At 35.8% G+C, this 72,089-nt stretch overlaps 3 protein-coding genes across 8 annotated transcripts in view; all 3 read right to left on the bottom strand.

Moving 5' to 3' along the window:
- LOC136036378 (protein N-terminal glutamine amidohydrolase-like) overlaps nt 1–5,148 on the bottom strand; it is a 199,745-nt gene extending 194,597 nt beyond the window's left edge. For 3 of the 6 annotated variants that reach the window (XM_065718557.1, XM_065718556.1, XM_065718555.1), the window contains exon 1: nt 5,024–5,148. The gene's annotated coding sequence lies outside the window, so the exon portion shown is untranslated. Of the gene's footprint in view, nt 1–4,783; nt 4,808–5,023 lie in introns of those variants that run through there. The other 3 variants (XM_065718558.1, XM_065718560.1, XM_065718561.1) reach the window with 3 other exon arrangements.
- A 25,165-nt stretch (nt 5,149–30,313) lies between these two features.
- Nucleotides 30,314–31,015, bottom strand: LOC136036577 (uncharacterized). Its single transcript, XM_065718879.1, has one exon. It carries the CDS (start codon nt 31,013–31,015, stop codon nt 30,314–30,316), a length of 702 nt encoding a protein of 233 aa, XP_065574951.1.
- Nucleotides 31,016–37,842: 6,827 nt separating this feature from the next.
- LOC136036376 (pancreatic triacylglycerol lipase-like) lies at nt 37,843–58,841 on the bottom strand. The gene is made up of 4 exons (XM_065718551.1): nt 58,628–58,841; nt 50,136–50,289; nt 48,342–48,400; nt 37,843–37,983 (listed from the first exon to the last, which is right to left on the bottom strand). Exons 1-3 carry the CDS (start codon nt 58,686–58,688, stop codon nt 48,343–48,345), a joined length of 273 nt encoding a protein of 90 aa, XP_065574623.1. The 5' UTR covers nt 58,689–58,841; the 3' UTR covers nt 37,843–37,983; nt 48,342.
- Between the last annotated feature and the right edge of the window lie 13,248 nt (nt 58,842–72,089).

Raw genomic sequence — 72,089 nt, 5'->3', positions numbered from 1 at the left:
CTTAAAAATTACATTATTTCATAAAAATTAGGAGATGTATGCTCTTCAGATACAACCAAAGCTCATTTTCAATATACTAACAACTTCTTGTGATATAAAAAATAGTTGTCTTTTTTTTTGTAGGAATAGGAATTTATTAAATTCAACTTTAAAAATACAAAAACAATATTATGCACCGACAGAGAGCAGAGCTCGTAAGGCTGGGACAGTAAAAATCCATAGAAAAAACACAACATCTCGTCATAAGAAAAAAAAACATGGCAAAAAAACCATACAAGGTAGGAGATAATAGAGGAGGCCACCCCAGCGCGAGAACACTCCAAATAAAATACATACTAAAATCTATTATTCATCAATCCTGACATCCAGGCAAAGAACTATTTTGAAATATGTTTTTTCAAGGAAAATCGGCTAGTGAAACTTCGGGACGTTTCTACTAAATTAAGTTTATTTACAATATGAGAAATCTGGTATCTGATTGAGAATCTAGCTCTTTCTGATTTGATTGGTGGAAGACAATACCTCTTGGAGCAGACGTGGTGGGCAGGAGAAGTGGGATTCTCAATTATACCCGAATCATGGAAATAATTTGTTGAGGATTGGATGTCATAACACCAAACTGCTGTATGCACATCCTTCAGCTGTTTGAGATTAGCTATATTGAGTAAAATATGTAAAGTTTGAGTTTCTGACAGATTTTTAAGCCTCACAGGGCGATGAACAAAAATCCCAGAATTCTAATTGCCTTACTTTGAATTATCTGAAGAGGTTGCAATTAGACCATAAATGTGTTGAGATAAACTACAGGGCAATAACTAACATATGATTCAATTAGAGAGTGGTATAAATTTTAAGGATGGAAAAAGGAAACAGATGTTTCAATCTATGAAGACAACCTAAGTGCTGGTCAAGTTTCAATTTCAAATAATAAGAATGCTTACAGAAGGATAAAAGCTCGTTAAGAATGATCCCAAGGTAACGAAATGAATTTACTCTTTTTATCCTACTTTGATTTACAGTTAACCCATCTATGGTAATCTTATTTACCACCCAATGTAATCACCTGAAAATCATTAATTCAGTTTTAGAAAAGCCTTAGGAGAATGAATTTTTCAATAATCTATCAATAGCCAAATTTGGTTCCAAAAAAGTGCATTCAAGCTCCTATTTCCACTCCTCCTCTACTAGCAGCTCTGTATCTGGCTCCAAGTCTGGTATTGACTTAACCCACAGAACAACCTTTCTAAGGCAAATGGTGCAGAATACAAATGGTGCAGAATACAAAATGGGCTAAAGACCAAAATCTTAAAATTTCAAAGTTGAGACATTTACAGTTCCAGTGAAAAAGCACAACAATTGTCTGAGTTGCAAAAATGTTGCTATTGTCCACTTAACCCCATTTTTATAATATTTTTACAGGTTGAAAACTGCAACACTAATAAGAAATTAAAATTTTCAAGCCGAAATAGTTCAACACAGACATTTTGAAAGTGACACAACTAAACTGACCAGACACAAATTTGAGTAAATTCAGTATGAAACTTTATGGTATTCTTTAATTTTAATATGTTGATGATCAGGTTCATAAAATCCCCAGAATTTAATGCTTTTTCTTGAAAGCTTGAGCATGAAATAACCTATTCAAACAACCTTAAACCTGCTCAAATTGGCATTTTCCTCTTTTTGTTAAACAAGAAATAGAAGAGCCCTTTGCAAGGCTAAGATTTTGATAAATCTTTGAAGGTAAAAAGATTTGCTGCTAAATTGAAATTACTCCCTCCCCCCTAATTTTCGCGAACTCACACCACTGCTACTTCTACCTAAAACATGGTAATGTTTTTTAAGAGGCTCTGGCTTACAATCAGGTAAAAAAGGGGAAAAATCCAGAAGAGAAAATTTGAAAGTTTTGGTGGTAGGCAGCATGCAGAAAAGAAAGTACCAGTGAAGTTCATGCCTTTGGGTCTGCATTAGGCATACACTTAGGCTACTAAGAAATTATTATGACTGATCACAATAACCAACTATTGCAAATAGCTACTCTTTCAACATAACAGCACTCTGCTGTGAATGCAGCCACTTTGGACTGCAGCTAACTGCAGCTTGGAATAGCTTCACAGCACTATTGGTAAATAATTTGCCTATGTTTTGGACAAAAAATACTAGGATATAGGCAAGGATTGAAAAGAAACCTTTGAATATCAAACATATTTAGTAATAGGAAACAGTTTAAATACAAAAAGCAACCTAGGTCATTTCATTATAATTCTCTTATCTTTTATGAAGTTACACTGTGAGAATTTTCATTCACAACTTCATAACTAATTTCATTAACCTCCATTATTGTTCATCTAGTCCAGAGCAAACCAGGGAACAAGCAAGGGCGAATTAAATACAAAATACTAACCTTTTATGTTACCTTTAATGTTAGTATGGCATTTTCTTTTAGATTAGTATATATTCTAGCAATAAATATGGGACTAAAATGGGGAGGGGTGCATCATAAGAAAAAGGACTATGATATTTGGAAAGAGCACAAAATAGGGAATCTAATGGTATTACTCATTTTTTTTCTATTAACATTATTATATTACTGTATATTATTATTATTATATTGTTCAATTACAATTTATTTTATTTCCTTCAAAAGAGTCCAAATTCTCCAGTACAACTGCTATATTTACCTTTTCCTTATTTTAGAACTCAAATGACTGGTCTAGAACATAAATGTGTAAATTACAGCAACAAAAATGCTTTACAAATTATACAAAACTTAAAACCTCAGGATTTAGCAAAGGTGGACAGCTCAAAACTCTATCCTTGGGCCTAATGAGGCTGTCATTGGGTTTAACTATCATTAAAAACAGTTGGATTATGAAAATAAAACTTTCCAAATAAATTCAGAGGCTAAACCATCCTGGGAATATTGAACAGTATTTAAAAAATTAAAATGAATACAATATTGACAAAAATATTAAATAATAAATTCAGAGAATATGGTTTTAAAGATCATTAAATCTATTTTTAACATTTACATTTAGGATAAGACACTTGGTATGCCTTAAAATTTTATTGAAATAGGAAGAATTATGCATTAAAAAGCTAAAGCCAATGAAAAAGAGATTTGAAACTGAAAATTGAGGCATTTTTTTTTTTCAGAGAATAAATGTTTCTCTAAATGTTAGGTATAAAATTGAGGCATACATGTTTCAGGTTTGCAATATTCTAAACCATTGGAATCAGGAAATTGTAAACAGATTAGCTTGACGCTATCTTCCCTGGTAATATTTTTGAGCTTGGATTCATTCCTGAAAGTTTCATTTAAGTAGTTCAACTAATTTTAAAGATAGCAAGGAGCCCATAAACTAGGATTTCACTTAACCTATGGTGCATACTTTGAAGTATGAATGGCTTCATTGCATCATATATTTTTAAGTTTGATTGCCTATATATCCTAAGGCTTTCTATAGAGCCACAACTTTGAGCATGAAAAGAGCACAGAGTTAACAACCTAAAAATACCCTCTTTTAAGTAAATTTTCTGATTAAACCACTAATAAGATAGATAAGAAATGGACATATCTTAAGAATCAGAATTTTACCCTGAATCCAAATATTATATTCATTTTAGCAAGAAATGAACTTATATTTGTACAAAATGTATGAATATATATTCTGAACTGTGTATATGCACTAAATTTTCTATATTTTTGACAGACTGTTAAATCAATTTGATGAAAAGAGTGATTTAAAACAAATTCAGCACATGTTTACAATTCAGGGTATATATCTGTATAGTTAAATGCAAGGAGCACAGGAAAGGAAGTGAGAAGTAAACCTCCCTTATACTTAGAATATGATGATGATTTAAGCCTCCTAGATAAAAAAAAAAATTAGAAAAATGAACAAACTTATACATATTTTGTGAGTTCAGCATGCAAGAATTGGGTTTTAAACTAATGTCAAGAAGATTTAGTTGCTAAGACAAGGAATAAGTGAATGTCAAAAGACAATTTTATGTAGTGAAAAAAATGTATCAATTGGGGAGCTTCACTTGCCTAGCTAGTATTATTAGTGAATATGGTCAGTGTACTGAAGATGCTAAAAGTAGAATAGCCAAGGCCCATGGTCTTTCTTTGCAGTTAAAAATTTTTTGGAGAATAGGAAGATAAGTCTGTAAACCAGTGTTAAAATATTAGATGCTGTAGAGATGGCATGGATCAAGTATGGTTCTGAAGTTTGGTCACTCTGAAAAACTAAAGCTGCAAGATGCTTTCTAGGTAAACTGCCTATAGATTGTTCTAGGTATCTAACTTAGCCTACTTACTGCATCTCAAATAGCAAGTTGTATGAAAAATGTGGTTCAATGCTGCCTTTCAGGGCAATATTGAGAGAAGAGATAGATAGGAAAAATCTGTGTATGAAAGATGACAGATTTTTAGAGATTATACTTGCTGGCCAACTATCTATGGCAAAACTAAAAGCATGTTGTCCCCAAATGAGGTGGGAGGATGCCATGAAGAAAGATTTAAGGAACATGGGAGATTCTAAGAAGGCTGTAAAAAGGGAAGCTTTGAATAGGTTAAGATATAGGAGCATGTGTAGCTGTATTGGTCTACAGCAGCTTGGTGCTACAGTGAGTTGTTAAAGTAGCAGAATTTACTTACAGAGAGTAGACAAAAGTACATTTTGGATATAAATGAATAATATATTCTGATTTGCAAAGGTATGCCTATTTCTTAGTAAGCCCATCTCATTAGTTAGCAAAAAATAATCAGAAAATTTACCTATTTTCATTCTTGGCCTAGCATGTCTCCACTGGAGAACCTGGTATTCTAAAACTTTGCCTGAAAAGCTTGTCTTTAGAATCTTCATGTAAAATTAGAAGCATGATTTGTTCATTGAACACTAAGACACAATCTAATTTACTAGAAAAAAAACATTTCTAAATAGATCTAGGCTTGCTGATGATGAGCAATGTTAAGAAAGCCTTGTGACCTAAGGCGGATCTAATAGTTCTAACTTACCTTTATAAGATATAAAATATCGCTACACTTCTTAATCTTACGCCTTCTCTTGCCTAATAACCCCAGAACATTTTCTTCCAAAAAGTGGGGTTTATTTTCACGCGTTCAAATTTCAAAACGCAATATTGTCCTTGCCAAATTGTAGAATAGAACGAACGAAACTGGAAGGAAATGTACAAGCCGAAAATCTCTTTCAAATAGCCTTTCGTTAAATTCTCGAACGACTAGGAATTTCACTTTAATCTTTAAAAGAAGCCATAAATTATAGTTTTTTAACATTTGAGTACTTTATTAGGGTCTTGAAATTGAATATCCGACTGTTGTTCTTTAAAATTGACCTGTCAAAAATTCAATTTAAATTAAATTTCATATTTGCTGACATTTCCCATGTGTTTCCTGGCATTTCATATCGATTTACGCTTCCTCTTAAAAATTGAGATGTTCTGGAAGTTCTTTTCCCTGTCTACGATAATCGGATGACATGTTGACTGATAAAAATAGCCAGATCACAATGAATCCACTGCTGAATTATGTCACCATTTTGATATTCTATGAAGCAAAAATTGACTTTACTATTTAGATTTGGTATTATTATAAGTGATAAGAGATTTTTTGTAAAGATTTGAATATTCAGTGCTGCATTCTGACACATGTGAAAGATGAGAAGGTGCCCAATACCTGCAAACAGCTGAATCAGGTGGCAAAGGATAGTCTGCCTATTCCTACTTTGGTGATACTCTTGCCATTCAAAACCCAAGCAATTGGGGAAGCAGTTCTATTCACTTTTATATCAAAATTGAACGAAAATATTCAAAAAATGGATCCCTTTCTGAATCTTTTTCTACGATGCATTCGGTCCTGCTCTGACCAATGATAAATGATACCAACTTATCACCAACCCCAGCTCCAGCTTTGACTTTTACTGTTGTATTAAAAAAACAGTCCAGCTAATCTGGCCTCACCTAGTGCCACTAAGAACTTTGTCGATCAACTTTACCCCGAGGCCTCAAATGAAAATAACAAACTTAGGGCCTCTGAATGAAAAGATAATGTTAAGTCACAACATAATTGTAATGTTAAGTAGGCGAAGTTACGTTCAGTAGACAATGTTAAGTAGACAAAATTGCAAAGAGTTAAACTTTTGTAGAGTCTACTCGTTTTCAATGTAATATTTTCGCAAAAAGGAAGAAATTGATTGAATTCAAGCTTTATTTTTATCTAGCTAAATCTTGCCATTGAAATATTACTTGTGTGTAAAACAATTTCAATTTTGTGCCCCGATACAATTTATTGGACCAGAACGTCAAGTTATGGTGAATGAGATGACCTTATATTTTTCTGTTTATATGTTATTTAGTTAGCATGTTGATATTGCAGTTAACATTGGTAATACAAATGAGCAAGAGAGTAAGGAAATCATTGATATTAGTGCTGGAAACACCCAATTAAGGTTGACCCAAGCCTATACGATTATCCCTTTTTGATATTTTTATTAAGTTCGTGGGTTGGTGGATACGAACTCACTGTGCCTAGTCTAGATAATTGATAGATTAGATTAGCACGACTATTTTCGGCTCATATTGTGGACTTCTATTTTTCAAAATCTCAAGCCTCATGCTGATGCCCGTAAAATTAAGCGACCTTTTTGCTCATTAGTAGAAACATGTTGAATGGTGACCGATCCTGATTCAAGCTGTGGAGAGCAGGAGCAGAGCCATTAGAAAAATAGAACATCAGAAAATTGGAGATTCAAAGTTGATGCTAGGTGTTTCGTATTGATAAGGATTGACCAGAGTAGTGCGTGGCTGTCTATTATCTTACAGTGCTTACGGGGGAGGTGTTGAGGCCAAGACCCTTTTTTTATCATCTAAATGTCCCTTTTCCCGTATAGATAGATTTACACCTAAATTACAGTTTTATTTTCGCGATGAACTTTTTTAGATGCTAGCTTCTTCTGAATATATAATTTTTGCAAGTGGGAAAATTGGTTTTTACATACGTTTTATGTTTATCTAGCTCAATCTTTCCATTGAAGCATAATTTATAAAGCAAATACAATTTTGTGTTACCATACATTTTATTGGCCCAGGGCAACATATGTTGGTGAAAGAAGTGACCTTGCTTTTTTTTCTGCATATACGTTGTTTAGTTTAGTTTCTGTCTAATGTTTAGAGAGTTGATATTGGAGTTGACATTAGAAATAAAAACGAGTTGTTTTCTGCGACTTTTTTGGATTTTTTACCCAAAACCCTGGTAGGGTTAGCAAGTGAATGTTGAGAGTTCTATTCATTGTAGCACTTACTTTTTCCCAACAGGTAGTAGACTCGTCATAACCAAACGGGTTATAATATCAGTACGGACAGAATTCGTAAAGCCCGTGGACCGCTGGACCATGATATCATACCTTAGTGCCTTGAGTAGTGGCACTAGTCACGCTGCGGCACATACACTGGCACTGTTAAAATAAAAACAAGTGGTATTGTGACCCTAAATACTGATTCTTTTCGTTCTTGTATTGTAGACTATTGTAATTATTTTTCTTGCTGCGTGTGCAGAAGAGTGTGTCATTGTCAACATTTATCTCCTAACTGATTACTGCGATGATAGATCGGAATTTCTGTTTACTTTTCCATGTGAGAAACTAGAGTACTGCTTTTCTAAGATGAATTTAAAAAACTTGTTCTCAAAATAATTTGATCAAAGAAAATACTATATTAAATCGAAAGCGGCAAGAAACAGATTAAGATGATTTTCCAAGTGTAAAACTACCGCAATTCATAATCAATAAATAAATGAATCCCGAAGCGAACAGAAATTGCAATAAGCAATCGATCCAAACTCAAAACGAGCAGAAAATAAGATTCGTAGCGTCAATGCATCAAGTCAATGCATGACTTGTTAAATTTATTGAAAATGACGTAATCTCGCGTGACTTGTTAGAGGTTAGGACCTGCCAGTCAAGTGGTGAGTACCTGGTTATAATTAAGGACGGCACAAACTTGAGTGTTACTTAGTGACGGTGCACATGTGGATGTTATCGGCGGTGGGTTGTTACGTAATACTTTAAAAGATTTTTTCTTCAAGATTTCCTTTTTCCAAGGCGTTTTTTTCGTTGAGATATTTTCTTCAAGATTTTATTTTGGTTTTGAGATATTTTCTTCGATATTTTTTTTTCTTTGAGACTTGTTCCTCGAGATTTATCCCTCAGGGGGGCGCTTTTAATCTGTCATTAAAGATGTTTTCGCTTTAGGAATAAAATCGATGGAATCTATCCGACTTCTTAGACATTATCGGTTTTCATACGCGTAAATTATTTTACACATAAATAATACAGATAATTCCGCATAATAATAAATTATAGGCATAAATTATTTTCATATGTTTTCCTAAAAAAATTTCTTCGTGAGAAGTTACGCCTCTTTGTTTTTTGTTCGTGACGCTTGTTGCATGCTGATTCTTTGTTCGTGAAGTATAATTTATGCTAAGTTTTGTTCGTGAAGCTTATTGTATGTTGATTTTCATCTTGAAATTTGTTGTATGTTGATTTTATCTTCGTGAAACTTGTTCTATTTTTTTTTATCTTCATGAAACTCGTTTTATGTTGGTTTTTCTTCGCGAAACTTGTTGCATGTTGATTATTTTCTTCGCGGTACTTGTTGTATATTAATTTTTGTCTCTTCTTGAAACTGCTTTTATGTTGATTTTATGTTCGTGAAACTTGTTTTATGTTAATTATTCCATCGTGAAATTTGTTGCATACTAATTTTTATTTGCGAAACTTGTTGTAGTTATAGTTTTTCTTCATGAAACTGTTGCATGTTGATTTTATTTTAGTGAAACTTAATTTATCTAAATTATTTTTCTCGTGAAACATTTTCCATTCTGTTATTTTTTTTCTCGTGAAACTTGTTGTATGTTGATTTTTGTTGATTGTTATATGTGAAACTTAATGTATATTGATAATTTCTTTGTGAAAAATGTTGCATGCTGTTTTTTGCTCGTGAAACCCTTTGGATGCTGAGTATTTGCTCGTGAAAGTTAATGTATGTTGATTTTTTATTCTTTTTGAAACGTAATGTATGTTGACTTTTTCCTCGTGATACATGATGAATTTTAGTTTATGAGACTTGCTGTATGTGGCTTGTATCTTCAAGAAACTTAATGTATCTTGATTTATGTCTTCGAGAAACTTTCCATATTTTATTTTTTCTCCGTGAAACTTGGGTCATGTTGATTTTTCTTTTTGATTAACTTGTACGTTGAGTTTTCTCTTCGTGAGACCAGTTTCGTTTTTGAAACTTGTTGCGTGTTGATTTTTTGTTCGAAAAATTTGCTGCATGTTGATTTATGCTCCTCAAGAAGCTTATTGTATTTAAATCGCGAAACCTGTGTATTTTTAATTTTCTTTATAAGATTTGTTATGTGTTTACTTTTCTTCTCGAAACTATTTACATGTTGGTTTTGTATTCGTATAACTTTTTGTATATAAATTTTTTCTCTTCGTGAAACTTGTTGCATGGTGATTTTGAAACTTTATGCATGTTGATAAGTTCGTTCTTCTTTAAAATTATTGTATGTTGATTTTTGCTTCGTGAAACTTGTCTTATATTGATATTTTCTTCGTGAGATTTCTTGTTTGTTGAGTTATTCCTCTTGAAACTTGTTTTGAGTATATTTTTTCTTCGCAAAACATGTTGCTTGTTGATTTTTATAAGTGAAAGTTCTCGTATGTTGGTATTCTGAAACTTTTTGTATGATATTTTTTTTCTTCTCGAAAGTAATTGTATGTTGATTTTTTTGTATTTGTTTCCTGAAACCTTTTTTATTATGATTTATTTCTTCCTGAAACTTGCTGCAAGTTAATTCTTTGTCCGTCTAAAACTATTGTATTTGATGTTTTTTCGTGAAACATATTGTATGTTAGTTATTTCTTTCGTGAAACATAATTTATATTGCTATTTTTCTTCGTGATACTTGTTTCATGTTGGTATTTTCTCCGTAAAGGATGTTATATGCTGATTTTTTGTTTTGAAATATGTTGCATGTGGATTGTTTATTCAAAAAACTCAATGTTTCTTGATTTATGTCTTCGAGAAACTTGTTATATCGAATTTTTTCTCCATGAAACTTGTTGTATGTTGATTTTTCTCTTCGATAAACTTGTACGTTGATTTTTGTCCTTGTGAAATCGGTCTTGTTCTTGAAACTTGTTGCGTGTTGATTTTTTGTTCGTGAAATTTGCTGCATTGTGTTTTGCTCTTCACGAAGCTTGTATTTCAATCGCAAAACTTATTGTATTTTTATTTTTCTTTATAAAACTTGTTATATGTTTATTTTTCCTCCTGAAACTCTATAAATTTGCCATGTTTTGGTTTTTTCTTCATGAAACATATTGCATGTGGATTTTCTCTTTGTGAACCTTGTTGTATTTTGAATTATCTTGGTGAAACTTATATGTTGATTTTTTTTCGCGAACCTTTTGTATTTTTATATTTCTTTACAAAATTTGTTATATGTTAATTTTTTCTTAATGAAACTTGTTACATGTTGGCTTTGTGTTCGTAAAACTTGTTGCATGTTGTTTTTTTTCTTCAAGAAACTTGTTGTATGGTGGTTTTGAAAATTATTGCATATTGATATTTTTTTTGAAACTTGTTGTATGTTGATTTTTTTTTCTTCATGAAACTTCTTGTATTTTGATTTATTCCTCTTGAAACATGTTTTATGTTAATTTTCTTCATGAAACATGTTGCATGTTTATTTTTATAAGTGAAACTTGTCTTGTGTTGTGTTTGCCGTTAAACATAGCGCATATTAATTTATTTTTCTTTGCAAAGTTACTCCATGTTGGTTTTCTTTTTGTTTTTCTCCAGAACATTTTATTATGTTGAATCTTTTTTCTTCCTGAAACTTGTTGCACGTTAAATTTTCGTTTGTCAAAACTTTTATTTTTATTTTTTAAAAAACTTTCATGTTGATTTTTTCTTCGTGAAACTTGTTGGTAGTCAAGTTTTTTCTTCATATAACTTGTTGTATGTTCGTTTTTCTTTTCAAGGAACTTCCTATATGTTGCCTTTTTCTTCGTGAAAATTGTAGGAAGTTGAGTTTTTTCAGTTGACCTAGTTACCCCCCTTTTCCCTCCACATTATATGATTGGAATTTTGAAAGCATCATTTTCTTACATTCGAGTAGGTTAGGTTAACCTAACCAGCCTAGCCTACACAGAAGGTTAGGTTAGGTTAGATTTCTTAAATGCTAGTAGGTTAGGTCAACATAGCCTAGCCTTACCTACACACTGTAGGCTCGGTTAACCTAACCTACTAGCATGTAAGAAATCATCAACTGCTAAACAAGGTATCAGTGAGAGTCGAGCTGTTGGATCGTGACCGATGATCAGTTGATCCCTTATCAAACTCGGCTATCCTCAACCTACAAGAAGATTTTATATAATCTTTTTGTGTTTCATTTGACAGGCTTCTGAAGCATGCTCGGATTTTTCCCCAGAATTCTGAATGACGGATTCTCTTGGGAAGAAAGCCAGAGCTAATTAAAAGAAAAATTATTTTCGATTTCATAATTTGTCTAATGAAACTGATAACTAATAAATGGAAAAAACTTTTAAGCAAAATGAAAATGGAAAATAAATACAATCAAACTATTAGGAAAGAAGATTTAGACATTCGAATCGTGTAGAAATAAACGATTAAAAAAAAATGTGTTACAACAAAATATGAAAAGAAACTCGCTATCCTTAATGATTTTAAAGGTGACTAAAATGTCATGCTAACTTCTCACAAATTTCTCTTTTCTAAATATTTTTTTTTCAACCAGGTCCATCAAAAGAATTGACATCTATTTACTGAGGATTATAAGTGTATAAGTCGTATTTGCCGTACTACCAGCACTAAATGTGTGACATTTATCTCTGCATCAATATGTTGTATGAAATATCTTTTGAAAGTAGAATAAAGTGAATCCGAAATACACAAAACCCCTGATGCTTATTTCCCATACCCTTACTTTCAAAAAATACATTTTGAGTATTTTTTCCCGATTTAGTTTTTTTTTAACACAGATACAAAGAGCAGGTAATTTTCAACCACTGGTTGAAAATCACTGGAAACTTGATTCACAAACCACTGGATTTTCTTTCCCAGCCGACTGATATTCCCGATAATCTTTAATTAATGTAAAGTTTAGAGAACAACGCTACCAAGAATTGTTCAGAGGCTCAAGATATTCTTAATCAAACAATGCTAAGCACGTAAATTGAAAGTTCACACATTTTTTCCGATTAATTTGAATTAAAAGTACTGTTGCTAATTTCATATGTAGAAAAACTTTCCAGGAAGCTTTTCCAAAGAGAGCAACTTCAGCAGGGCTGAAGGGAATTTTGTCCGCCAATTTCTTTTAATTGGACAGTACTTTTTTTCTATTTTCATTTTTAAAGTGAAAAAACAACCAAGGGTGCGTTTTATTGGTACCATGTGTCACTTTATGATTGTATATGAGGTATTGTATATGTATATGAGGTATTTATCACTTTATGATAATATGAGGAACTATATATGAGTTTTGGTTTAAATATTGGAAATTCAAACTAATAAAAAATTCCTTGAGCTAATCTCCCCTACTAGCTTCTAGTACTAAACTAAAACTAATTTAACCCATCAAATATTATTATAAAAAGAGCTTTGAGTGATTCCATGTCTTTCATATTTGCCGATTTAGAGGGTATATTCATATTCATTTTTGAAAGTTTAAAATAAGATTCAAATTTTAGAGAGTTCAAATTAGAAAGTTCAAAGTTAAGACAGTTCAAATTTTATATTGAACTGATAGAGTTTAGGAAGTAAAATACCCTTATCCATCAAAGGAAACAACTTGGCCTGAGCAAACATGGCTAAACAGGAAGTATAGTACATTCTCCCGATTTTGCCAATAATTAGGGTCACGTGTTCACTTACCTTAATTACCTTAATTCGTACTTCAGAGCGATAAGGTCCAATGGATCTGTTTTGCTCTGTGAGTGATGATGACTGACATCTGTAACTGATCTGGATCTTGCCAGCAGTATTTCCAGTTCCTGCATGACCACTCGCTATCCAGTGACTTCTTGACAGTTATAGGTGAGGTTACTGACACTGTAGATTCGGAGAGGGAATTCCAGTCGTTGACAATTCTTTCCGAGAAGAAGTTTTGACGCATTCTAGTGTTCACAGGTTATTTAGGAAGTTTCTTTGAATGGCCTCTTGTATGGGATTGGTAGGACATATTCAGGTTGAGGAGACTAGATGTGTCATTAGAGAGTTTATGAGTAAGCAGCATGTCACCTTTTCTGCGGCGGTACACCAGAGTGGGTATTGTGAGTTTTTTTAGTCTTTCGTCGTAGGGTAGGTCTTTCAGCCCATTTATAACCTTGGTGGCACGCCCCTGCACGCCCTAAAGAAGTCTCGTGTCACCTTCATATTGGGGAGCGGCTATACAGTTTCCAAAGTCAAGGTTCGGTCTTATGATGACCTTAAAAGTTTAAGAAAGACTTTGGGTGATCTGCTTGTAATAGATCTATTGAGTAGACCAAGTCCTGTATTAGATTTAGAAACCACATTCCTTATGTGGGAGTAGAACTTGAGCTTATTATCAACGAATACACCTTAGTCCCTTTCTTCATTGTGGGTTTGAAGATCATTCCTTGTTCACTTCTCAGGATCCCACATTGAGCACACTGCGTTTTCATTCTTTGGTCCAAAGTAGAAGACGCAGCATTTGCAGATGGTGAATGATAGTAGCCACTCTTCAGCCCACTCGTTGATATGGTCAAGTACGGCTTAGAGGCTTGCGCTGTGTGCTGGACCGAAAAGCTTAGAATCATCGGCAAATAGTGTGATATTATTGCTGACCCTGGTGACTAAATCATTGATGTAAATCTGGAAGAGGGTTGGGCCAAGGACTATACCTTGTAGGACACCACTGATGATATCGCAAGGTTTGGAGTATATCTTCTGATCACCTGATCCAAACAGTCTGACCATTTATGTGCGTTTAGTGAGAAAACACACGAGCCAATCAACCGTCATCTGGTTCAGGCTTGCAGAGAGAAGCTTTATGCAAAGCCTTCGGTGGGGGACCTTGTCAAGCACTCTGGCTAGATCAAGGAGAATCAGGTCAACAGGTATAGAAGCGTCGAGGAGCTTGGTGATATTACAAGTTTCAAGTAGATTGGTTTCCACCGACTTATTGCGACAGAATCCATGTTGGTTATTAGAAAGTATCATGTGGGTTGTAAGATGGTCATGGATCGCATCATTCACGATTCTCTCAAAAAGCTTAGCAACGACGGACGTTATGCTGATTGGTCTGTAATTCTCTGCTCTGGATTTGTCCCCTTTCTTGAAAATGGGGGCCACATGTGCCTCTTTCCAATCAGATGGAATAGTGCCGGAGTTAAGCGAAGAGTGGAAGATGTTTGTAAGGGGTGCAGTGATGATGCGTGCAACTTCTTTCAGTAACTTCGGATGGATGTTGTCTGGTCCAGCAAATTTGTTGGCATCAAGGTTTGAAAGTCGCTTTAGTACGGCAGCTTCGTCTATGATTATGTTGTTCATTTGACTAGTGGTGTTGGATAAAGGCACTGGGAGTAGTTGGCCATCTGATTCAGATGTAAAGACGGAGATAAACTGTTGGTTGAGCAGCTCTACGATTTCTCTTAGATCGGTTGCCTCACTATTGTCTTCTCTCATCAGACGTTTGATGTTGCGGCGGTCATGATCTTTGCTTGAGACGTAGTTCCAGAATTTCTTGGGGTTGTTTTTGCAGGCATCTGCGAGTTTGGACTCAAAGTCCAGGTGCAATTGCTTAGTCAGCTCGCGCAGTTTGTTACGTGCAGTAGCAAACTTAGCATAGTCGGCTTTGTCCCCCTTCTTTTTGTACTTCTTCCAGTAGCGGGATTTTCGGTTCCTCTCTTTCCTGATTTCCCTGGTCATGCATGGTAGGGTTTTAGGTTTGGGGACCATCTTAACCGATGTGTGCTGTTTCTCCGCATCGAGAAGAAGCGTTTTGAAGATGTTCCATTTGTCTTCCACAGGTCCTTCGAAGATATTGTCCCAATTAACATTAGATAAATCGGCTCTAATGGATATGTAGTCAACAAATGTTTTCTTAACGAGTCTGTTGGTTATTTTCTTGATCGATGTCTGGATTTCTAGCAGTAGGTGGTCGCTCTTTCCAACTGGTGGCATGTAGTTGATTTTCCAGACTAGTTCTGTGTTGTTCAAGAAAGCTAAGTCAAGGAGTGATGGTCTCTGGTGCAAACGATACCGCGTTGGCTGGTCTACAACTTGGGTGAGGGATAGATCGTGGATCCATTGAATGAATGGGGATAACTCCTCTTGCGGGCAATTCGATGGTGATACTGTATACGGAAATCCATCACTCCAGGCTATATAAGGGAAGTTAAAGTCTCCAGCAATGAGTAAATTTCCTCTGAAGTTGGTGGTTGCTCTTTTGAAGACACAGGTTAGGATTCCAACATTGACGGTGATGAGGGGCTTCTGTGGATGCATCCCGCCCTGAGTAGAACATTGTGCGAGTTCTCAGCTTCACAAAGATCGAACCATACTGTTTCGAGGTTTTTAAATTAAAGTGATAATTGCATAGGTTTGATGAAATACGAAGCTTTAACAAGGGCTATGATATCTTTATGGCAATCAGGACTTGAAAGATTGGATATTATCTGATATCCTGGGATTTCAACATGAATGAATGAATGAATGAACTTTATTACCCGTAAAGTATAAAAAACACAAAGTACGGAGTATTATAAATAAATAAACAAAAACAAATACGATAAACAGCGAAGAAATACAAAATTCAAACTAACAAAAGACAATATGGATTAATCAACCAGTATCAATATGGAAAAAAGGCTGCAGAGGGTCATAAACGTGAATAAAGTTGACAGTCTTTTTACATAAATCATCACTGGAAGACCGAATCCGAGAAGGCACATCTACTAAACCAAATCGAGCAATTATTTTTTTGTTTCGGTGCCATCTAGGAAGCCGGAGGAGGAATTTGCAACATCTGAAATAAGCCGTACGTAGAGTATGTCGATCTTTCTTACGAAACAGATGAGCCATGCCTGATAAAAACAAAAGCACAGGGGCGCAATAAGCGTTATAAATCATGCACAAACCGTTGCGGTTGTAACGGCTTTTGTTTGGGGATATTTTTCCGTAAGCGACGCGTAGGTTTTTCACGGCTTGATTCACTAGGGATGAACAGGTAGCGGAAAGTGTTGGGCCGAAACACAGACCAAGCCAACTAACTAAAGAAGAACATGGTAGAACTGCAGTCCCAGTAACGAATGGAGCGACCGCATGAGGGCTATTAAAACAAATAAACTCACATTTAGACGCGTTAACTGACAGTCCAATCTTAGATAGTTCATTGGTTAATATAGTAAAATTAGAAAGCAATCCACGGCGAGTCCGGGCAACAAGAAGAACGTCATCTGCATATGCAATAGAAGACAAACCAGTATTACCGTAAAAAACAGAACTTCTAAGGGGACGCAGGCACGATGCAAGCACGGATTTAAATATACTAGGAGACAATACGGCACCTTGCCGAACTCCCTTATTAATTTTTACCGGGTCAGATATTTGGCCATTCCAGGTAACTTGAATTTTAGACTTTGAATACCAAGAAGACAATAAACTTAGTACGGAAGGATTAACACCTGAAGACGCAAGGGAAAATAGAGCCTGAGAGTGCACAATATTGTCGAAAGCTCCAGAAATATCAACAGTAAGACAGTATAAAGACATTTTAGCTTTTACGGCATCTTTCATGAGCCGGCTTAAAACATGATGTGCATGGGAGCAACCGAAACTTTTCCGAAAACCAAATTGAAAAGGCGTAAAATCACAATTCGACTCAATTTCTGGTAGTAACAAATGTTCAAGCAACTTACTTAAGAAACACGATACTGTAATGGGACGATAATTCATACATGACGTGGGGTCCTTGCCTCGCTTTTGAATAGACGTTACACGGCCACAAAGGAAACTATCAGGAACAAGCGACTGTGCTAAGCAGGACTGGAAAAATATTTGTAAATGGTTAAGTAGAGCAGGACAATCATAAGCAAAAAATCGGTAAGAAAGGCCGTCACCATCAAGGCTATTTGAACGCTTAATTTTTCTTAAAGCCCGGCGAATTTCAGATATTGCTACAGGCTGGACATGAGCCTGCAGGAGACGGTATGGTAAAAGCGGTTTAAGCAACTTATAATAAAAAGACTGAAGAAAACTATTAAATACACTGAACACACGCTATAATGATCAACAAAATTAGCTAGCTGGAGACAAGATAGGGTAGATGGGGAACATTTCTCACTATTAATAACCTTATTCCAGGAGGCCTTATCGGTGGGGCCTGGCCATGCATTCAAGCGTGCCCTCTTCAAACTGGCCTTATATTCAAGTTTACACTTTTGTTTCACAGAGAAAACAGCTCCGGAAGATGGTCGGTCACATGATATCCACATACGTAGCCAAAATTTGGCTTTTTGCTTAGCACGTTTTACTTCAGGATCAACGTTCCAATTAGGCTTTCTTGTACCAATCCTAACTTTATCCACAGGCACTGCAGCTTTGGAAGCTGATTTAAGGCAATGGACGATTTGACAATAATAGAAATATAGGTCAACTGTACTTGAAGGCGAGGAAACTGACGTTTGCAGCAGGTGATATGGCACTTTTATGGTCGAGAGTAAAGCAGTTAGCGTAGCAAGGTATAGTGGGACATTAGCACGATCCCAATTCAACTTCGTATGCCACTTCGGCTGAGCCGAAAGTATTTTGCCAGATAGCTCACAGGACAAATTACAGCTAAGAATAAGGTGATCGTCGTCAATCTTCTCTTCGTCCACCCTGACAATCGATGATATTAAGCTGGAACTGGAAGAGATCACGTGATCCAGGTTCGATTTTGAACAGCCTCTGTTATGAATATACGTGTATCGGAGGCTCTTAACTGCGACGTGATATATGCTAGGAAGTGATTCTAGCAAGAGGATTGATCTATCGGAGGTACCAAGAATGTCACAGTTAAGGTCACCAGCTAAAACCCAATTTAGGTCTTTCAAACGTAGACTTTCGAGTAGAGACTTTAAACTGGAGCAACATTTAGCGAAAGATGTGAACGATGCTATAGAACATCGATCGCAAGGTAAGTAAACGTTTACAAAGGCGGTACTGTCACATTGAATCGCTAAGATGTTATCATCACAATGAATCACAGAGGGCTTTGATGGGGAACGGAAAAAAATTGCTAGGCCACCGGAAGGGCGGCCTCTAGTTTGCTTGGCCTCTTGCGAAAAGAAATGGTGGACAGAAGATCGCTTCAGGCCAGAAATGTTTGATTTGGTCAAAAGATGTTCTTGCAAGAACACTATGTCATGGACTAATAATTCATTAATTAACAAGTCTTTGTCTTTTGTGCCGTTAATATTAAGAGAAGCAAAACTTAAAATAGTGGCTTGGTTCATTTTGGAGCAGAGTTCAGAGCGCGTTTTATCACTGGGCAATTCATACTATAGGAAACATGAGCTTCGCCGCAGTTGGCACATTTCGGAGCCTCTAAGCAAGGATTGTCTTTAGTATTGGAATGGCATCCAGAACATTTAGAGCACTTCATCTCATTCGGGGCACATGGGCAGTGAGCTAACGAATGATGGATACTTTGGCATCTAAGACACCGTCTGGGCAATTCTTTGTATTCCGATATTTTAAAAGACTCGTAACCCAAGTGCAGACCTGTAGCGATGGCAGATTTTAGTGCAGCGGAATCAAGGAACTCTAAACGGAATGTATGAGAAGAGCCGATCTGGCTGGCCTCAACAAGACCAGGAATAACGGAGATGAGTATACTGCTAGAAACACTGTCGGGAAGTCCCCTAATTACTCCAAGAGGTTTGCGATCAATCACTTTAGCAAGAATATTTGGATAGCTCGCAACAGCAGATGCGGCAAGAGAATTGGCGGAAACTTTATCCCGCGCAACAACAACCCATCTTTTCCTTACCGGATCGGACTTTACCGACACAATGCCGTCATGTCCGGCGAAAGAATCAAGCTTTTCCTTGCGAGAAACGGGGTCTCTTAGTTCTGGAGGCGGATATTTAAGAACAACGGCGTACGAGGGTTTGTGATTGGTACCCTTACTATCTGAGACCAAAGAACTATTAATAGACGTTGTTGGACTATTGAGGTGAGCAAGCGATTTTAACTGATCAAGGCACTGGTTGACTTTGGCGGTAAGGATAGAATAAGCTGACGCCGGAATGCTAGGGACTTCAGAGGGGGATTTGATCACGAACTCTGGAATATCAATATTTTCTGCAGAGCAGCGAGAAAGAGTAGCGATAATGTCTGACAATGAACTATTCTTAGCACTGGGTCCCGAACGACGAGGTATAGGCTCATATGGGAAGCAATTGCTATATAAAAGTTTCTTAGCTCCAAGAACATCTTCATACGGGAAAAAATCACTAGCGTATTTCACAATAGACTGATGGTCCAACCCCTCATCGAGATTGTGCTGAGCAAAATTCAAAACTGGGCAATAATAAAGCGTACTGGTATTCCAATTGTCCATGATAAGCAAATTTCACTCACGGCTCGGCATCAGTCCAAAAACAATTGAGTGAAAAAGGTATATCCACAGAGAAGTTCTCAATAAGCACAATTATGAAATGATCCACACTGGCTAAATGAATGCAATGAGAATAAATAATAACTTATCTTTGAGTGGGGCTAGTAATCCAGTGATTTGCAAGTAATCCGAATATTTCAATGCACGACTCAGATGATAGTAGTGCTGAATACTAACTCACAGCCACAATCCATAAATAATCCTTAAGCCGTAATCGTATACAAGTTTACAAATTTATCGAACAAGTTTCAATTACAAGTTCAAAAGTATTTCACTCGTTATTTATTCCAAACAGGTACAGAGTTAATCCGGCTTAAATTCAATTAGTTGTTGACTGGTCAAATCACACGTCACAAATTATCAGAGCTAGCGAAATGCGACTGCACTGAATGAATGCTAGATGCGAACATGTTGTTCAGTTAATTAGTTCCGGCTATTTTTGGAAACACTTCGGTAAGGAGGATCAAATCAAAAACTTTATTGCTGACCTCAGTTCGTTGGTTTTGTTTGGTAGCTGGTCTATATTAGTGATGGCTACGCTGAGATTAATGGATATTCTTCTTCAACATCCGCTTTTGAGTCACTTTCGCTTTTATCAATAGAAACTAAACTCATCTCTTCTTCTTCTTCTTCTTCCTGGGAAGCGTCTGCAGTTACAAACGAGTCTGACGATTTATCACTAATAATGTCACTAAGGGTTGTTTCATCATTATTATTTTTTTAAAGAATGGTATAACTATTTACACTATATACTGATGGTGGGATGACAATTGAAATCAAACCACCATTGCTTCCGAGTTTTTTAGGACGATTTTGTTGCCTCGAATGACCAGATCTAGTTCGCCATTAGATTCACGATCACGTAGTTCTGCCAGTAGTAGTTTTCTGCTTTCTCTGTCAGCTTTAACCTTGTCGTGTCGGAGCTGTATGGGGTCGTTTTTGTTTCTACTTTCGTATGGTTTATTCACAATTTTTCTGGGCAATAAAGGATCGGTAACTGTGAAGACTATTGGTACGGTGGTGTTGGACGGATCTGGAGCGGACGCTGTAGAAGGTTTTTTATTCAGACACCTTACACTTGTGATAGTAGCAGGCAGGCTGTATTCTTTCTGTAGAAACTCCAAAATGAAAGCTTTGTCGGCTGTGTTTTGCGCTTCAACTGACAGTGTAGGGCTGATTGGGACCCCGAAAGCGATGAGATTATTTTTACGCTTTTGTCTTTCTCTGTCGGCTCGTACGGCCTCAGCTACCTTTTTGTCTATTTCACTGGCTATTGTCTTTGAAGCAGCTTGCAGGCCGTCTTAGAATTGCTTTTTAACTTCAGTCCGCATGTCATCCATTGTGCAGAGTTTAACCAATTCACTTTCAATGTCCCCAACTCGTTTTGTAAGACCTGACAGCATATCTTCCATATTGCTTTTAATATCTTCCTTAAGTTGCTTGGTTGAATTTACAACTATGGTACTGACAATGCTGGCGACGTCCTCCTTGCTTATCCATCTCTTTTGGCGTGGGTCGAGTTTACACAGAGAACAAAGTCAGTGAAACTCATTTCCATCACTTAGGGTGTTGATAAGCTTGTATTTGGTCATTGGCATCTCGATACACTGAATGCACAACCACTTGAACAATGATCACAATTCGAAACGGCGGATTGTGGCGTTAGTGCTACCTTGCGGGAGGCACAGATGTCCTCTCCGCCTTTCCGTGGTGAGATTATCTTACGTTTTGCTACACTGTACTGTTCAGCCATCTTCCAGAGAACTTTTGAATTCAGTGGAGAATTTCTTAAGTTCAAAATCGTGGCTCGGAACTAATTCAAAATTGAAAGCAAACTTGGATTCAGAGACCCAGTCCCAGTGTGCATGCGCAAATAAGAGTGTAACTTTGTGGGTACTTGTAGCTATTATATATCAACAGGTAAATACAGTGTTGTGATTACTCAGATTAAGCAATTTTTTGTTTGTCAATTCAGCCACTTTCAAACACTGATAGGCTAAATGTTCTTGGTCTCTTGTAAATTTGGGAAAATATTATTTCATGCCACTTACTTTGGTAAAATTCTAGTCAATTGACTTCTTGTTATGTCAGAAAGGGTTTAGGTTAGGAAAATGAAACTTTCAGAGATGAATCTACAGGCTAAAGTATGTCCCAGGAAGGTATTTTGAAGCAACTACCTCCACTCCTTCTCCCTCTAGAGGGCCCTGACCTTTGATGATCTTTAAAAATATGTGTGTTATAAAAGTGAAACCTTGCAAAATAGATCTTCTGCTTAATTGAAGTACAACAATTTTTTTTCAGTTTCATAACTTTGCTCAGTTCCATTTTATAAGGTTTTAAAGATGTGCAAATACGTTTCCTAAATTTTGAAAAAAGACCATTGATAAAACTGAAAATTTTACTCAAGATACAGGAATTGCATTTTCAGAACCAAAGGCAGAGAAAAAGCAGCTAGTAACTGAAAATTAAGGTAAAATGTTGTTTTGTCAAAATTTCAATAGGCATAGACCTGTCATGTAGGAAAATTTCAGGGCCCTCTAGAGGGAGAAGGAGTGGAGGTGGGTACTTTAAAATACCTTCCCGGGACATACTATAGCCTGTAGACCCATCCCTGAAAGTTTCATTTTCCTAACCTAAACCCTTTCTGAGATAGCAAGAAGTCAATTAACTAGAATTTTACCCTTACTTTATTCGCTAGTAACAGTATGCATCAAAATCCTCAACAAATGTCTATCAATAATATATCAGGAACACTAAAATCCAGAAGAATATTATTTCATTGTAGGCTAACAGGACATATAGGCTATTAGGATCTTAGGTTGTCACTATGGTTAGCCCATTAAAATGTTACTTAGGGTACCACAGAATTGATTAAAACATAGTTAATAAGGGTAAATGGCTATATCTCACAAATTAGGGGCAAATATCCAGTGGTTTAAAATTAAGGTATGCACGTGGGTTTGTTTACAAACATCACTGATGATTTCATCAGTGTTTCCACTTCGCATGCTTCGAAAATCGGTATGGCATGCCTAAAATTCGGTAGAAAATCAGTAGATGGCGTCACGCTATAGGTAGAAAAATCGGTAGGGAATTTCTAGACATGCCCAAACCCTTTAAGTGCATGTTAAGTTCACAAAAATGCTCAATTTTCTACTGAAGTCCTAGATCAATTCAGAATTAGACCACTCTACAACGGTCTATTGACTTACGATTGATCATACGACGATTTAAAGCAATGTTTTCTTTAAATCTGCAAAAGAGTAATGGGGCGTTGTTTGATATTATTGTAATAACGACGGTTACGAAATGTTGCAGTCGTTGCAAATGCAGCGTTTGCAGTGGTTCTTGCAAATCGCTAGCATACTAATATGGTATACTATTGAGCTAGCGGCGATTCTAAAATGTTGCAAACGCGGCATTTGCAGTAGTTGCTGCAAATCTGCAGTGCCTGTGAATCCGAATTCTCACATAAGGGAAGAACGATTTTCATGTATTAATTAAATTGGCATTTGGTTTTTATGCCTACGTGGGAAAAAGATATGTTTAGACACGAATATATTGCCTGGCATATTCATGAAGAATCCATATTCATCTTCTTCGTCCCGCATTTAGTACGGGAGATGGCAGATAAGGTCAGTGTCGACAATTTATTTGGTTTATCAGTCTTCACCTCTTTTAAAGTGCTGAAAAGACGTTCTGCTACAACATTCGAGAAAGGCAGTAAAAAGAAAAAGTAAATAACGTGCCTTAGATTTACAAACCTTGGTCGACCACTTGGGGTAACAATGGAAAAACAAATCTACAATATTCGACAATATTCGACCTTCAGAACATCAACAAAGCTTTGTTCACGCCATTCCGGGTCAATGGCAGCTCTAAGACATGTAGGAGGGAAATAATGAACTGGAAGTGGTGCAAGACTAGAAAGATTGAGCTTAGCAGCATTTGAAGGCTCTACAAGACAGGACATCTCATACAAATCATCATCAAATACGAACCCGGTTTTGATCTGTACAACTGCTTCCTTGTAAAATTCTCTTGCTGTGAGGTATACTTTCATCTCTTTATTATGGTCCACCTTAGGGTCGCGCTCTACAAGCTCTGAAATAGCGAGCTGGGCATTCAGTCCACGATAATTATTTTGGATAGCTACATAATAATTGTCGTCATTTACATCAACATCTAATGGATTCTTCAAACCATTTACATATTCTACCTCAAGAAAGTTCTTGGAGAGTTGCAACAAGTCCTTATGTTTTAATTTAAATGTATGGAAAAGGGGGGACTGTGATTGGAAAAGAGGGTTGAAATCAGCCAAAATGGCCAAAATATAGTCCAAGAACATCATCATTAATCTCATAAAGGAGTTTTTCAAGCCACCAAGTGCTAAATATTTTCCATGTGTAGGATCATCAAACACAGCCTCAGTAAAATATAATGTGAGAGCATCCCATTGCTCAAGAATCCTATTGACGCAGCTATGTAAAGATAACCATCTAGTTTGTCCAGGGGACAACATCTTCTGATTGTCAATTTCTAAGAAGTTATGGTAAGCTTTCAATAAATTCAATCGTTGTGCACTATGACTGAAGTGGCTGTGAATGGTTCTGGGATTTTGCTAAATGGCGCTATTCGCAGTCACACCTATTATGTACAATTAAAAAGAAAAAAATCGACAAAAATAGCCAAAAGTCGGTAGAAATCGGTATTTCGGTAGGCTTGAAATTTATTCGGTAGAAAGGTCCGAAAATCGGTAGATCTACCGATAAATCGGTAGAAGTGGAAACACTGGATTTCATCACTTCAGTAATGGACATCACTGACATCACTTGATGATAATGTTTTAAAAGCTACTTATTTGAATAAATATTAATGTAGAACATATTATGACATGCAATAGACCCCCATTTTCGTTTCATATATATATATATATATATATATATATATATATATATATATATATATATATATATATATATATATAAAATAAGTTGTCTGTCTGTCTGTCAGGTGACGTCATGTTTCTGTGTTGACTGACTTCATGAAATTAGTTGTCGTCATTTTTGCTATGACGGTGACGTCATTAAAGATATTTAAGTCATATATGTTCACGTAGAAATCTATTAATGTTTAAGTTTAAAATAACTGATGAACTTACAATGGCAAAAGCCGATGAAAATGCTCAAAGAGTCTATGCAAAAAACTTGCTGCTGATAGAGAAAGTCAGAAAAGAAAGCGTGCCGAGGAATCAAAAGAACAGCAAGGAAACAGGCTTGAGGCTAAAGAACGCAAAACCGCGCAGTTAGATGAAGATCCACCTGGACAGCGAGAGTCAAAACATATCAAAACTGAAAATGATAGCGATGATGATTGGGTTCGGGGTTTTGACTTGGATAAGGTCATCAATGCCTACCAGATTTTAGTTAAAAAAAAACAAAGGTTCGGCGATATGTATTTCATAGTGAAGCTGAAAAATAAGGAAGAAAAAGAAAACTGAAAAAAGAAAAAATATAAAAAACTAAAAAATACTAAAAACAAAAAACACTCAAAGAGAAATTACAGACCGGGACACAAATGGCGACCGGGACAGAGGGAATATAAATAACGACCGGGACACTCAAAGATAAATTACAGACTGGGATACCGGGACACAAATGACGACCGGGACACAGGGAATATAAATGACGACCAGGACACAGGTATTTAAGAATATCGTTCAAAGACAAATTTTTAATTGTAAGAAGACCGTTGAAAGAGAAATTTATAATTGTAAAATGACTGAAGAACCTACAATGGCAACGGTACCACCATCGAAGTAGATAACCAGTGGGTTGTTCCATATTCCCCATTATTATCAAAAACATTTAATGCACACATAAACGTTGAATACTGTAACTCCGTAAAGGCAATCAAATACATATGTAAATACGTCAACAAAGGCAGTGACATGGCAGTTTTTGGCTTGCAGCCCGAAATCAAAGATTTCGACGAAATCGTACAATATCAGGCTGGAAGATACATAAGCAGTAATGAAGCTGTTTGGCGAATTCTTTCATTTCCGATACATGAACGTAGTCCAGCTGTTGTTCACTTAGCGGTACATTTACAGAATGGTCAACGTGTTTATTTCTCGGAAACCAACGTGCAACAAAGAGCCCTGAATCCACCGGATACAAAATTAACAGCTTTTTTTCGCTTTGCAAAAATGATTCTTTTGCAAAAAAACTGCTGTATACTGAAGTGCCTTCGTATTACACGTGGAATACTAAAAATAAAGTATTTGAACGTCAAAAACAGGGTAAGTCAGTCGACGGCCAACCTACCATCTTCAAAGATACCACGATAGGAAGACTCTACACCGTTCACCCCAATCAACATGAATGCTTCTTTCTACGCCTGCTTTTGGTGAATGTACCCGGTCCGACATCCTTTGAGTATTTGAGAACTGTAAACGGTACTATACATGACACTTACCGTAGTGCATGCCAAGCTCTGAATTTATTGGAGAATGACCAACACTGGGATAACTGCATCAATGACGCGTGCGAAACGTCAACCCCAAGTCAAATTCTTGCATTGTTTGGCATCATTTTAACAACTTGCTCTCCATCAGCTCCTACAGAGTTATGGGAAAAATATAAGTCAAAAATGTCCGAAGATATACTCCATCGAAAACAGTTAGAGACGTCAGATATGACTTTTGATTTTACATCAGAAATTTATAACTACACTTTAGTTATTATAGAAGATTTGTGCGTACGTATGGCAAACAAACCTCTTCAGGATTTGGGAATGCCTTCACCTAACCGTATCGCTGCTGTTTCGACATGTGTAGAATTGGATCGTGAACAAAGTTACAGTACGAGTGATCTATTGTCGTATGTACAAAATAACCTTTCCAAGTTAACGTCGGAACAAAAAGACATTTATGATACGATAGACTCAATTTCAGGACGTAATACAACTACCCGCTGATTTTTGTAATTTAGTGACGTCCAAAAATGAATTGATTGAAAAAGTATTTCCGGATATTCTAAAAAATTATAAAAATAATAAATGGCTGAGTGAAAGAGCGATTCTCGCACCCAAAAATATAGACGTCCACGAAATACACAATATTGTTTTGACCAAGATTCGAGACCAGGCAGTCCTTTACAAGTCAGTCGACACAGTTTTGGAACCAAATGAAGCGGTTAATTATCCATCTGAATTTTTAAATTCCATAGATCTTTCAGGGTTTCCACCACACGTGCTAAAACTAAAAATAGGCGTACCAATAATACTTTTAAGAAATATCAACCCACCAAAGCTTTGCAATGGCACGCGACTTGCCGTAAAAAAAACAATGGAAAACCTAATAGAGGCCACAATCTTGACAGGGCCTTTTGAGGGTGAGGCTGTTCTTATTCCTCGCATTCCCATGATTCCAACGGATCTGCCTTTTCAATTTAAAAGATTGCAATTCCCAATTCGATTAGCATTTGCAATCACTATTAACAAAGCTCAAGGTCAATCATTAGAAAAATGTGGTATAGATCTTAATACTGATTGTTTTTCCCATGGACAATTGTACGTTGCATGTTCGAGGGTCGGTAAACCTGACAATCTATTTATATGCAGCGACAATTGGACAGCGAAGAATGTTGTATATTCGCAAGTTTTACGTAGTTAATTTGTATTGTATCTATCTATCTATCTATCTATATAAAAACGAGTTGTGTGTATGCATGTTTGTTTGTTTGTAAAAAGAGCGTTTGCATATGACGTCATTATTAGTATATACGGCTTTGTATATGCACAGACAATGGGAAAGCCAAGAATGTTGTATATTCGCAATTTTTACGTAGTTTAACTCCTGCAGACGAAATGAATGCTTGCCTGAAAAATTCTAATTTATGGGCACACGTAAAAATATTAAAATTAACTACAAATATGCGTGTCCGATTGCAAAACGATGACTCTGGTCAAACATTTTCAGATCAATTGCTGGCAATTGGAAACGGAAAGCTCCCAGTAGTGGGAAAGCCAAAAATGTTGTATATTCGCAATTTTTACGTAGTTTGAAACACATATATAAATCTATCTATATTCACAGGTGGGACACAGGGACACAACTACAATGGCGCGTAACTAATATGGCGCGTAACGACTTACGCGCGCGGGGGGGCTTGGGGGGGCGCGAAGCGCCCCACCAACTAGGTGTTGGGGTGGCACGAAGCGCCACCCCAACAGCTAGTTTATAATATATATATATATATATATATATATATATATATATATATATATGAAAAATGAAGATTGATTAATTAAAAGAAATTTATCTGCTCATAGTAAAGAACAAGGTTGAAACTGAAAACAAGCAACACTTTTAAAGTTACTTAGTAATTTTTTCTCCAAATTATTGTTGGGTAAATGCCCCCTTCACCCCAACTGCTCAGAAACGCCACTGCCTTCAATATTTCCCAAGGCCTTTACCTTAATAGTTTTAGCCTTTTTTGACACCCAGGATCCAACATACTACTCTTCCCAAATACCAAAATCAGCAAGTATACACAAACAATGGATAAACTACATAACTTGCAGATCCTGTCATTCAGCCATCTTTCAGCCATATAGCATAACATGTTTATTCTGTAATTTTGATCAGATGTCTATAGGTTTTGGCAGCTAAAAGGGATACCAAAGGAGGCTGGTTGCCCTCCAGTCACCTTTGACTCTCAAAAAGGGGTAGTAGAGCTTCCCATTCCCAACTGAGTAAGCCCCCTCTGAAGTTCTTATGACCTGTGATTTGACACAATCACTCATTAGGAAATAAAAAAAAAAAAATATAATAGAACCCATTGGGATCTTTGCTCAGGTAGCGTTATCACAGGATACTGCTTGATGATTAACCACATGCTAAATATGCTTTTATCGTTAATAAATATATCATTGGATCATCTTTTATCCTAGGAGCCATTGTGACCCCTGCCATCCCTGATTGTAGAGTTGTTGAGCCTTTCATGTATTTTAATATAAGAGCCATTTCAGATTCTTGATCAGATGTTTGTGGAATTTCAAGAGGGGGAAAAAGCAGATGGCTAGATATAATGCAAGAGGGGGCTGGTTGACCTCTTATCTGTTTTAACCTTGAAACAAGCACAAGAAATTTCAAATTACAGTCAAATGACACCTTGCTAAAGCTTCTATGACAACTCCTTTCATACTAAGTGGCATGGAAAAAATAAACAGGAGCCATATTGCTCTTTATTTAGACAGTGCTACCTGTAATTAGAGAAGATTGAACTTTGAAAGAGTTGGTCCAATTCCAGAATTTGTATGAGGGTATACAGACTGCATACAGTCCTTTCACCCCTTTGACTTTAAGATGGCACTAGCAATCCTTCTTTTTCATCCTCTCTTCTCTTCTGTTTGGTTTGTGGGAAGTGCAAGTACTTGAGCTGCCTGTCCCCAGCAGTTTAAGGCCAAGAGGCCGGCTGGTACCAATACGGCTCTTCCTACTCACTCTTGCTCTCTTCTGCACAGTAGATCTTCATTAATAAATTAGCTCATTTTCCATTGTTTTTTTCATAATTTGGATCATCACCCTATAGATCGGCCTTTCAGTATTAGGAGGTAGTTGTAAGCTAATGATGGAGTCAAACATTTCTTCAATCTTTAGTTTTTTACAAATTATCTTAATCTTATTAGTTTCAGGTGCAAGTATATGGCAATCAAAAAATATGTGTTGGGGAGTTTCCTCTGTTGTTAAAGACCACCTGCATAGTGGAGAATGGTATAAATTCCATTGAAATTGGACAGAATTCAGAAAAGATATCCTGATTTCAGTCTTTAGTACCATACTGTATCTTCTCTAGAACGAAATGGGGAATTTCGAAATGGTAGACACTTTATTTGTCCACAGCATCTCATAATATCTCGTAGGTTCCCCAATTTTGTTTCTGGTTTTTTTTTGTTCGATTTTGTGTTCGATTTCGATTTCAATTTTGTTTGAAAAAGGTAACATTAACGACTTCTTGTGTTGTGCTACAGAAGGGAGGACACATACAGGTGGATTGGGCAAGACAGTGTCTAGAGGTTTTTTTTTTATGAATGTGTTTGCAAAAATGTCAGCTTTTAGAAAATAAGAAGTTATTAGTTGACCCTGGTGTTTTATTTCATATTTGCAATCATCAAGTGTCATTCTCTTGCTGTTCATCTTGCTTACGTATTGGTGAATCTTAGATACTGCTGTTTGATGATCTATGTTAGTCATAATTTTTTCCCATACCTCTCTTTTGGCCTGTAAACATGTTTTTTTTTTTTTATTTTTGCTGAGCTACGTTTATATTCAATTGCAGTGCTCATTGATGGATGTCTTTGAAATGCCTTTTTTGCTACGTTCTTAGCTTCCACTGCAGTAGAGCATAGGTTATTCCACCAATTTTTAATTCTCTTATTGCCAGTTGGAGCCCAAGTGTTGGGGCTTGTCTTGGGAATTGCTTTGTGAGCGGCGTCCATCATAATTCTGTTAAGTATTTTTACTTTATCATCAATTTGGGAAAAATCTTCAAGTAAATTATAATTGTCTTATTGCAGGATTTGTCTGAACATTGGCCAATTACCTTTCTTGTTGATAAACTTCCTTTTTCCAGGTTTAGTTTGGTAAGACATATTAGAGATTGTAGTCTTAATAGCGCAGTGGTCACTTTGTAGATCTGTTACTCTACTTATTGAAACCTGGTCAACAGCAGCAGCAGGACCTACTTGAATGTCAATGGTTGAAAATTTCTTATTTTTTATATTATAATATGTTGGCAAATTATATGGTGTTAGAACTGCTATATGATTATTTTCTAACAGTAATCTTTCAACATTTTTCCCAGCTCGGTTTGACTGTTCAATATCTTCCCAATGAGGGCTATGAGCATTTAGGTCACCAAAAATAAAGGAGTTGTGATCCTCTGCTTCTGATGAAAAAATATTATGTATATCAGTATCCCCCTTTGGGTTATACATAGATTTAATTATTAAAGTGTCTCCTGAGCTTAAAGTGATTAATGCTCCTACCACATCTATTTCATGGTCATGTTGCTTTAATGGTAATGGATAGTGAACTATTTTATCAGCTATAAAAATGAGCACTCCACCTCCTTTTCTGCCAGAATCTCTATCTTTTCGATAGCATTTGTATCCTGGTATGGATACTTTTTTCAGATTATTTAAATGTATTTCTTGGAGACAAATTACATCCAATTTTTCTTTATTAATATACGAGCAAAGTTCCATCATTTTTGTATTATTAAGTGAAAAAACGTTCCACTGTAACACTATCAGTTTATCTATATCACTAACATTGTTAATTAGTTGGGGGGGGGGTAGATTTCTAATCATTGGGGAACTTGAATATTTTTAGCTGCAACAATAGCAATTAGTTCCTTAAATTCATCTGTAACTTCTTTCAGCAATGACTCTGGAAAGTGCTTTTCTAGTGTTTTCTCACATAGTTCATTTTTCATTTGTGTGTCATAATTTGATGATCGAATAAGCTCCTGGGTAATAATAAATTTTGTCCAGTTTCTTAGTTGATTACCAACTAAGATTGTGGGTGTTGGAGGCTCGATGTTGCTTCTTTGGGGTCCATTACCCCTAATAGATAAGAATGTAGGTCTTTTGGGTTGAGAGGGGGATACACCTGCAGGAATTCTTCCTACTTTGTGGTCAAGTCTGGGGAAAGAAGGGCTAGCTATACTTATGGGTTGCTCACTAGTTGATAGGGAGAAGGTCTCATTCAACTTGGTAGCAGGAATTTTTTTCCACACCTTCTCAGCTTGTCTTCTCAGCTCTTGGACTGGAGTTGGTCTCCCAGAAGGTGTATTGACATAGTTTATATGAGGCTGACGAGGTTCTTTCCTCATAGTATTAGCAATTATGGGTACTGGTATTCTTTTCTCCTGTGCTATTTTTACAATCTGACTTCTTTGTTTGTATTCTCAGTAGTGTAGGTTGTATCTACAAACATTTCTGTCATCAGAAAGATGTGAACCTCCACAGTTAATACATCTTGTTGGGTTATGGCAGTTGCTTTCAGAGTGACCCCTTGATGTACAGTTTTTATAAACAACAGCAGTGGCAAATGGACAGAATATTTGTGTGTGCCCTAATTTTAAGCAGTGTTTGCATTGTATAGGTTTTTCATCATAGAGTCTAAAGGCAACTCTTCCACCAAACAAGAATAACTTTTCTGGTGAATAGTCTCCTTCAAGTGCACAAAGAACAGAGTTACTTGCTACTAACTCATTGTTTTCATTTCTTTTTTTTTAGTCTTGTTATTGACTTCAGAGGGTAAGATAAAAGGGAACTATCAGTAAGACCCTCTTGGATGTCATTGTCTATATATAAACTGGGTACATTATAAATGACCAGTCTAGTTTCTTTTTGAATTAGTTGTTCTTTTGGCTTACAAGTTACCTCCATATTACCAATATGTGTCAAGTCCAGCAGAGAGGTCAGACAGGCTGCATCATTGGCAAATACTTCAGTTTCTCCATTTCTGTTAATGAATAGGTCAAATTTCTTTCTTAACTTCTTGAAAATGTTCATCCTCAAAAAGTTAATATGTTTTTTTGGTTCAAATTTTAGGGGTTTGAGACTGGTATTTTTCTGGACGGGTGAGATTAAAACAGCAAACATTGGAATGGATAATTCATAACTGTGGGTTGGAGCTGTTGATTCACCTGTTGGTACCAAAAGATTGGGGCCGTCAACCTTTCTCTTTTGTTATTCTTTTTCTTGAGTTTTTGAACTACTTGGAATTCATCCAATGCCAGATGGTTCTCAACATCTGGTAATTGACAGTTTGGTTCACACCACTGAGGTGAACTCACAGAAATCATTGTGCCTTCACTAGACGTAGATGGCTGTCTAGCCGTGGACTTTTCAGTTTTATTGTCGTCATTATTTGCAGGCCTAGTGACTTGAGAAGGAGATATGGCAATATTGCTCTTAGGCTTAGCATGGTTCCCCTCTAGATAGGGATCTGGTGGATCTAGCTTAGACATAAGTCTAGTAACTTCACAATATCTGAAAGGTGCTAAACCTCTTAAATAAAGAAATGACAATAATTGAAGAAAAGATAAAGCTTTAGATACTCTACTGCCAAAGCAATATAATTTTCAAATATAATTCTAATAAATATCCGTTTCATCCGTTTTGAAATCTTGTCAAATACCAATTTATTTTTTCCTGTAGGCCTGTTTTATAGCGCGTTTACACGGACGAGAATTCCCGTCGCGGACAAAGGAATTCTGGTCCACTTGAAAGGATTCCGTTCGTGAATCCGGGTAGAAAAAAAGTCTAGCAACCAGCAAGGATTCCTTTCACCGAGACCGTTTTTGACCAATTCTGCTGGATGTGTAGGCAAGAAGAACGAGAATACTTACAGTTTTGTTGAAATTGAGCAGCAAAATAGTGTCTAAACGATAAACTTACCTACTTTTTCAAGCATATAGACATAAAACTGAGGATGCTTTTTGTACAGAATGGTAATTACGTAAGACACACCAGTAAGCCTGGAGTTCTATTTACGTAGATTGTACATGAATTTAATTTTTATTTTCAGACATTTGAATTTACCGCTCAAAAAATAAACAAAAAAATAGACAAAATTTTCAAATTTTCTGCCAAAAGGACAAGAATCTTTTCCCACTTTTCCCTCTGTGTGTAAACATAAATTCTGTCTCCGAGACAGGATTCCCGTCAAGTTTTCCTCTCCGTGTAAACGCGCTATTAAAATACGGCGGAAATTGTTGGTTTACTATCTCTATGATAAATCAAACAAAAGTTGCCAAAATATGGTGTCATTTTGTTAGCATCAGCTGCAAAAGTTACACGCTAAAACCAAGGGGAAACACAAATCGTTCATAATTCACACAAGCAACACTTGCATGAGAAACATGTAAGAAAATAATTAGGCTACCTAGAGTTTGGCTTCTTAAATCAGCTTATTTGGGGAGCTTGAAAGACGATAGATATTACTCATGACCAAATCAGGTCAGAAAATGCTGGACCTTTGTGGTCTTTCAGAGATGTGGAATGAAGGAAAAGGTGTAATGGATGAAAGTGTGTCAGTATGGAGGAAAGTCCAGCAAACCCCAAATGACTAAGAAATTTAAGAGTTGCAGGGTCAAGAGGATCAATGTATGTCTTTGAGGTTTTACTCCTAAGCTAAAGACTGTTGTGGAGAGGAGTTTTATTTTAAATTTGGGTTGAATAAAGAGGATTTGAAGAAAGGTAGGTAGTTAGGTTTTATTTTTATCCACAATATAAACATAAATAAAAGCATCTCATTATTATCCACCTAGCCTATCTTATATATAATAAACAACAACACATACGTATGAACAAAATGCAACAAAATAATACTATTAAATATTATTTACCAGTTTCAGCCCCTGCACCACCCCAAGAAACTGCAAAAAAAGACATCAAAAACCTCCTGCCCTTCAAAATCTATTAGTTAAATAAAATATTTTCAATTTATTTTTAAACCCATATAAAGTGACAGACTCCCTGATGCCAGCCGGTATACTATTCCAAACAGAAGGCCCCAGATTATGAACCCCATACTATGATCTGACTGTTTTCATGGCACTGGGTATTAACAAAGTGACATATAGCAATCGCCAATTCTGTCGGTCGGTCTGTCTGTCTGTCTGTCGGTCCCGGTTTTGCTACTTTAGGCGCTTCCAGGTAAGCTAGGACGATGAAATTTGGCAGGCGTATCAGGGACGGGACCAGCTTAAATTAGAAATAGTCGTTTTCCCAATTTGACCATCTGGGGGGGGAGTGGGGGGCCGGTTAATTTGGAAAAAACCAAAAAAATGAAGTATTTCTAACTTATGAATGGGTGATGGGATCTTAATGAAATTTTATGTTTGGAATGATATTGTGTCTCAGAGCTCTTATTTTAAATCCCGACCGGATGTGATTACATTGGAGGGAGTTGGAGGGGGGGAACCTAAAATCTTGGAAAACACTTAGAGTGGAGGGATCGGGATACAACTTGATGGGAAAAATAAGCACAAGTCCCAGATACATGATTGACATAATCGGAATGTATCCGCTCTCTTGGGGTAGTTGGGGGAGGGTGGGTAATTCTGAAAAATTAGAAAAAATGAGGTATTTTTAACTTACGAACGAGTGATCGGATCTCAATGAAATTTGATGTTTAGAAGGATATCGTATCTTAGAGCTCTTATTTTTAATCCCGACCGGATCTGGTGACATTGAGGGGGAGGGGGAGTTGGGAGGGGGAAACCTAAAACTTGGAAAACACTTAGAGTGGAGGGATCGGGATGAAACTTGGTGGGAAAAATAACACAAGTGCTAGATACATGATTGACATAAACGGAACGGATCCGCTCTCTTTGGGATAGTTTGGGGGGGGGGGGGTTATTTCCGAAAAATTAGAAAAAATAAGGTATTTTTAACTTACGAACAGGTGATCGGATCTCAATGAAATTTGATATTTAGAAAGATATCGTGGCTCAGAGCTCTTATTTTAAACCCGACCAGATCTGGTGACATTGGGGGGGGGGGTTGTAGGGAGGGGAAACCTAAAACTTGAAATACACTTAGAGTGGAGGGATCGGGATGAAACCTGGTGGAAAAAATAATCACGAGTCCTAGATACATGATTGACATAATCGGAACGGATCCGCTCTCTTTGGGGTAGTTGGGGGAGGGGTTAATTCTGAAAAATTAGAAAAAATGAGATATTTCTAACTTACAAACGGGTTATCGGATCTCAATGAAATTTGATATTTAGAAGGATATCGTGTCTCAAAGATCTTATTTTAAACCCTGACTGGATCTGGTGACGTTGGGGAAAGTTTGGGGTGGGGGAACCTAAAATCATGGAAAACGATTAGATTGGAGGGATTGGGATGAAACTTGTTGGGAAAAATAAGCAGAAGTCTTACATACGTGATTTACATAATTGGGATGGATCTGATCTATTGGGGGGGGGGGTTGATTCTTAAAAATAAGAAAAAATGACGTATTTTTAACTTACGAAGGAGTGATCGGGTCTTCATGAAACTTCATATTTAGAAGGACCTCGTAACTCAGATCTCTTATTTTAAATCTCAACCGGATCAAGCGTAATTAGGGGGGGCAGTTGGGGGGGGGACCAGAAATCTTAGAAAATACTTAAAAGCGGTGAGATCAGGAAGAAACTGGATGGGAAGAATAAAAACCTGTCCAAGATACGTGACTGACATAACCGTACCGGATTTGCTCTCTTTGGTGGAATTGGAGGGGGGGGGGGTAATTTTGAAAATTGAGGTATTTGTAACTTACGAAAGGTTGACCAGATCTTAATGAAATTTGATATTTAGAGGGATCCTGTGCTTTAAAGTTTTCATTTTAAATTCCGACCAGATCCTGTGACGTTGGGGGGAGTTGGAGGCGGAAACCGGAATTCTTGGAAAACGTGAAAATTGGGGTATTTTTATCTTACGAATAGATGATCGGATCTTAATGAAATTTGATTTTTAGAAGGAATTCATGTCTCAGAGCTCTTATTTCAAATCCCGACCAGATCGTTTGACATTTGGGGGAGTTGGAGGGGGAAATCTTGGAAAAACGCTTGGAGTGTAGGAATCGGGATGAAGCTTGGTTGATAGAATAAAAAATGTCCTTGATACGTAATTGAGAGGAATCGTACTGTATTCGCTCTCTTTGGGGGGTTGGGGGGAGGGGTTCAGTGATTTGATAGGCGAATTGATAGGCGTGTCAGGGAGCTGCACAATTTGACTTGATAAAGTCGTTTTCCCAGATTCGACCATCTGGGGGGCTAAAGGGAGAGGAAAAATTAGAAAAAATTAGGTATTTATAACTTACGAGTGGGTGATCGGATCTTAATGAATTTTGATATTTAGAAGGACGTCGTGACTCAGACCTCTTATTTTAAATCCTAACCGGCATTTAGCTTCTTATTTTCCTTTTTAAATCAATTTATTGATTCATAAAATTTTGTTAGAGCTCATACCATATGATCTCTTGGCTCTTAGCTCTTCTCGCCTCGTCACAAGTGCCATATGAGCTCTTAGCTCTTGTTCTTTTTCATGGCTTAAAAGTTGTGAATTTCTTGTATCATAATTATGGTGCTCCTGATTCATGGAAAAATAATCATGAAAATACTCAGGGCATATAAGAAGGTGTTGCTGGTAATAGGGGATAGTTTGGATTTAGGTGAGAGAAGGAAATTTTTGGGAAAGTTTAGGCAGGTGGCTGGCCCATATTTTTGCCCTATGTGTGGAGGTGTGAATGAAAACTTATTTCATTTTATACCCTTGTGTGAAGAGCTGTCTTCAGTTGTGAAATGAATGTTTTAGACAAGTGTTTGGGAGTGAATGCTAGTTAATTGAGCAGATGGCCAAGAAGTGCTATTAAACACTTTTGTAAGTTTCTTTGTTTAGGTATTACACATAAGGATTCACGTTTGAGGGGATAGCTTGCTGTGGTTTTTAGGTTTAGAATTTTATTATGATTGTTGTTTGTTGTTGAACCTTGGCGTATTTTTTTATATTTTTTTTTTATTTGTATTATCTAAAGTTGCATTCTGTTCCTGAGCTTTGTTTGTAGACTGTATTCTGTATTGCTATGCCCTGCAATCTTTGTACAATAATCTTTTATCTGCAAAAATTACAGCTTCCAAAAGTTTCAGTGCTTTAACATTGATACCTATGCATTGTAGGGTACAATGAAACTACAAGCTATAACAAAAATTTAACTTCAATCCAAATGTAGGTGTAGATAGAAGGTTTCTTTTAATGTTTCAAATTTTTTATGACACTGACAATCTTAGGAAACGTAAGTTCTGTAATTCAAGATATATAAAACTGTATCATTCCTTCTTTTCACACTGTAAATTTAAAAATTGGTCACACATTGCATATAGTTGGGAATCACACATATTAAGGCTTTTTCGAAGTATCAATGCTTTTTGGCAATACATGAAAGTACCAATGCCATTATATTAACACCAAGCATTTTAAATTTCTTGTAAGAATGCTAACTATTGTGTAAAAACAGAAAAAAGATGAACATAAATCTTACATACAAAATTTTATTTTTATTTCTATTCAAATAAAAGGTGTTCATTCAAAACTAATAAATTTCATCATTTAACTTCTTCCTCTGGCTGCTAAAATGCACTTCATTCACATTAGAGTGAAAAGAATTTCTTGTTCTGACTAAAAAATAAAGGAGTAAATTACGAGTACTTCAAGCTTTTTGTCGGTTCAAGATGATTAGGAATGATAGACAGCATATATATATATATATATATATATATATATATATATATATATATATATATATATATATGTATTTATTTTAGAAGTGTTATTTTTAACATTGTTAAAAAATTTATTTACTACTTTTAGTACTTTTTCAACAAAGCAGGGCTGTTTGAATACTTTCTGACAAATTGGTACTGTTTCAGTATTTTCTGTTAAAAGTAGTACCATTTCAATAATTTTGTTAAGACCAGTTTCTTTTTCTAATTTAACGGTCAAGAAATCAAATTGCTCATTAAGGTAAATATCATTTTGACAAGGATACATAAAGATTATAAGAAGCTATTTTATAATAAAATTTTATAAGATAGGCAATGCATTACTAAAACAATGGTAGGGGAGCTTTGGTCTCCCTCTTCCTGAAATCACAAACTAAAAAAAAACTATCTTAAAATTCAAAATCTTAAAATTAGTGGCCATATATGATACGGCAGTTTTTACTTTTGAATAATGTGTAAAACAATATCTTGAACATTATTTAATCAGAAGTTTATCCAGACAGGCCTAGTGAAAATATTGCTGCACTGAATTCAGAAAATAGTTTTTTTTTACATTTGTCTTTTATTAGACTTTTTGATTCTCTTCCATTTTAACCATTTACCCCTCCCCTCTCCGTTTAACTCAATACTTGGATATAACCTAAGGTTTGTTGCTTCTTGTTTGACATTATGAATCGTTCTAGTGAGAGATATGCTAACAACGAAAATGGTAGAAACTGTCTAAATGAGTCAACTTTCTTTTATAGGAAAATCTATATCCAAAGACTAATGACATAAATTGGAAACAGTCTATTCCCCCTGATCCTCAGCCCGCTTAGGTTAAAAGAAATTATGAGGGGTACCTATATTGAAAAATTATTTTTGTACATTCAGTGAAAAAAAAAATCAAAAATGCATATCCCCCCCCCCAAAAAAAACTTAAAAGGTAAATTCTGTGCCCTCACCCTCTATATTTTTGTGATTTGTCATCTCTTCAAGATGTTATTGTGGAGGGGGTTTAACTGTGAGTGACTTTGAAAACCAATGAGTAGCAATTTTTGGGTATAAACTTAGAATTGGGGATACTGAGAAGGAAATACGTCACGAAAACAACTCTTACTCCACAATATGTGTAAAAATTGTAGTTAACACATTTTGAATTCTCTCTCACTATATTTTTACCCCAGCTCGCCCTGCTCGTCCGCGGCCAACATAGCTATGCACGCTCCTCCAATTTTATATTGTTTTAAAAAGTAGAGTATTGAGAAAGAGTCAAACTTTAGCGTAAAGAGTGAGGTGTTGAGGAGGGGACAGACCTTTTCATATACGGAATAATTTTTGTTCGTTTTAAGTTTTAAAGTCGCTCCTTACTTGCAGTTAAAAAATTATATTTAATTCTCGTACATAGCACATATTACTTTAATATATTTGACTGGCTTATCAAATAAAGCTAAGAAATCAATCAGAACATAGAATAAGACAAAAATTAAAAGAAATAATAACATCAAATACAGAGCTAAGAGGCACTGATATAAATGAATAAGTAAATCTCTTAAAACACGGAAAAATTAAAATGAATGCTCAAGTGAAACAAAAAACGAACATAATTTACTACAAACAAGAGTTTGGATTCCTCCTAACCTTGACCATGTACCTTATCAAATTATTTAATTTTATTTTGCTCATATTTGGTTTAATGGAGTTCTTTGCTTTGAAAAACATATATTGTGGAAAAAGTTTCTTAAATTAATTGCTTTTCGTTTTATATTGACATACTCTTTTCAGGGAAAAAGAAAATAATAGTTTAAATCTTTTAACTTTTTTTTATGAATTTATAGTTTGGCTTTCTATTTGTACTCTGGAGATACTTTGTTAACACCACCCACCTTTTAAAACTCTGGATACGAATAGAAGTGTTTAATTTATTTATATAACTTCCCAAGTTGACATGAAAAATGAAGCTTGATACCATTTGCAAAAAAAAAAATCTATCTATGCTCTTTGACAGCGTAGATACACATACACTATTTTGATTTTTTTAATTTTCAGAGAAGAGGTAGTAATAGAAGTAGCTCCGAAAGTCTGAACATAATATTCTCAGTCGTTCTTTGGATACTGCCGAAATGTCTTATTGGGAATCAGCATATACACAGTGCTTTTTTATTTAATCTTAAGGCAACATTTTGTTTTAAACATAATTTGTAAATTACATAACTGTAGGGGGGGGGGCTGAACTACACAATAGCCCTGGAGATGCAGTTACAAGATCGTTCAGCTATGCTGATCGAAATCGCTATCCGAAATTTTGATTGGAAGTATTTGGAAAATTTCGAGCTAAAGAAGAGGGCTGAATGCCTTTCAATCACTTTTGACTCTTTAAAAGGGCACTAGAACTTCGAATTTCCAATAAAATTAGTTCCTTTAAAACATCAATGATATTACTAGCTGTGAAAGAGCAGCGCTGCCTATGATATTGCTTATATGCCCTTTTAATACTTCCTTTGCGTAGAATCTTTTCGTCTAATTGAAACTCCCCTTAAGCATTTCAACTTAATGCCCTTAGTGTCATTAGTTAAAGTAACCGTAAAAGTAGCATCAAAAGTACACTTATTGTGTCTTCTGGCTAGTTGAAAATCTGTCGCAACTAACCCTGGACGGTGTAACTTAATAATGTATTCTGTTATTGTGATATTGCTTTGTCACCCTATTGATAATCTACATCATCATAATTCATTTTGATTTAGTTCAGCATCTGCCTAAATATTCCTTGAAAGCTTCACCTTAATAACCTTATCCTGTGTAGTAGCATTAGTAGCAGCAGTAGCATTAGTAGCAGTATACACACAGCCCCTTTTTTTCAACAGTCCCTTCAACATACGATGAAATTTTTAAATTAATACCATCAACCGGTCTTGGAATATTATTGATGCGTCCCCTCTTGACAACCTGTGTGGGCATAGTGTGTTTCAATATATTTCAATACAGTTACAATGTTGCCCAAATTTTTCGCGTTGTATCCTTGGGTTTATTAGTAGTAGTAGCAGGGCTAGTAGTTATAGTGCTAGCAGTAGGACTAGAGTTAATAGTAGTAGTCTTAGCTTTAGTAGCAGTAGTAGTAGCAGCAGTAATGATAATAGCAATAGTAATAGCTGTAAGAGAAGAAGCAGCATTAGTATGATACAAACATTGTCTTTTGATTAGTTCAATATCTCCCACAACAAGTGTTGCATGTCTTAATTTCACACACGAAACTGTTTCTAATATATTGTCTACATACCCTTTTGACAACCTGTGTACGTTTAGCAGATTGTCATTTGTACAATAGAAATTTTCAGGGATACTGTGTAAAAATTTCACCATCATCTCCTAAGGTATAGTTGTAATAGTAGTCATAGCAGTAGCATAATTACTTAATAAAATTAGCCATTGCTAACATTGCCTTTTGGTCAATAATCTTCCCCTTTAAGTATTCTCGAGAGTTCCAACTTAATACACAAATCAATTCTGTAGATAAGCTATTTTGACAATCTAAATACCAATCTTAGATGACAATCTAAATCTAAGTGTCTTTTGTTAGTTCAACATTCCCCTCAACGTTTCCTCAAATGTTTTTAATATCCTCAGCCTAAGCAGTACTCGATGCACAAGTTGCAGTTGTAGTGATAGTAGTGATAGTAGTAAAATTATTTGTGGTAGCAGCAGTAGCAGCAGTACTTGTGATAGTAGTAGCGTGCAAATAATGCCTTTTTGGTCAATTGATCATCTCCCTTATCGTTTCCTGAAAATTCAAAATTAATACACTAAGTAATTCCTGAGTTACATCCTTTTGGCAACCCGTATAAACATAAAATGTTATGATTTAGTTCAGCCCTCCTTCGACATTCTCTGAAAGACTCATCCTAATGTTCCTCGTATTTTGGGAAAGTAGAAGTCAAACTCGCATACCTTTACATGCATTCGATAAAAACCTTACATACCCCCAGGACATAACTTAAAGCTCTTGGCCCAGGGCTCTAGGGGGGGGGGTCTTCGATCACGCTGCTCAGCTGTTCTCCGATGACTTGGACTCTTAAAAATGGCACTAGAGCTTCTGATTGGCAATCCAATGAGCCCCCTCCGAAGTTTACACGACCACACTTTCTATAAAAAAAAATTATGTGCCACCAGGGCATAACTTACAACGCTTTCCCTGAAAGCTAAGGGAGGGCGGTTTCATCCTCAAAGACATAATTTCTGGACCCTTCAACAACGTTGAACAAAATGGCTATCTCAAAATTTCTGTTGGAAGCGCTAGGGGAAATGAAGGGGGGGGGGGGGAGGTATTCGCCCTCTGATCAGATTCTGATCAAGTCCGATCACAAGGGCACTAGTCCTATCAATTTCCAATAGAATGAACTCTTTTTGAAGTTTCTACGACAACGCTTTCTATAAAAGCCTTATATGCCCCAGGGCGCAACTTACAACCCTTGCTCAGGGGACTGTGTGGGGGGGGGGTATTATCATCCTCAAAGACATAATTTCCGGACCTTTCAACGAACAAAATGGCTATCTCAAAATTTTTATTGAGTGTGTGCGGGCATGGAAGAGGGGCTAGTTGCCCACCCGTCATTTTCGTCTATTTAAAAGGTCACGAACCCTTTTAATTTCTAATCTAATGAGCTCTTTACGAAATTTCAACGACAACTCCTGTAATACGAGGTGCCCTGGTCTAAAAAAAAAAAAAAAAAAAAAAAAAAAAAAAAAAAAAAAAAAAAAAAAAAAAAAAAAAAAAAACAATACATTGTGCCAACATGGTTCTTTAATTAGGCAGCGTTATTGCACTACCTATGATTTTATTTTATGTTTTTATATTATGCCAATTTTTAATACTGTAATATCAATAATGAGCATTTTCAAAATTTACACACTTTGCCAAGTTAGAATCAGCCTGAATAATATACTTGTTGTTGCATTACATTAAAACCAAAAGCTTTTCAGAGGTTGGGTTTCTATTGAAGAGAGGTGTTTATTATTTGCAGCCTTTTGATTCAAGGCTCTCCTAAATGTGAAGAAAGCCAATACTCCCTCTTTCAAACACCCTTTTATATAACCAAGTTGAATTTTTCCATAACAATGTTTTTGAGGAACATAATCATCTTTAAAAAAAAACGCACCCCTTCATATGTTTACTTGAAGGAGGGGAGAGCATCTAAAATATAAAAAAAATCGTCTGGTCATCATTTCCATGATTCTCAGCACAAGGTCTTTGAACCTCATCCACCCTCAGAAAACTATTTGATAGTTGCAAGTGGTATAGGTGGGAAGTGTACATTTGCATGTGAGTGGAAGCATGGGAATGTAATTTTTACACTACATAGAAAAAAATTGCTTGCAGCAAGAGGGACGCTATCTCCTATCAGCATTTATGTTACAATGATACTAAAAACTGAAAAATGAGTAGCTATGATACTAAAAAAACCAGCGAATTAGGGGAGATCGTAGATTAGCTTTTACTCCCTCAAATCTCACTTTATATTCATTTGAAGGTCAAGGAGAGGTTGACATTTTTAGCATAGAAATTTACTTTTTGAGGTTCAAGCATGCTCCCCCTAACCTAGGAAACACCACGGTCCCTCCTTTATAATAGCCACGAGCAATAAATCATCACTGTGGATAATTCAAAGCTTCCTTTTAAATGATGATTTAAAATAAATGACTATATAAACAATTTATTTTGTATAGACTTCTTGCATATTTAGGGACGACTGTGCCATCTCCATACATTACTGCCTCTGAAACAAGAAAGCTCAATATATAGTTCTTCGATTAATATTTAATCGCTTGGCTATCTCAGAATTATCATATGATGGCTTTTAAGCATTGTTTGGATGCTTAATTATTAAATTAAAAAATAATTTTTAAATTACATTAAAGAAAACAGATGTTCTGTGGGATTAAATTGTAGAAAACGGCACTTAGAAGAGGCACAATTAATTTGCTATTAAAAAGGACCATTGGTTCGATAGGGTCATCCCTGGGAAAAAAGGAACAACAAAAGACACGCATATATGATCTTTTGCTCTAGAAAGAAAAAATTACTGGTTGCAAAGCTTAGCAAAAGGGTTTTGTGTAATCCCGAATCTGACGGTGCAGTTTTCATTAAGATAACTGCACTTTTGGATGTAGTTTGCCAGCTTTCCGAACACAGAGCAAATCTTCTAAGGCTCTTAGCTTTCAATGGGTAACTTTAAACTAAATAATTTTAAAAGATTCCGAATCGCAATAAAACGGTGATTCTTGTTTTTTGTATTCAAAAGTTCAATTTTCAGAGTTTCACCTACTATTATGTCATATTACTATTCACTTATTGATCATTACCGCGAACTTTTTAAGTCTATTGCAAGCACTTTTAATTAATTAAATAAAAAACTAGTTTTTTTAACTGAAAGTAAGGAGCGACATTAAAACTTAAAACGAACAGAAATAACTCCGTATATGAAATGGGTTGTCCCCTCCGCAGTCCCTCACTCTTTACGCTAAAGTTTGACTCTTTGCCACAACTCTACTTTTTAAAACAATTAAAAACTTTAGCGTAAAGAGCGTAGGACTGCGGAGGGGACAACCCATTTCATATACGGAGTAATTTCTGTTCGTTTTAAGTTTTAATGTCGCTCCTCACTTTCAGTTAAAAAAACTAGTTTTTTTTATTTAATTTCTGAACGTTTTTGAATTAATGCATGTTTGATTTTGGCTCTCCGCACATAAATTATTGAAATGAAATTAGTATATTAATTTTTTTTTTGCTAAATGGCTTTCTCTTAGTTTTGATCAGACGATTTTGAGAAATAAGGGGTGGGGAAGGAGGCCTAGCTGCCCTCCAATTTTTCGGTTACTTAAAAAGGCTACTAGAACTTTTAATATTCAACGAACGTTTTTATTAGTAAAAAATATACGTAACTTAAGAATTAACTTACGTAACAAACTTTTATATTCTTATATTTTTATTATGTGTACGAGGGGGTTTGTACCCTCGTTAATACCTCGCTCTTTACACTAAATCGTAAGTTTTGTCCCAATTCTTTAAGAATGACCCCTGAATCAAAAAGGCCGTAGAATAAATAGTTGAAATCACTAAAAATATTTTAGCATAAAGAGCGAGGTATTTATCTCCTCCTAAATACCTCGCTCTTTATGCTAAAGCATTTTTAGAACCCCTCATATGCGTAATAATCTCTGTTCGTTTTAAATTTCAATGCTATTCCTTACTTTCATTTGAAAAAAAACGTTTTCATGTTTATTTTTTCATTGTTTTTTTTTACAGTAATGCTAGAAAATCCTGCGCCCTTTTCATTGAATTTTTCTTCCCCCATGACATATTCCTCAAAGGAAAGATCCTCCCACAAAAGCCCTCTCTCATCAACCCCACCCCAAACCAAAAAATCCCCATGAAAACGTCTGTACACTTCCCAATAACCATTACTATATGTAAACACTGGTCAAAGTTTGTAACTTGCAGCCCCTCTCTCAGGGATTGTGGGGGAGTAAGTCATTCCCAAAGACATAGTTATTATGATTTTCGACTATGCTGAATAAAATGGCTATCTTAAAATTTTAATCTGTTGACTTTTGGAAAAAAATGAGCATGGGAGGGGGCCTATTTGCCCTACAATTTTTTTGGTCACTTAAAAAGGGCACTAGAACTTTTCATTTCCGTTAGAATGAGCCCTCTCGCGACATTCTAGGACCACTTGGTCGATAAGATGACCCCTGGAAAAAAAAAACAAAAAAACAAACAAACAAATAAAAACGCACCCTGATTTGTCTTCTGGCAAAAAATACAAAATTCCACATTTTTTAGATAGGAGCTTGAAATTTTTGCTATAGAGTTCTCTGATATACCGAATGCGATAGTGTGATTTTGGTTAAGATTCTATGACTTTTAGGGGATGTTTCCCCCTTTTTTCCAAAATAGGGCAAATTTTCTCAGGCTCGTAACTTTTGATGACAAAGACTAAATTAATTGAAACTTATATATTTAGAATCAGCGTAAAATTCGATTCTTTTGATGTCTGGGCCCCTTCCACCTCTTAGTTCGTTTATTTTCCCGTTAGTTTTCACCTGTTTTCACTTTATAGTTGTGTTATCTCTTAGCAGTTCTTTCGTTAGTTGAGTTATGGTTGTGGTATATATGTTTTATCGCTCGTATAGTTGTGTTATTTTCAAATTATACTCCATAATAGAGAGGCTCCGAACACCCAGCATTGTATATTAAGCTCTTAATTTGACGTTTTTCTCTAACGTGACCAGATTCGTCCTGCGCCCTTTTCATTGAATTTTTTTCCCCCATGGCATATTTCTCCAAGGAAAGATCCTCCCACATAGCCCCCTCCCTCAACCCTACCCCCAAAATCAAAAAAATCCCCCTGAAAACGTCTGTACACTTCCCAATAACCATTATTATATGTAAACACTGGTTGAAGTTTTGTAACTTGCAACCCCTCCCCCAGCGACTGTGGGGGAGTAAGTCATCCTCAAAAACATAGTTATTATGGTTTTCGACTATGCTAAACAAAATGGCTATCTCAAAATTTTGATCCGTTGACTTTGGGAAAAAATGAGCGTTTGGAGGGGGCCTAGATGCCCTCCAATTTTTTTGATCACTTGAAAAGGGCACTAGAACTTTTCATTTCCGTTAGAATGAGCCCTCTTGCGACATTCTTGGACCACTTGGTCGATACGATGACCCCTGGGAAAAAAAACAAAAAAAAACAAATAAACACGCACCCGTGATTTGTCTTCTGGCAAAAAATGCAAAATTCCACATTTTTGTAGATAGGAGCTTGAAACTTCTACAGTAGGGTTCTCTGATACGCTGAATCTGATGGTGTCATTTTCGTTAAGATCCTACGACTTTTAGGGGGTGTTTCCCCCTATTTTCCTAAATAAGGCAAATTTTCTCAGGCTCGTAACTTTTGATGGCTAAGACTAAACTTGATGAAACTTATATATTTAAAATCAGCATTAAAATGCGATTCTTTTGATGTAGCTACTGATATCAAAATTCAATTTTTTAGAGTTTTGGTTACTATTGAGCCGGATCGCTCCTTACTACAGTTCGTTACCATGAACTGTTTAATAAGGACACTTGATACAATAGTAATCAAAACTTTAAAAGGCGGAATTTCGATAACAATTGTACACCAAAGAATTTGCTATTAATGCTGGTTCCAAATATATATAATATTCAGTACGTTTAACATTATTTATCAAAAGCTAAGATCCTGAGAAAATTCACCTAATTTTAGAAAAAAAGGCGGAAATACACCAAAAACTCGAGCGATCTAAAAGAAATCTATACCGTCAGATTCAGTATAATCTGAGAATCCAACCTTAGAGGTTTCAAGCTCTTATCTATTAAACATGGATTTTCTATTCTTCCCAGAATCAAGAACCCGTATGTGTGTTTAATATTTTTTCTCCAGGGCAAATTGTGTCAAACAAATGGTCCTAGTAGATCAAGAGAGGGCTCGTTTCAACTGAGATCAAAAGTAATAGTATCCTTTTTAAGTGACACAAAATATTATAGGGCAACTAGCGACTCCCACGCTCCTTTTCCCATAAAGATATCCTTTTTTAAGTAACTGCTCGATTTAAAATAGTTGAAACGTACAATAACATTAACTTCGGGGACGACAAGACCCAACATAGCCCCTAGGAAAAGGGCTGTTACGCAACTTGCCCGTTTTTCACATATAGCAGTTTTTATTCCGAAATGTATCTTTTTGGGGGGAATTGTTGCTGAGGGGGATTTTCTGTAGGGACGAAAGTTTTTCGGGACATCTTCAGGGGAAATTTTACACGGTCGGAGTGGAAGGGGAGTTCCTGGTATGACTTGAAAAACGTTCAGGAATTAAATAAAAAATAGTTTTTTTTTACTATTAAGGAACCACATTAAAACTGAAAACAAGTAGAAACTGTTGTGTATGTGAGGGGGACTTCCCCTTTCTCAACACTCGCTATTTCCACTAAAGTTTGACTTTTTGTCACATATCTTCAAGAAAGACTGAAAAACAAGCGTGCTCAAATTTGAGGGAGAAGTTTTTGAAAAAACTTTAGCAAAAAGGTGTTTGAAAATTTTTAGCAAAAGGACTTCAGCATAAATAGCAGAGGTAGAGGAAGGGGTAGTCCTTCTCAGATACAGAATAATTTCTGTTTATTTCAAATTTTAATGTTGTTCGATAATTTCAATACTTAAAACTCGGGTTTTTATTTAATAAAGAGCAATAGAGATATTACCTTATCCCTGAGCAAATGGAGACTCCTCGTTTGTTTGTAGGTAGAAGTTACCACGTGCACTATAAAAAGAAAAAATTACAATTTGGGGATCTAGTTCTAATGATATGAGATTTGTAGTTAGATGTAATATTTAATGTAGTGTATCAGCTATCGGCACCAAAAACCATGTTTGTTTTATTTTTACTTCAAAATCAACTAAAATTCAAGAAATATATACAACAAGCACATTGAAAATCAGTGAACCACTTCTGGGCACTCAGAAGAAATTACTAAACAATCAGCTCTTTGCGAATGAAAGCAAAACAACTTGGCATTCGTGTAGTAGGCAAGACACCGAAACCGATCAGAAGTTTGTTTGCTGGAAATAGTGACATCGTAATGTCTTATACTTAAGGACATATATGCCAAAATTATTTCTGAAACTACCCAAATTGCCAATTTGGGCAATTTTTTCCCAAGAAGTAGACTTTTTGCCATTTACTGTTCTTAAACAGTACTTGAGCAACAATGAAAAGCATAATCTGTATAAACCTCTAGATGCTGCAGATAAAGGATGATAGATAACCGAAGACTGTCCTTTTCAGCCAACCGTCTAGGGCTAAGCAGAAAGCAGGTCATTCGCGGTTTGGGTGGGTGGATGTCATAAAGAAAGATTTAAGGGAATTGGGAGCTTCCTGGAAGGGTGTAAAGACGGAGGCATGGAATAGATTGGATGGAAGAGGAGCGTGTTTAGCTATATTGGCATCAGGCGGTTTGATGCTGCATTATATTGTTAGTAGTAGTAGTAGTATATGGATGAAATACAGTAGTTTCGCAAAAAAACTTGAATATTTAGTCAAACTATTCGATAAAGGATTATGTGAAGGTGTTATTTCTTTATAACAACAATGTGAATTGCTTAGTGTATATTCTGTTATACTAATAAGGTAGTCGATAATCCTCTTGGTGCAATTATCTTCAATAAAAACCATCCACAAATTCAAAGGCATCCTTGAATATTTTTTCCAGGCAGGAGGATAAGCCTGCAAAGTTTTGTCCAGGACTCAGAGGCTAAGATACAAAGGAAACACAAACCCTCACTTTCCAAGGGTGACACTCGAAAAGACTGTTCATAGACAGAAATCTTCAAATTTTATATAATATACTATTTTCTAGGGGCCACTAGAAAGTCTATAGAGAGGCGAATCTTTCAAGGCTCTGTATTTTTGCTCATTATCTAATATCTACTGAATGTCTTGTAAATTAATGTTACACGTAAGTGACTTATTTATATGACACATCTATAACGAACTGGCAACAACAAATTCAGAAGTCGATTATTTAAAAATCTAATTAAAGAAGTTGTCATTCCAATGAGGAGAGTTCTGATATACTTCCAGATGTTTTATATAGCGCTTACTAAGCAGTTACAAAATTTTGTCTTCATTCAAATATTTTACATAGATTTTTATCTATTTTCAAGTCTTTCGTTTCTTCTCCACATTCTTACACTGCTTAAGAAAGTCAAGGGGAGGGACAAAAATCTCTTTTTTCTCCTAAGCACCAAAATCAGCTGTAAAAGCCATTTTCTTTTTAAATAAATATCCAGACAGTCTTAACTAAAATGATGTCCAAAACCCATCCAATTTGAAATTTTGACCATGAACATGTTTATTCTAAAAAGAAATACCAACAATAATTTTGGTAATGTTAAAACTTCTTGGCCGTTTCTTCTCGGAGAAAATAAATGCTTACGTTTGAACAATAGATGTTGGTAGGTAATATAAAAGACACATTTAAGAGAAGTTTACTTACTCAGTGGAAACTCCATTTCCCATAAAAGCTTCAGCGTTTAGGTCACAGTTTCCAGCAAGAAATTCTCCGTAAGAACTGCAGTTTTTCGACCGAAAAGCATTGGATGTTATGGATTCGATATAGTACTGGTTCGAACGACTATGAGAACATCCCGCTTAAAAAAGATTATGAATATATCAGCATTGCCCAGAATTCTAGGTAATAGATAAAACAATTCTCAAGGCCGAACATTTTGTTTACCGCGCTATAGTCTACTTCCTGCTGACTTGGCAGTTTTGCTACTCCGCTCTTCAGCCAAAAACTGTACCTGTACCTCAGTAACCCGTGTGAGTGCTCATTTTTATTCTCTTTTATCATTGTGCTGTATAATTGGTCCCTGCTCCAAAAAGCAAAAACATAATTTCTTGATTAGTATCTTGTCAATAATTGTATTTAAAAAAAATTTATTAAAACGCTAATTTAATTCTGCTGAAAGGGTCTAAGCGTCTTCTCCATGAAAAATTACCCCGTGCAAACTCCCTCCCCCTGTGGAAAATTTGCCACCAGAAAAATAATCCTTACAGGAAATTCATTTCAAATTATCCCCTCCCCCCATTTCCCCCAAACGCATTCGACCAAAGTTTTGAAAGAGCCATTTTGTTGAAAATAGTCCAAAGGTAAAATAACATGTCACTAGGTTTGACAACCCCCTTTCAAGCCCCTGGAGCAAGGATTGGAAGTCATGCAAGTTGCCCATTGTTAAGAAATAGGGTTTTTATTGGAAGAATGGTCGCATAAACTTTGGACGGGGCAGCTACTTCAAAAGGTGATTTTAATAGCAAAAGGCCATAACTCTCATTGACCCTTCATGTAAAAACACAATTAGTTTAAAAAGGGGTGGGGGTGAATTTATAAATTGATATTTAATTCTCCTTTAATTCCAGGAATATTTCTGGTCTACGCTGTTATTATGAAAGTAAAGAGTAACATTAAACTCAAGACTAACAGAATATATTCCCTATAGGAGGGGGCTTTCCCCTCCTCATTCCCAACCTCCCTATCGTGGTTGTTGAGACTTCGGAGGAAGCTTGTTCGATCACAAATAGAAAGTTTTAGCCCTTTTTTATAAGTCAAACGCGAATGGAGGTCAACTAGCCGCTGTCATAAAACTGTTTGAAGACTATGTTCTTCCTTAGTTTTGCCCTAGGAATGATGTATGGACAGATGGATGACAGTCTTGTCTATCAACAAGGGCAATGACATCATTTTTATACAATCCTAACAAGGGCTTATGCCAGGTTTTGCCTCTCACTCACTCGTATTATCTGTCTTAGCCTTGTGTTACAGTTGACCATTGCTTAATGCCCACAACTACACTTGGTTGTTAGATAATACTACAGGATATGTTATTGTTTATCTATGTAAAGCCCTAACAACCAGTTCCAGCTGCAGGTCATAGCTACCAGTTCCGACGGGGCCCTAGCAACCAGCAACAGTTATTGATTATTGATCTATTGCGCACACCTGGTTCTTACATAATACTTTAGGGGATATTTTTTCTTCAAAACATTTTTCTTCAAGATATTTAACCCTCGGGGCCACTAGTCGATTGGGGAAACTCCAGATGTAAATGAGGATGACGTATCACGTACACATGTGTGTTACCCCATATTTATGTAAATTTAAACGCACATGTTATTGTATTTTCCTTTGAAATTTTCTTTTGAGCCGCTTTTTTCTTAAAAATGTTTTTCTTCGGGATATTTTTTTTCCTAGAAGACGTTTTGCTTCGAGGTGTTTTTTTCTTCAAGATTTTTTTTTCTTCCAAACATTTTTTCTTCGAGCTTTTTTTTCAAGACATTTTTCAAGATTATTTTTCTTCGAGATATTTTTCCCTCAAGATGTTTCCACAAGGCATTCCCCAGGCCACTCACACAAAACATGTTTAGATTGACCGAAGCTTTACAATCTGTCATCAAAGGTTTTTATCCGGTGCAAGAATCAAATGTAACACCAGAGACTTCCAATGGAATGACACATTAGTTAACTGCACCAACAAGCTAATGCTATTTACGTTCTTGGGAAGAGATTTTATGCAATAGGCTTTTTGATCTTATTGACAAATCCCCCCCCCCATTCATTTTCACCTTAAGCTATGAATCGCATGTTTTTTATCCCTGGGAGCAATTCCTACTAGAAGGGGGAAATCGATTACTGGAAATAGGTTTAGGGGATATTATTGTTTTAATTTTGACGCAAACGTGGGCGTTATACCATAGCTATGTAAATTTAAATGATAATGCTGGTTAGATATAGTTGCTATTGTTTATTTGGTGTATTACCCACCGGTGCTTTTGAAAGTCAATGGAACCATACAAAACGTACTACGATTATTCATGAAACCTGTTAAGGACTATTTTTTAAAGTGATAGCTTAAGATGAACATTTAATTCGTAATTTTTATAGATTACGATCGTTGGATCTAAATCCAATTTTCTGTGGGAATACCCAATTGAAGAAAATAATGAAACCATTTGAGGATATAACAAGAAATGGATTACCATTCATGGACCATGACTGTTCTTAGTACGTGAAATTCTGTGCCCCTTGCATTGTATTAAGAAGAATCAATTTTTTGCCACTCACGTCCATATTTTAAGCAGAAGCAACTGATTTTGAAGCATGTATTTGCTTATATTTATATTGTTTCGAGCAATACCACTGCTCAAAGCGTTGATTTGTACATTTTTTTAAATTTTTGAGCATAAACACAGTTCACACCCCACCGTGGAGCTATATGGCTACCCCGTGGCACCCTGTTGCACCTGTCATCATTCCCAATGCATTTTCAGCTATTTTAAATCAAAACTAATCCTATAAACTGCATATAAAAAATGGCATTTAAACTGAAAGGATAATTCCCAGTAGCATTTTTGTCTGACTAAAAGTAACATCATAAGTGGCATAAACTAAAATTGGCCGGTTAACTTAAACAAAAAATGAGCAACTATAAAATCAAATAATCTACCAAGTAAAAACCTATTAAAAATCAGCGTCAATAAATAAATTCAACCCAAAACGAACAGAAATTAAAATAAATAACCGTGTCAAAGTCAGAACAAGCAGAAATTAGCATGAATAAGGGCAAAAATCCCTATGCTCTCCCAGGACAAGAAGATTAGCTCGTTTTAGGGGTATGGAAAAACATAGGTCCTCTCTTCAAAACTCTCATTAGCACGTAATTTACTGGTATTGGCGTGAAGAGAGTCCTGGAATGTTAGGCTACATCTCAGATTGTTAAAAAAAAGCTTGTTTCAGTTTTTAACATCTTAGATTTTCTATATCAAAATCTAAGTCCAAACAGGGAAAAATAAGATTTATTCCATATATAAAACAAAAACAAATTCTTATAAGAGATGTCAGTAAGGACATTAACGATAAATTGAAAAATTGGTGCTCTCTCAGAATGATAATGAACCTGTGTTTGTTCAACTTCCTTTATACGAATCTTGTCTACCATTTCTAGAAAATGTGAAGAATTTCTGTAGAGAGAGTCGGCTTTTCTTAACTTATTATTTTTCTTTTTGTGATGTGTTTCTAGTATAGTCTAGTATCCTTTTACAAGAGTTTTATTGTGTTTATGAACTTTCTTTGTAGGGTTGGGGTGGCGTTTCCTCCATTAGTTTCTTACTTGCCTAATATAAAACTGTGTTTCTCACCATTCTCGATGTTCGTAATGAGTTTGATTCATCTGAAACTTTCCCTCTAATCTTTTGGAGATTCTCAATATTCTGTATGCTATTCATAAGTTCAAAATCTACTGAGAAAGTCTGTTTAGAGTCAGTCATGTTATGAAAGATTGTTACAAATAGTACAATCACAGTAGAAAAATATTTCAATTTTAATATATTCATCCACTGTAGGTTATTTAGACTTCGGCAGTGCGATGCCCTGAAAATGAAGGGTCTGTTATGAACTATAGAACTTCAAACAACTATAGGCTCATGTTGGGTGATTTTTGTCAATATGGGCATAAGATGGTCTCCATGAAAAGCTTAAAAAATAGCTTTTAATAAAAATTTTCACTCTGAATTCCGATTTTTGCAATAAATTTATAGGAAATACTAAGAAAACATGTTTCTATGATTCAAATACGTGCCACGCAATCAGAGATGTCCAGTCTTGGTTAAAAGAGCTGTGTCACTGAAAATCTAAAAAAGTAGCTATTAATGGGGCTTTTCAACCTGAATTGTGATTATTTGCAAGACAAAAGAAGGGCAATGGGACCAGGAATCGCATGGGCCAGTCATATAATTCCACGTTGGCGTGAACTGTCTTGGAATGTCACGATCTAACAATGAAATGGAATATCCCACGGTTAAAATAGAAACATTTTTCAGAATATTCAAACGTATGAAAACGTTTAAGTGATGAGGATGGTTGCCACAGGATAACATGGGCCAGCCACATAGTGCCATGTTGGCCTGTACAACTTTGAAGTATCACGATCTAACAATGAAATGAAAAGTCCCGTTGTTGAAATAAAAACGCCTGTGAGGATATTCAAACGTCTGAAAACGGTTAAATTATGATGACTGGTGCCAAAGTGAGCCACGAGTCACCAGAAGAAATGCAATTGGGAATTTTTTTAAGTTTAAACGGTTAATGTTAGTTTACACGGATTGTAACGTTACTTTTATCAGAAGAAATATTGCTGGGAATTTTCTTTTGAGTTTAAACGGTCAATCTTAGTTTATACCGTTTATACAGTTATTTTGTAGTAACATGGCTTAAAATGCTTAGGAATGATGGTGGGTGCCACAAGGTGCTGCAAGACATCCACTTAGCGCCACAGTGGGGTGTGAACCTTTTTGATCTTCAAAAATTGAAGAAGGTTATTCAAATCAACGTTTCAAAATATGGTTTTATCGATATGAGATGAAAATAGTCAAGCACATACTATAGAATGAGTTGCGTTTGCTTAAAATATGGATGTATGCGAAAAAAATGGATTCTTGATCGAAATACAAAGCAAGGGGCAAAGAGTTTCACGTACCAAGAATAGTCATGGTCCTAGGATGGTAGTTCATTTTTGTCATTTCATCCAACGCTTTCATCATTTGCTTCAAATGAGTATTCACACAGAAAGTTCAAATTAGGTCTTAAGTTAGTAAGAAAATAAAAAATTATGAATTCAATGCTCATTTAACGCTATCACTTTAAAAAATAATCGTTGATAGGTTTCACGAACAATCATAGTACGTTTTCATGGTTCCCTTGAATCTCAAAACTACATTGGGGCAATAGACCGAATGAACAACAGCCATCATAATAATTTAAATTTGTATAATTTTGGTGTAACACCCACGTGTGTGTCAAATGTAAAAAAATTCTAAATGTATTTCCGGTAATGTATTCCAGTGGAAATTATTTAACCGGGATAAAAAAAAACACATGATCCCATAGCTTACGAAGAAAAGGAATACAGGGAAATTGTCATTAAGATCAAGAAGCCTAATGCATAGAATATATTCCCAAGAACGTAGTAATAGCAATGGCTTGTTGGTTCAGGTGATTAATGCGTCAATCCTTTGGGAATCTCTGGTATCACGGTCAATTCCTACACGGGACAAAATCATTGACAAATCCCTGAATCAAAACACGTCTTGTGTAAGCGGTTTGGGAAATGCCTGGTAGAAACGTCTCGAGGAAAAAAAGTCTCGAAGATAAAAATCTGGAAGAAAAATCGTCTCCAAAAAAAAATCTTGGATAACATTTTGAAGAAAAAGTCTCGAGGAAAAAATATTTCGAACGTCTCCAAGAAAACGTTTAAATTTACCCCCGCTTGCGCAGTGGGTCATCCTCATTTACATCTGGGCGTTCCCCACTTGACTAGCAGCCTTTAGGGTAAAACAATTTGGAAGAAAAATGTTTCGAAGATTAAACATCCCTGAAAGTATTACGTAAAACCAGTTTTGCGCAATATTTCAATAATCAATAACACCTGTTGGTTAATAAAGCCCCGTCAGAACTGGCTGCTTGGACTTTCCATAGGTAAACAATTAACTATTAGATAGCACCAAAATCTATGCAATAGATCAATAATCAATACACCCGCTGGTTGCTAGGGGCCTCAGAAGAACTGGTTGCTAGGGAGCGTAGCTAGAAGTGGTTGCTAGGGCTTTGCAAAGGTAAACAATAACATCTCTTATAGTCTTATGTAACAATCAGGTGTACATAATAAGTTAATAATCAATAATATCTGCGTCTTCAGGTGTTAACAACTTCAGGTATAACTCCAAAGTTTGTCACAGAATGGATGATGGCGTCACTACTACTAATCAAATAATTTGAAATGTTATTAGCTAAGGAATCATTTACAAGCTATTTTTGTTTATCACTGTTTGAATTAAAACGTTGCATTGTTTTGGGGAAGTTTTTGGTCCAACTTTTTTTTTTATTGGTGTGAAAAGAGAGTTCTTCAGGGATAGTGGCTAAGGTCTGGAGTATTCAAAGAGGAGCTTTATCTTTGCATTTAGCAGGACCGTAGGTATAGAATCCTCTCCCGAAGGCATTAAGGCTAGCAGATAATCGTAGCCTGTTCAAGAGTGAATCGAAATGTTACCTTCCTGGAAGTTATTAATGATTAAGATCACGGTTTTATTTATTTTCTTGTTATTTATATTTATTTTGTTATTTTTTTCAGTTTTGTAAATTTTTATTCATAAGTGAATTTGAATATGAATATTAGTAGTAGCTTAGAAGGATATAATGAGCTGCCATATATAGACCAACTGTTTTCCCTAATGGACTTTGAATTGTAATTTTCTTTTTAATTCATTTGTCTTGAACTAAAGTCGATAAGAATTCCAACCGAATAGTGGTTTTCGCTAAACTTTTGTCTCCGATACATGTGTTGCTGCTGTTTTGTATCTACAATTGGGGTATAAGTTTGCTAATTTTGGGACCAAAAGGAATCTAAAGTCAGAATAGCAGCTTTCTAATTCTGGTACCCTAGGATTACGGTTCGACCAATTTACGAGAATGTGAAGGGTGGGGTCAACTTTTTCTAAGAAAAAACGCAAAAAAAGTACTTTGCAAAATCAAGGGCAGGTGCATTTTCAATTTATTTTGCCAACTGAAGGTAAAAGAAAGCCGTGGCTTTTAAATAGACGGGGTAGCTGCAAGGTGCCTCTGCTGATTTGCGTGGCTATTTCGAGTAATGAAGTTTTTTCCTGTAATTTTCTTTGGTTGAGCAAACGGAGATATTTTTATAAGACATTGATTTTATATTCTGAAAACCGTACATTTTTAACACCTAGGTGTTGGGGAGGTCTTGAAATAGTTCATCAAGGAACATGAACTCCCTCTTTGCTTTCATCTACTATTATTAGACTATTATTTTCCTGGAAAAAGGGTTTTCACAAGCACTGTTTCCATTGATAAGGAACCAGATATAGTATCATATTATCTACGTTTATTTTATTGATTTTTGGGAGTATTGAAACAAGCAGGTAGCATTTTTGAATTTGGATAGCTTTAATTTCTTAGGTAACAAAATTAGCAAACTACTGCTTGACCCTTTGAGGCATTGAGGTCACACCCAGAACACCTACTTTAATTTTACTTCTAAATAGCTGAAACTTTACCTTAAACCTTTTTTTCAGTATTATTCCAAGACAGGTATACAAAAAAAAAACAAAAGTAAGAAAAAATCTTTTCTTATTTATATAGCTGAAACAGAACAAATACTATATTAAAAATTCAAGCTATTCCTTTCAAAAAAATAAAAACATCCCCTCTTCTCCTTTTTTCTTTCCTAACTCGATAAATAAACCCTAACCTACAAACCAATAGACCCCCTCCCCTATCACCGAATACCCTTGCCGAGTACCAACAACTACAACCAAACGACCATTCAAACGTCTTCCGTTCAAGATTTCAGTTGAAGATATTTAGCCTCGCAAGTAACAAAACTAAACATTTTTTTTTCTGTAATTATCAATAATCCTGTAAACGTAAGCATTTTAACTATATAAGAAACTTCCTCACCCTTTCCATTGGCTACAATTTATGTAGAAGGTCATTCCACTTTTCAGGTCATTAGGGATGATAAAAATTTTAAATCTTCTAGTGATGCTGCTCGGTTTCCTTTATTTTTTAGAATTCCAAATATCTGTGAATCTGCACTAAAATGCATAGAAAATAATCCAGAAGAGGGCAGTTTCCAACTTAAGCACGAAGCAATCCAACATATTGGTTCTCAAGCTGTGAAGCTTAAAAGTAACTCAACAGCTATTCCTAAATTAAATATAAAATAAAACTGCCTAATAAAACGAATAGAAATGATTTTGATTTTCTTCTAAATTTTGATTCGATAATAGGACAATAAGAAAGCATAAAACACGCTAAAACAAAACTATTTACCTAGTCAAAAGTAAACGGAACAAAAAATACTAGCAAAAAAACTGAAGCCTATAATTCTATCATAGAAAAATCAAATTAAAACTTACAATTAGTAGGACAGCCAGGTTGAATAAAACCGCCATTTGGGAAAAAATCAGCATGCCCCATTTGTTCTGGAACATTTTCAGTGTTTGTATGTACAATATCCACAAAATCCCCGTCACTAGGATCGAGCTTTCCGTTAGTACCATCCAGACTGATTGAGGGAGTCCCGGGGTCAAGTCCTGTTTAGATATTATGGAATAATAGGATACAGAAGTTTCTAAGCATGAGTTAGGGTACAGTGTCGGGAAGGAGAGCATTGACATGCGATGGAGATGGTTTATTTTTTATTATATTTAGAAGATTTATCTAATTATTAGATTTATTGGGCGGATAGTTATGTGGAGTTAATGCAACTGTAAACTCTCGTAAGTTTTTCTTCTTGTAATAATTTCTTTTCGTTTTGAGTTTTAATGTTGCTCCTTACTTTCAGTCGAAAAAACTTCTTTTTCTAATTTTTATCGTTTTTAAATAATACCGGTAAATCTGGCCCCATCTTCATGGAGAAACTCCCCTCCCCACATAAATATCCTCCAGACAAGTCAATCCCAGTGAAAATTTACCCCTAAAAATTACCCATAACAACTCCACGTGTAAAATTGTGACGGAATAAAGAAAGCAAGACATACAAGAAGAATTTTGTATAAGAATTCTGGCAAATTCCCCAACGTATAATTTCCCCTGAAGAGTTTATTCCCTAAAAATTTCCCTCCCCATGGAAAATTCCTGAGCTGAAAAGCCCCCAGCAGAAAATTCGTCCCCCCGCCTGAAATAATACGCATACTTCCAAATAACAAATGCCATGGGTAAACAATGCACAAATTTTATTATTTAGACCTTTCCCCTGAGTAAGGGGTGAGCTATATTGTATAGAAAGGCATATATATCGGGCATTTTAACTCTGACGAACAAAATGACTATGTCAAAATTTTGATCAGACGATTTTGGTGAAAAAGGGTGGGATAGGGGCCTAGTTGCCCTCCAATCTTTTTGGTCACAAGAAAAGGGCACTCAAACTTTTAATTTCCGTTCTAATGAGCCAGCGTTCCAAAAACATAACATTGATTGCCTTAGAATGTATTTTAAAGAACCTTAATGTGATTTTAAGACATGGAAAAATAGCCGGAGGGCCAAAAGTTTGGGGCCAGGAGACTCTGGATTGGGCCATGGAGGGGAACATGGGATCTTGGGTAGGAAAGTGGGGATCTGAACTCATGTGCAAGCCGTGGTAATGAAAATCCGATGTAATTAGGACCATTATATTACAAATAGGATAGTCGCCTGGTTGTAGTCACCACAATTTTTGGAGATCGAAACAAGTTTCATTAACTATCAAAATAATATGTCTGTCCACCATGCATATCAAATAGCTGTGGTATACATATTCTCGAAATTATTCTAAAAAAGACGCCTGGAAGCCAAATACTGATTGCATTTACCGAATATCCAATTAAGAAATCGATCGTGCAAATAATTTGTTACGATGTAGTGACGCTTAACACCAGTTGGCCAACGTCTCAGAAACCATACATTGATTACCTAGAACATATTTCTAGGAACATAATATCTTCAGTGACTTGTTGGATCAGTCGAGTAACGTTCCGTTCTTTTACTATAGGAAATCATGGGTCTTACTTTCGATTTAGTTATTAGACATAAACTTAGTAAAATCAATGGAAAACTGCTTAGAAGCTAAAAATGTTGTTGGCTCAGATGAAAGGACCAGATGTGAGGGCTCTCACAGAATGTATTGTATTGTTTCACTGACAACTGATTACGCAATACCAGATAACGTATAATTCTTGATATTCTCGAAAGAAAAAAAAGATGACAACAATTTCATTGAAAACAATCTAAGTAAAAAATCGGGAGGGGGCAACACTTGGAGGCGGGTTCATTGGGGCCCAGGAAGGGATTCGAGGCTCTGGAGTTGGGACATGGGGCCATGGAACGGAATATGGGGACCCAAACTCATGCGCAAGCCCAGTAATAGAAAACAGATGTGCTCATGACCATTATATTACAAAAATGATACCTGGCTGGCTATAACCATAATCAATTATTAATAATCAATAATAGGGTTAGTACCATTAGAGTATAAAAAGATCTTTTCCAATTATATAATAGAATCCATTACAAAACTTCGTTTATTAGATATAATGTCACTTGGAGCACGCTTCGAAAATTGAACGAAATACTTGGCAAACGAAACAAGAATTTTCTCATCGCCCCAGGAGTTGTGATAACACAATATGTATCGTAAGAATAATGGGAGTACATGGTGCTTGTATCAATGGCATTGTTTCGCTGAGAAAATATTGTTTCCGGAAAAATGTTAGGTGTCATAGATGGACCAGCAGCTCTAATAGCACATTGAGATATGTGTGTGCTCGGAGTGATAGGATACGTCTGTGGTCGGAATAATTCTCTATGTGTGTGATTGGAGCAATGCCCTATGTGTGTGATTAGAGTGTTTAATAGGATACTACTGTCACTCCTTACTTAGAGTTCGTTACAAAAAACTGTTTGATCAGGATCCACTTTATAACTCTAACGTCTGAGCATATTGCTGGCAAATTATAATGTACGCCTTTGCAATTTTAGTAAGCAACTTGGCATAGAATTTTAAGCAACCAATCAGATGCAAACCAACTAGTACTGGGGAACGTATGAAAGAAAACTTAAAAAGCTCTTTATCCGATGTCTCTCAATGTTGAAAATTTATTGAAAGATTTCCGTAGCCTGGCTACAAGTGTTAAATTTTAATTTGTGAAGTAAGTTTGCACTGTGAAGTGCAAAACTGATCGAGAGCATTAGGAGGGAACAAGGATCTAGGAATGCAAGAAAGGAAAAAATTGGAAAAGAGCAGAAAAGGTATAATGTTATTCTTTACAAATTTTCACCGACTGTAAGAGGAAGATACCTAAAATAGGGATCATGTGTTCTAACAAGGGGTACCCCATCTAAGGATAATCGAACATGGTATTGTTGACGCATCTCGACTAAATTCCCCCCAAAAAAACGTCCGAACTATTGTGATCAGATAACTACCTAAAGATATCAAATTGACTTAACTGAATTCGCGATCCTGAATTCATTACAGAATTTCCATGGCCTTACTTTGTTCTCCGATTATTCAACTAGTGAACGACTCGCCCAGGGGAAAGCTTATACAGCTTATGATACAAACGAGAAAAGAAAGTTCTGTAGACATTAGGTAGAGGGAGAGGGTTGTGATACTTTTTCTTGGAAAGCTTTTATTTTTATGTGATAAAACGAAAGACCAAGTGAAAGAAATAAAAAAGAATAAGAACGATACAGCCCGTGACTCAAGAAATTCGGAAGAGAGTAAAGGTGATGTTAGGATGGGAAACAAAGAAAGGGAGTGCAAATAATGCAATAGGCCTTAGAGCTTTTTGGTTAGAGTTTACTTTAAGTTGTTTTACTTTACCGTACTCTTACTCTTTAAGTATGTTACAATAAGTTCTGTCCGGTTTGATTAGCAACGTTTGTTGTTGGTTGATACAACGAATATTTCTCCAATTTTTGCGTCTTTGGCTAAAGAATCAAAATGGTCACTTCTAATTCATTTGTTCTCAAAATCGAAGAGATTTTGCAGAAACACCCTTTTAAAGACTGGGATACAAATATTGTTTTTAATCAAGTACAACATCCACCTCAAGATTCTCTGAAGGTATAAACTCATTATCCTTAACTGTTCCTGAGACATTTCACGTTATGTACCCACCACTTTAACAAGGTAGATGTACATAGTTTCTTTTGATTTATTTCAATAATATTAGTTTCAACTACATATCATTAGCCAGTCCTGATCTATTTCACCTACGTCCTTTTGACAAGAGGGATGCACAGTTGCATCAATGGCCTATCCCCCTCAGCATTCTCCATAAGTTTCCGCTTAATACCCTTTACTATTCCTGAGATATTCCACTCGTGCTCTTTTGACAATCTGGATGCATATTGTTTGCCGTAATTTTTTTAACATCTTCCTTAGAATTCCATGAAAGTTTCAACTTAATATCCGTAGCCGTTCCTATACAGATTCGCCCAGGTACAACCTTTTGAACATGCCCTAAAAGTTTCGACTAACGAGTCACTGGAGCACAAAGCAGCCTGAGGCCAACACAGCTATGCAGAATCCTCCTCCATCCCAATCTATTCAAAGCCTCTCTCCTTACACCCTCCCAGACAGTTTCCACTTTCTTTAAGTCTTTCTTTATGACATCCTCCCATCTCAGAAGAAAACAACCTGCTTTCCGGTTAGTCCTAGACGATTGGCCGAAAAGGACAATTTCGGCAATCTGTCATCCTTCATCGGCAGAAAATGGTCTAGATAACTCAACCTTTCTTTCATTATAGCCCTAGACAGCAGGATTGAACTACATTTTTCGTTCAGCCTACAGTTTGAAATTTGGTCAGTCAGATGAGTACTCAGAACATTCCGTAGGAAAGTTACCTGAAAAATATCTAGTAAATCTTCATCCGATTTTCGAAGTGCCCATACTTCACAGCTATATTTGACCACTGTCATCACTGTACCTTCCAATATTCTTATCCTGGTTTGCAGACTTATCTTCCTATTCTTCCAAACCTTTTTTAAGTCTGAAAACCCCCTGAGCCTCGGTTATTCTACTTTCAACATCTTCACTACGTCCACCGTCTGTGCTAATAATACTACCAAGGAAAGTGAAGCTGCCACTTGATCAATCTTTTCGCTACCCAACGTCACCTTTTTATCTTCACTTATTTCTAGCCTTAGTGACTTATTCTTCTTAACATGAATTTTCAAACCTATTCTAGCACCCTGAACTCACAAAACCTTTAGAAGTTCATTTATTGCTCACACTTTCATCTAGGATGCTTACATCATCAGCATGATCAAAGTCCAGGAGAATTTTTCCTCCCCATTTGATTCCGTGATCTTCCATTGCCTCGCCTGTGTTCCTTAAGACAAAGTCCATCAAAATGATCAAACAGTTAGTGGTAACGAAGATTGGTAAGGAGTGACCCTGCGCAATAGTAGGCGAGACTTTAAAAAACAGAATTTTGATACCAATATATAAATCAAAAATGTAAATTTACTCTTGGTGCGGCAGCATTTTGTAAGAGATGTTATGGTTTTGATGTGAAGAAAATAAAATTAAAAAAAAAAAGGATTTTTATGCTAATTTTATATATATATAAGTTTCATCAAGTTTATTTTACTTATGAAAAGTTACGAGTCTGAGAAAATTTGCCTTATTTTTGAAAAAGCGGGAAACACCCTCTAAAAGTCATACAATCTTAATGAAAACACATCATCAGATTCAGCGTATCAGGGAACTTTACTATAGAGGTTTCAAGCTCCTATCTGCAAAAATATGGAATTTTGTATTTTTGCCAATCAAATTTTATCACGATCCGATCACCCATTCGTCGGCTAAAAATACTATATTTTTTCAGTTTTTCCTCTCCCTCCAGCCTCCAGATGGTCTAATCGGGCAAACGACTCTTATCAAGTCAATTCGTGTAGGTCCCTGACACGCTTAACAATTTTCATCGTCTTAGCACGTCCAGAAGCACTGAACTCGCCAAGGCACTGGAAATTCTCCCCAATTGCCCCAAAGAGAGTGGATCTCACCTAGTTATGTCAATCAAGTATCAAGAACTTGTGTTTATTCTTCCCATCAAGTTTCACCCCGATCTCTCATTTCTAAGAGCTTTGCAAGATTTCTGTTTCCCCCTTCCACCCCCCCCCCTATGTCCCCGGATCCGAGTCGGATTGAAAATGGAGCATCTAAGACATAAGATCTTTCTATATATCAAGTTTCATTAAGATCCGATTACCCATTGGTAAGATAAAGATACCTCAATTTTCACGATTTCTCATTCCTCCAGCCCCCCCAGATGATTGAATTGGGAGACGACTGTTATCAAATCAATTTTTGCAGGTCCCTGACATGCCTACGAATTTTCATCGTCCTAGCACGTTCAGAAGCACTGAACTCGCCAAAGCACCGAACCCCCCCCCCTACAGCTCCCCCAAGGAGAGCGGATCTGGTCTGGCTATTTCAATCACGTATCTAGGACTTGTGCTTATTCTTCCCACCAAGTTTCATCCTGATCTCTCCACTCGAAGCGTTTTCCAAGGTTTTCGGTTTCCCCTCCAACTCCCCTCAATCTCACCGGATTTGGTCGGGATTTTAAATAAGGGCTCTGAAGCACAAGATCATTCTAAATATAAAATTTCATTAAGATACGATCACCTGTTCGTAAGTTAAAAATACCTCATTTTTTCTAATTTTTCCAAATTAACCGTCCCTCCACTCCCCACCCCCCAGATGGTCGAATCGGTGAAGAGACTATTTTTAATTTAATCTGGTCGGGTTCCTGGTACGCCTTCCAACTTTCATCGCGCTAGCTTATCTGGAAGTACCCGAACTAGCAAAACCGGGTGCGACAGAGAGACAGAACAACAGAAATTGCGATCACTATATTTCACTTGGTAAATACCAAGTGTCATAAAAACAAAAGGAGAGCTAACGGGGGAAATATAGGGTTTAAAGGAATAGAGTTTACATTTGTAAGAGGTTTATTTTTTCATTTTGTGGTAAGAATTTAGGTAGGAGAATAGAAAAGGGAGTTTCTAATTTGGGAACAAAAGGAAAAACATTTAATAGGGGTAGGGAGATTTGTTTTTTATCGGGATTTTTAATGAATAGTTAAATGTTATAAAAGTTAGAATAGTGAAAGAAAATACAAGAAAACTATTTGAGAAATATATGAAGATAACAAGTTTATTTTCTAGAAATGAAAAGGAAGAGGAAAGGAGTTACATCCAGAATATATTAGCATGGAAAAAAACACTACAGGATAAAAGAAAGAAAAGAAGAAATTTTTAAAATATTTATTAGACAAGAATATTGCACATTTTTTAGTATTAAAGAGTCTATTTAAAAAAAAAATGATTTTGAAAATGAAATTGTGAATAATAGTTTGTGATGTCATAAGAATGTGGTCAATAAAACTTTTATCCAACCCTTTTGTGTATCTAGCCTTGATTAGGAACTTCTATGTGTTTAAAGGTTCTGTTTCCATTTGTATTTTTAAGAAATAGATAAATGTTGCTCAAAATTTACAGGTTTTGTTATACTTAAAGAAAATATTGGTGGAAAAAATTTGTAGGTATTTCTTATAAAGCAGTTTTATTTTATTTTTTTTTTTTAAGAAAAAGATGTTTTAGTCTATTCTCATCGACTCTCTTAAAAAGAGTGTGTCACTTGTCTCATGTTTTTCGCATACTGGCAGCCTTGCTGTAATTTTCGCATAATTTTTTTTTTGCGAAACGTAACAGAAGCTATTCGATTCTCAACTTTCAACTTAATTAAGAAATTTAAATTAAATAAGAGACAGTAAAACTAAAAAAAAATTATCAATTCTTATTGTTTTGGCCCAAAAGTGCACGCCGTGCAAATAAGAAAAAAAAATATTATTTGAAGCTTATTTGTTGGAAAGCAGCAAAGTGAGATTCAACGACGTACTTGATTGAATGGTTTGAAGTCTAAAAGTAAACAAAAACTAAATCAAGTAACACTATTATAAAAGAGTTATATTTGCTGCTTTTAGAAAAGCTTTTAATTCAACACTAGTAAATTTATGCGTATAGAACGCACGGTCTCGGTGGCGGATCTCCTTATACAGAAGAGGATTTATTTGTATTACAAGGTTTAATATTACTTTTTATTTCAATTTTGAAACTATTTAAAAGAAAACAAAAATCTCTTAACTAAAGTTTAAGCAAAAAGAACATGGCTGTTACAAGGAGGATACCTTGTTTGACCCCCCCCCCACACTCACATAAACACACACAAAAATAAATCGTCCAATTAATAAAGAAAGCGTAATAAAATATATATAAAGTTCCTTTTTGCATTTTAATTTTTGATAAGCCCTCAATCCCCCCCATTGAACAAAAATCTTGGATAAAGTCTTAAATATGAGCCTGAGCTTTTTTGAAATCAGAATAAATTGCTTTCTCTCGATTTCATTAACCAAAATTAGCTTAGAATAGCCAATTCCATTAATATTCAGCAATAGATTAAGAGACCTAATTTTTGATCTTGAGACTTTCAAACGATCATGAGATATTGCGATAGATTGGTAGAAATAGAAACCTTGGTTCTTATTCTCTAGAAAAACAATTTCCAAGACGCCAAAAACAACAGCCATATAAAACCAAAGAATGACCACAAAGTAACATATTTCGAGTTATGCATTGGGGTTAGGAAGATTTCCCAAAAAATCGACAGGAGCGGAATTTCTGATTAAAACTTTACCTTGTCCAGAGATAAAATGCAACATTGTTAGGGTCAAATTTGGGTGTTGGATATGTGCGTACACCGTTTTCATCCGTATCTCTCTGTGAATGTGAAAGAGGACTACCTGTAAGTCAAAAGTAATGATGAGTTTGATGCTGGGAATAAATACTATCAGACAAAAGCTTGTTTTTGGATCTAAAACTGCAGCTTTCATCGAACATGAATGGAGCAATTTACTTCGGGGTGAAGGGGGAAATATTGAAAATGACTCCTAGAATTGGTTTATTGAACCAATTTTTAATGAAAATATACAAGAAATAAAATTAACATTTCCGGATATCTTGAGAGTTGATACAAGCATGGCATTGAAGGTTCACCATGCTCAAGTGCCTAATTGCTATACAGGAAGCTCTTTTTAAACACATCGAACCCACTTTAAAATACTGATAGCATATAAGAATAACAATAGTAATTTTTCTTTCATTGAGCAACTATTACACGTAACAACAATTACCCGGGGGGAAAGCCCTAGGAATATGGTAAAAACGTCCAAAAGACCAGAAGAATCATAACTAAAATGCAAGCTTACTAATGCTCTGTCTACAAACAGATTTTTTGTCAAGTCATGAAGTTCAGTTGTAGAATGTCTATATTGGTTTCAACCCCCTCCCCTTGGATCCATTCCCAAATATGTATTTGTCAATTTTATTTGTCAGTTTTCTATAAATCTTAGAATGCAAAATAACTGTCCAACTGTATTTTGTACATAAATTGTGAACTCGGTAGCCTACAGTTTTGGTGATATAAGAAATTTGAAACTACTCGGCACAAATTTTTATATATCCTGAAAATGTGTCTTGGACTTGTTGATTGTTTGTGTCTGTGAAAGAAAATTTTTTGAAAGTACGCATGTGAGGGGGTGGCAAAATAATTTTAATATCAAGAGTCTCTTGCAATCTTGCACTCTTGCAATGAGTCAAGAAAAACCCTTCACCGTATGCTAGAGGCACAGATAAATAATCCAGCAAATGATACCAGATGGTAATGATACCAGTTAAAAATTTTAGAACCACTGGGTCAAAGAAGCAGCGTATAGTTTCCTAGCATTGAAGGCTCTAGGCGCTGATGGGATTCATGCAATCAGGCTCCACGTTGGATGGAAGAAGATACATACTATTCATGCTGGATTTATTAGGAGTAGCTTCACTTTAGTCAATATCCTAGGAATAAAAGCAAGGAGTATTTTAATACCTAAATCTAGGAGAGAATATTTTATATACCTGCTTGTACATGTTAGTTAGACTACTATCCCTTTAACTGGAAGAGATGAAACGGTTATTCTATAGGTACCTAATGAGCAGCCCCGAGACCGAGAATCTGGTATCCAAAAACCGAATGGGCTTTAGAAGCTGAGCCTCTACAGGAACAGCTATGCATTAACTGGTATCAAACAGTTCGTGGTAACGAACTGTAGTAAGAAGCGACCCGGCTCAATAGTAACCAAAACTCTAAAACACGGAATTTTGATACCAATAGTTACATCAAAAGAATCGCATTTTAATGCTGATTTTAAATATATAAGTTTCATCAAGTTAAGTCTTACCCTTCAAAAGTTACGAGCCTGAGAAAATCTGCCCTATTTTAGAAGATAGGGTGAAACACCCCCCTAAAAGTCATAGAATCTTAATGAAAATCACACCATCAGATTCAGCGTATCAGAGAACCCTATTGTACAAGTTCCAAGATACTATCTACAAAAATGTGGAATTTTGTATTTTCTGCCAGAAGACAAATCACGGATGCGTGTTTATTTGTTTGTTTGTTTTTTTTTTTTCTTCTTCTTCTTTTTCTTTTTCCCAGGGGTGATCGTATCGACCCAGTGGTCCTAGAATTTTGTGAGAGGGCTCATTCGAACGGAAATGAAAAGTTCTAGTGCCCTTTTTAAGTGACCAAAAAATCGGAGGGCACCTAGGCCCCCTCCCACGCTCATTTTTTTCCAAAGTAGTCGGATCAAAATTATGAGATAGCCATTTTATTCAGCATAGTCGAAAAACCTTATAACTATGTCTTTGGGGACGACTTACTCCCCCACAGTCCCCGTGGGAGGGGCTGCAAGTTGCAAATTTTGACCAGTGTTTGCATATATTAATGGTTATTGGGAAATGTAGAGACGTTTTCAGGGGGATTTTTGGTTGGGAGGGGGGGGGGGGGTGAGAAGAGGTGGCTATGTGGGAGAAATTTTCCATTGAGGAATTTGTCATGCGGGAAAAAGATTTCCATAAAGGGGGCGCAGCATTTTCTAGCATTATTTAAAAAACCAATGAGAAAATAAACATGAAAAAGTTTTTTCAACTGGAAGTATGGAGTAGCATTAAAACTTAAAACGAACAGAAAATGTTACGCATATAAGGGGTTCACCTCCTCCTAATACCTCACTCTTTACGCTAATGGATTTTTAGTAATTTCAACTATTTATTCTACGGCCTTTGTGATTCAGGGGACAAAATTTAAGCTTTAATGCAAAGAGTTATTGACGAGGTATTGACGAGTGGGCGAACCTTCTCATATACGTAATAAAACCATACGAACATAGAAGTTTGTTACGTAAGCTAATTCGTAAGTTACGTATATCTTTTACTAATGAAAACGTTCGTAAAAACTAAAAGTTCTAGTTGCCTTTTTAAGTACCCAAAAAATTGGAGAGCAACTGGGCCTCCTTCTCCTCCTTTTTTCTCAAAATCATTCGATCAAAACTATGGGAAAGCCATTTAGCCAAATAAATAAATATGCAAATTTCGCTTTAATTATTCATCTGCGGAGAGCCGAAATCAAAACATGGATTAACTAAAAAACGTTCAGAAATTAGATAAAAAAACAAGTTTTTTTAACTGAAAGTAAGGAGCGACATTAAAACTTAAAACGAACAGAAATTACCCCGTATATGAAAGGGACTACTCCTTCTTCAACGCCCTGTTCTTTACGCTAAAGTTTCTACTGTTTTAAAAAGTAGAGTTGAAAGAGTCAAACTTTAGTGCAAAGAGCAAGGCGTTGAAGAGGGAGAAGCCCCTTTCATATACGGGATAATTTCTGTTCGTTTTAAGTTTTAATGTCGCTCCTTACTTTCAGTTTAAAAAAACTTGTTTTTTTATTTAATATTGTACAGAGCAAGTAAATATCGTTTGACATTTTCCTTGAGAGGGCTGCATGAGAACACGTTTTATTATCTAGAAATATTCATGTTAAAAGGAAAAATGGATCAAAAACTGCACAGAAATGTACAGACAAAAAGACTCCCTTGTCTTTTGTAACTGCTGAATCGGCAGAGAGCTAAAGAGGGTAAAAAAAAGCTCATCTGAAAGATTTTCTTCAAGGAAGAGTGCGTTCTCTGTATATTCTGACCTTTCGTATCACTAGTCTATTCATACTTCTATTAGAACAACATTTTGGGTACAATCACGGATGTTTCGATGATCTAGCATGTCTCCTACGAGGCAAAGGTCTGAAAACCCTATTTAAATAAAGACGGAAGATGTGAGCCACAATTCAAATATGGGACAAAATGATAAAGAGCTTTTTGCTCCTGAAAAGACCGAAGTAGTAACAGTCAAAAATAAAAGGAATTGGGAGAGCTCCTCTAACACTGAAAATATAGGGTCACCCGATTTTACTAAAAAAAAAAGAGAAGTTTCTGGGTATTTTAATTGAACGTCAGTCATACCTGAGAGTCCGTTGCTCCGAAAAAGCACTATTTTCCTAAACCAGTGCAAGAGAATGGCAGTGCAGGAGTGCATTATATAGCTGCCACAGCATCCACGGAAATATTTATTTCATTTATAGAGAATTTTTCCAAAGAAAAAGTATTAAAATGAAATGTCAGGATGAAGATAGCTGACCAATGGAGTCAGAAACAACAATTACAAAAGTTGAAAATAAAAAGCCACTTGGAAGCTTGAACTTTATTCATCTTACTTGTAAAGAGCTGCAAATGCCTGGGTACTTTGGTTCTCAGGTCAAGCTTTAAGAAATATGAAGGGGGGGATTAAACTGGCTTATTGCGGTGTCCAAAACTATTGAATTATGTAAAATCAGGTATATCGACTGCTAATTTTAGTACTCAGGAAAATCAATAAAACAAAGTATGTGACACGATAGCATATGTGGTGGGTACTTTCAAAAACTGTTTCGCAGGAAAAACAAAGTTATTAATTTGAACAAAATTAAATCGGAAACAAATATTCGTTGATATAAGGCCTTTACCATCCCCCATATTAAAATGTAAGGCTATAAGAGTAAAAAATTCATTCGCTACAAAACATCCGCGGTTGCTATAATCGAAGAAAATTGAAGGATAGATTTCCTAGAGGCCTACCTTTCAGATTAGTCGAGCTAATTAAAAGAATAGGGATAAATCACGGTTTCTTCCTCCTCTCCCTCTTAATTTTTGAAAAATTATATTTTTTTTCATATCTTAATTTTTTGTAAAAATCTCAAACAGCCCCATCCGAAAATTTCAGAAAATATATTTTTGTCTTCCTTAAAAGAAAAACTCCTTTCCCTTATCATTTCTTAGAATATGGGACATACTCGGAATTAAAGAAAAATTGCTAGAAAAGAAACTTAGTTAATCAAGTTTAATAGGGTACCAGGATAAGCAGGCTGCTGTCCTGACTTTAGATGTCACTGGTCTCCTAAATTAACAAATAACCGTCTTGACTTTGGCTCCTAAAGAGTACCGTCACGGTCACTGAAGATATCATTTTAGAGACAACCTATATTTTGAACAATGTACATTAATATCTCGAAACATCGACGAAAATTAAAATTAAATCTATTTTAATCAAGATGGAAAGAAAGTAATATTGAAAATAAACTGAATGTTTTATATATAGTGATATCAATCTATTGAAACTTCAGCAATTCAGTCGTTTATTTCATACTTATTGCTTTATTTTTCAATTTTGTAATTAGATAAAAAACGCTTAAAATATATTTGGTTTTCAGTAAAGTGCAAATGACTTAGAAGACTATAGGAGGTTTTGGTTGAAGGAAGAGGGAGTAGCCAATTGCCTGTTTGTAGTGACTTTTGTTCGTTTTAATTTTGACTTAAGTAGGAAGTATGAATCTTAATTTTTAGGAAGAAGCTCTTCAT

This window comes from Artemia franciscana, chromosome 15 (genome assembly GCF_032884065.1).
Source record: "Artemia franciscana chromosome 15, ASM3288406v1, whole genome shotgun sequence".
Classification (NCBI taxonomy): Eukaryota; Metazoa; Arthropoda; class Branchiopoda; order Anostraca; family Artemiidae; genus Artemia; species Artemia franciscana.
Note: the sequence above shows the minus strand (reverse complement) of the source record. Positions and strands in the feature narration are given on the sequence as shown.

Coding starts and splice junctions, on each gene's coding strand:
- LOC136036577 (XM_065718879.1), bottom strand. CDS start 31,015: ATGATGGAACTTTGCTCGTATATTAATAAAGAAAAATTGGATGTAATT.
- LOC136036376 (XM_065718551.1), bottom strand. CDS start 58,688: ATGGGGCATGCTGATTTTTTCCCAAATGGCGGTTTTATTCAACCTGGC. Junction 50,290..58,627: donor ACCTGGCTGTCCTACTAATT/GTAAGTTTTAAT, acceptor ATCTTTTTTAAG/CGGGATGTTCTCATAGTCGT. Junction 48,401..50,135: donor GGAAATGGAGTTTCCACTGA/GTAAGTAAACTT, acceptor TTCTTTTTATAG/TGCACGTGGTAACTTCTACC.